We start from the raw sequence: 60,163 nt of genomic DNA, 5'->3' as shown, positions 1-60,163 counted from the left end.
ATAGGGTACTTGAAGTACATTTTCCACTGATACAGCAGCTTGGTTTGTAATTGTTCATGGCACTGATGTTCATCTCAGTAAGACAGCTTTGGCTTTCTTGCATGTTAGAATAAAAGTGAAACAGTAAAAAGGTAAGCATGGATGGTAAAAATCCTTAAAGATCTTCAAGCTAAAGATTTGTAGCATGATGCAGACTCCATTGAGGGCTGACAGTGATAACAGTACAACTTTAAATAGCTGGCATTGTTAAGCACTAATATACTTCTCAGACACTTCTGTGACCATCTCCGCTGACCTCATGTAAATTCAGAAGTCTCACGTTTGTGTGGTGGCAGCTATCTTTATATATTGGCCTATGATAGTCATCATTTCCACATATACTTTAAAAAAACTATTAAAAAGTTGGGGGAGGGCAAGCAAATTTTTGTACTAGAGGGCCTGTTTCAGTCATTTGGCTCTTTTTTTAAAATCTAAATGAGCACATAATGCCACCATGTCATTTGTTTGTCATTATACTAATTAAATACAGGGGCAGTGCACAGGTACATCTAACGTTCATGTTCCCATAGTTTTTGGAAATTTAAACTAAGTTTTGATCTAGACTGCTAAGCAGTGTCTTTAGAAATAATGACAAAATTCTGCCTCTGTCTGCAGGATGGTGGAAGAATAGCAAGACAGAAGATACTTCATCTGACCAAAAGACAGGAGTGGTACTGTCACAAACCAACCATTCTGACAGCAGTTAAGTTTTTAACTACTGAAAGCTTGTGTAGCGTGGAACACGGAAGACTACACGCACTTGCCTGCAAATCTGGAGCGTCAACCCCATCCCTTCAGTTGAAGATCCAAAACTTTTGACACAGCACTGCATTTAAGATTCACAGGAAATAAAATTACAAATTATATATTTGTTAAATTGTAGGTCATGCTTACAGCAACCTACCTTTTAAGATGAAAACAAAATCCTGTAGACAGTGAATACAAACAGGTGTCTCTGCCAGATGCTTACAAATCTTTGTTTTTGTACGAGTAGGGAGAGATGCACATACTACACTTCAGAACTATCTATTTGGATTTAAATGGTGCAGCAGTGACTTTGCTTCCATATTCTTAAATAACCACCTCTGAGAGGGTGGTGTTTTGGAAAAGCAAAAGGGGAATCCGTGCCAGCTCCCAGTCTCATCCGAAACACCTGAAGCAGTAAGGGACAGAGACTGACAGCCACTTCTGGCATTTGTAATCTCCAGACTGCCTGGCTGATGAAGGAGGACACAGGCTCCCAGCAGGCTGAATAGCACCTTTTTTCCCCCACTCATGGTGTAAAATAAATACCAAGTAATGCAAGCATTTAAATTTTTATGATAAAATAAAGCAACCCAGTCGGAACTGTGAAGAGCCCTCTTTTCCTCTGTAAGCTTCGGTGCTTTACCAGCCTCTAGACCTCTGCAGTTACAACAAATAAATGTACGTTTATTTTCAGAAGCATTTTCTGCCTGCATTTCATTGTATTGCATACTCACACTGAGTAGCTAACACAAAACACTGATTTTTAATAAACATCAAATTCTTAATTAGCTTTAATAAGACTGCTTTTATTTAAAAAAGTAATACATTTTGTATTTTATGCGTTTATCTTCCTTCAGTGGTACACATTTCCACACGTGACAAATTCCATTTCACATGCTGCAAAGCTACCTAAAGCCAGCCCGCCATAACCCCGCGTTCTCCTAACGGTGGCGCTGAAGAACAGATAAATTACTTTTCGCAAAAATACAAGCTCATAATAGGTATAGGTACAGAAAATGAGTACACTTTACAAAAATAAATACCCAACATTTATCATTCGTAAAACTGGCAAGTTTAGATCCTTTGGGATAGCATTTGAATGAAAACGTTTGACCTCTGTGACTTCAGCATTTAAAAGGAACATCAATATACTAGCAAGGTAATTAACAAACATAGAAGCAAACTTTATAACCCCAACTTTCCATAGTACATCAGAATCAACAGTCCTCTACACCTTGCAGAGTAAGACATCAACAGTACCATTTCATGTAGTGCTTCTTTCATGACAGAAGCAACCTTCAGATCATAGAAATGTGTAACTACAGACAAAGGGACTTTAAAAAAAAAAAAAATCTGCACGCTCATATTCCTAGCTGGAGATCCAATATAGCATGATGAGGATTCAGCCAGAGAAACGTGCTAATGAGCATGAACAAAATGCAACCTGTTGCTACCTTACTAATAACAACATCTCACAAACAATCCAAGTATACAGAAAGAATTTGCTTGCTTTTCCTTTTTTTTTTTTTTTCCCCCTGGCAATTTAGCTTTAAGGAATCAGCAACACTTCGGTTTGGCAACGCAAGCATTCAAGTATCACAGCTACCTCTACCTCTGAATTCTCTAAGTATGTTCTTACTTGAATACATTTTCAGTGAATAAGAAATAAAAGCAGCCCTTCAATTTACATAATCATCTTCGGGCTGGATTTTAGTTTGGAATACGAAGTGACATTTGACAGCACAAGAACAGAAGAGCAACAGAACAGAGACTATCAAAAGAGCTGCTGTGTGCCTCTTCCAAGTTTCACCCCCACACCTTTTAATTCCATTCCCAGGTCGTCTTTTTGACACTAGCAATTCAAAAGCCACCTTATTTTGTCAGTTTTGCAACCATTAGCATCCTCAGAGGTATCGTGTCTTCTACCCATGTGTTTGGTAAGTTTATCATCTTCTCCCACAGGGCACTTTCATCTGAAGTGGAATCCATCCAGTCTACTGTAGTTCCATAGCTTCTGCCTAGAAAAACGTCAGGTTTGAAGAGAAACATTAGTAACTTAACATGCTGCAGAGCTGAGAGCTGACAATCAAATCTGCCCATCTTCTTAAACTGCTTCACCTTCTCAGGTACAGGAAGCCTAAGTGCATTCAAGATCCAGTTCTATATTTTTATGCTCGAACAATTCTGTCAAATACAATTAATGACAATTTTCCCCACAAACTTCATCTTTTTCCCATTTTTTTTTTCTTGTTATTCTTTTTGTCACTGTCCCAAAGGAAAATATGTATGTTAATCAACACCCAAGAGGGCTTAAAAATAAAATGTCCACTGATTCTATATTGAAATATGATCTCAAGTACTTAAGTTTCAGTTTGTGATTTACTATCCTCACTTGTGCTTTAGGTTATTTCGTAAACCATGCAAGTCATTTTTCCTTGCTTTTGCTTTAAAGGACTCTAAACACTTCCTCTCTCCTCAGACCAGAAAGGACAATGAAAGGGACAAAGCAGAATTCCTTGTTTTCCCAGTCATTACATCTACACATCTTCTACTACCTTAATGCAAAAACATATTTAAATTTATACTTTTTCCTATCCAAAGTCTTCAAATCTTACCATGCATTCACAATCTATCCTTTTATCTCCACCCAATACTGTCTCTACTCCATATATTTAGTTTTTCCATGCATAAGTTTCTAAGACATTATCAAGATTTTGGGTGCAGCAATAGCATACTCTCATATTGCAAACAGTGACAGATACAGCATACAGACAGAAAGGTTTATTTCTAATGTTTCTCCTAACTTGATAATAATCCCTAACCCTCATACTACTTCTATTTACATTTCAGAATCTGTGACAATGAACAGATTATTTACTGAATCTACTCTTTAGTAGATAAATGGCTGAAAGGCTTTTCAGTTATCTTTGCAAAATGAGAATAAATAGAAAGGAAAATGGGAAAGAAAAAAAAAATAAATGTAATGTGTAAATTAAGAATTCATCTGTTAATTGTCCAGTACCTGTTCCAAGGCCTATCCTGAGACCTCCCAGAAAGTGGTTGGCAAGTTTGTTGTGATCCCAGACTGTGAGTTCTATGCAGGCTTCTTTCAAGTCTTCTGGCCTAAAGCCATCATAGACCATGGTATGGTTGAATACTGGGTTTGTGGTTTTTGCCACTGTTCTTGTTTTCTGGCGACTTTTTCTGCTAGTATCTGGAAGAATGGTACTTCAGAAAGAGAAAGCATTGTCAGTTTGCACTTCGACAGCATAACCTGCATTAAACACACTCCTCAGACAAAAGCTACTGATTAATGTTCCTCTGCGTGTTACGAAGCAACTGATAATAAGATGCTTTAGTATCACAGAGATGAAATCAATCTTCATGTTCTTGGTCCCTTCCAACAGATGTATCCAGGATGTATCCACCCTTGTGCTTCAAAGGATGGATCGGAAGGGGAAGTCAGGTGGGGAAGAGGTACGACTGAGTTTGTTTGCTGGATTACCACTAATGATGCTGAAATCTTTTAGCTACTGCCAGAGATTTCCCAGCTATCTCGCTATCCTCATCACGTATTAAATCTTTTTGTAGAAAGGAAGGAGGAAGAAATACATCTATGCTTCTCACTTCTATCTCCTCCCATGATTTACTAGGCTAAAGCACGCTCTCGCACAAGCTTGTTTTGTTTAAACACAACTTACAGCAAACAAGATCTAACTTAAATTTGTCTAGCACTTCCACCAGGTAGCTAAGCAGACAAAATGAAAGGGTGGTGATTAGCAAGGAATTCCTCCCAGTACATCTTACTTGCTAGCGTATAGTTAGCATCTGGAAGTTGCAAGCCCTGCAGGACAGTTTGCATTACAGTAAAGGAGAATCAGAAAGTAATTAAGCGTTTTTGTTTTTAATTTAAATACAGAAAACTGAAGGTAAGATTAGAAAACACAGCAGTTGCATTATTAAGCCACCAGGTTTAATGATTTCAACCACAGTTTTTACCACTTGATAAAAGAGTTGAGCCTGTTGCCCCTCAGAGGAGGAAGGTCATGGCATTCCTTCACCCAGATGTGGACCTCACCAGTGGACAGAGTCTTCTTTCCTGTAAGAAGAAATAAAACATCCTGGCTCTGATGAAGCCTTGTAAATCCCCTTTGAAGGTAATTTCTATGTTGCAGCAGTTCCTTTCCATTTTCAGAGGTGATTTCGCCTAGACTCTCATTATCTCACATTTTAATTGAACATCCCTCTCTACCTTTGAAGCTGCAATCTCCAGCCCATCAAAGTACTGCCAGGCCACCTCATGCATATATTCCAACCACGATTTCTCTTCTCTTACAAGTAAACAAATGCAGGCCACTGGTCTTCTCTTTCCCAGCCTTCTAGATGAAGAGATCAGTCTGTCCTCAGTCTATGCGATGCTGGCCTTTACTACCACTTACACTTTCAAATGAGCTCCTCTGTGCTCTTAATATATTTGATTCTTATTGACTGTCTGGCTGGATTAAAGACCTCGCTTGGCTTCATTGTCAGGCCAGCCAGTTATCAGTTCTCAAACAAGAGTAAATGAACAGGTCGTAGAGCTAAGAAATACTGCTTTCTGGATACTTATTGCTATTTTGTACTTCTAATATTGCTTGAATTTAGTGTGTCGTCATTGTTTATTTAGCAAATCACAGCACCTGCCTGACAATTTAGTAATTTCTAACATTGTTAGAGAGAAAACAGAACCTTATAATGTATACAGACTGGATTATAAATCTGGGATTATAACAATCGGGTAATTTCTTCTGTAGTGACATAAAAAGAACAGAAGATCCTAAATTGAACTTTGGATCCTCAACTGAATTAATGACCAGAATGGCCTAATCCTCTAGGAGAAAGTGTTCTATGTTAAAACAAGATGCCTGAATTTGTTGAAAAATGTTATACAGCTGCTTACCACCAATCTCCCCCCTAAACAAAAACAAAACCCCCAAAGGCCTAGCAAACTCAAACAAAGAAGCAATGAATAAATACCTCCAGTAGGCTGTGGCACATACTTGAGGGCTAGTTTCATCTCCCCTCTGTTTTCTAGTTCTAGAGCCATTGTTGAAGTCTGAAATTTAAGGAAAAAACAAACAAGTCTCATACACTGCAGTTCACACACTGATTTTAAGGTGCAAAGTTTTGCGCAAGAACAAGCTCAACTTCTACATGAGATTTTACATATATATAAAATCAATATAAAACCCTCAGAGCACACAAGATAGGAGTAAATAAAAAATGACTTGGTTTTGCACTTACACAGCAGAAAACACAGAACAGCTAACCCATCCCTAGTAACCTACCCTTGGCTTGAGTGGAAACCAGTTGATCTGCTTGTTGGATTTATCATTCCAGTCCCAAGTTCCTAAATCCAGCTCTACTTCACCAAGGAAGCTATTCCTCCCAAAGGTATCGTTGTGCCAGACAGAGATATTCAGGCTTTGGTTCTTCAGGAGATCCTTCTCAATTTTATACTGCCAGGAGAGAGAAATGGGGAGGAGGAACCAATAAAAAAAAGTTAAGTTAGGTTTTCATCGATGATTGAAAGTGACACAGTAAGAAAACGTGTCTGGGTTTATGCAGTCATAACTACTCATTTCATTTCAAAACAAACCTCTTTATGTTTTAGTATTTATTTTGAAATATTTAAGTTCCTAAGTAGCTTGAGTTTGCTTGCAAGAATTATGTAACAATCAATGTTCTCAATGCTATATCCAGAGTAAACCACAGAGCTAACCCATCAGTGAAGGACACAGGCACTCCTACAGAGCAATCTACCTCATCTTAACACAGATGTCTCTTTTGAGATCATCCTGAAGAGTTCAAATTCCTCATACTTCATGCATGCAGTATTTCATGTCTAGTTAGTATTTGATAAATACCCGCAGTATTTCATTATAGACAGGATTAAAAGTTTTCTTTTTCACAGAGGTCTTCCGTTTGCCCAGCTTGTATTTCTCTGGAAGCAGGTAGGTCTTCACATACCTAGAATTTAAACAGACTGGTAAGAGGAGCAAGAAAACCCCCTTCCAACTTCTCTTCCACAATACACACACTTTTACTTATGAATTAAAACAAATAGACTTAACTGAATTCTCCTTAGTCTGGGAAGTTAAAATTTAAAATAGAATTTCATACTCAAAGTCTGAGCTTCCCAGGTTAACATATGTACTGATTTATATGGCAATTTCATGTTCAGTTCAGAGTAGAAGAACATGTAAAGCATGTTATAGCCTCCTTCAGTTATTTGGTTGTTCACCCCATCAGAAGGCAATGGTTGGAATGAAATACAGTTTCCATTTACGCATTAAAAGAGTAACTTCCATTGAAAAAAAAATATTCTGTATTTTTACTTACGGGTCTGAACGCTGTCTCTTCACATCTGCCACTGCCAAGTCTTTACACTGGCAAATAAAAATGTGGAGCTCGTTCAGCTGTTCTACGTAATCAATAGCAAACTGAATGTTCCCCTTCACATCAACATTGCCAAAGTCTCCGCTATAGACGCTCATTAAGCTTCCGCTCACCTGTGTCATACAAGAGGAGAAAAACCTGCATCACACAAGAGAAAGAAATTTTTTCCAGTCTTTACATTTCATCAAATACTTCCAAGATTAGGGCAGAAGTTATGCTCAGGATTCAGACAATTAAAAAAAAATCGTGTCCCTTTAGATGCAATTATGAAATGTAACAGTGTTAAACAAGCTCTTCAGCAAGCAGGTTAACAAAAGAAAGAAAGTTATTTGTAAATCTGAAAGGTGTTAGGACAAGTTTTGAACAAAAAAAAAAAAAAAAGAAATGTTTATTGCATTGAGCCAGAATAAGTGAAATTATAAGATGCTATATATCTGGAGATAGTGTGTGATCAGATTCTTGAAATATTACTTATGTAACTCTTCAGCCGATCTTTGGAGAAAGCAGAGCCTAAAACTTTAGGACAAAAGGCTTTCTGAAAATACCAACAAAGAAATCAACAATAAAGTCTTTATGTGGCTGAGTTGGTGCTAAAATAAAGCATATTAGAAAATTAAACCCTGGACAGATAACAATAGAAGGATGAACAGTTGTTTTTTTTTTTTCTTTTTCTATTTTTTTTTTTTAAATCTCATCATTCATCCCCAAAGTTCTCCTTTTCCCCTAAAGACCACATAAACTAATGACTTGTGGTTACCTAAATCAATGACTTCCTCATACATCCCACATACCAATACCATTTCTTTCTTTCACTTATTTATCCTGCCACCCCTTAATCCATTCCTAAGGATTTGTTCTGTATAAATTCTCTCCTACTGTCAGCTACAACTTTCACCTCTCAGGGTAAAAGCCTGTTTGTTTAGGGTTTATCAAGTATACTACACAGTGGAATCCCAAACACACTCCAGCATATGACTAGAAAACAAGTTTAAAAAACACTTTTTTCTTCCAATTCCATGCAAGGATTCACACAACAGAGAGAGGGAAGGAGGCAGATACCAAGGAAAGAAAGAGGAGAGGAATAAGAAGGGAGCTGAAACAATACTGAAGAGATTAGCAAAAGCAAAGTGCCATTAAAACAAGGCTGTGGTTTACATACAGAGGATAAGGAGGCCATGCCAGAAGAACCGCTAAGATTGGTTAGAGAGCTGGGACTCTTCTTGATTCTGCCAAGGGAATAACTGCTTTCTGATGCTGTATCTGTCTCTCTGTCATCACTCTACAAAAACATCACAGAAAGAGAGCCAGTGTAGGTACTTTGTAGTCACAAGGAACATTAAAAAAGAAAAAAAAAAAAAGAATTTTAATAATGCAGGTTGGGACTCGATGAAAACACGAACTTAAATCCCCTCATACTACAACACAAGTAATTAGTATTTCTTAAATTAGGTCACACATTTAAAGTAAAACCAAATTTGAAAAGGATTTTGTTTTTAGTGGAAAACCTACGCTGAAAAAAAAAAGTAAAGTAATAATTCAACTGCTTTTTGTTCTGCTCTTTTTTCTGTTTTCTTTTTTCCCCCCCTCTTAATTCTGAAATACCAATGGAGTAAAAAGTTAACTTTTTTTTTTTTTTTAAACCTGGACAATGAAACTCAACTTCTCTATTTCACTATACAAGTGATAATTCTCAGGTCTTCCGTTGATCCCTCCCTGTTACATGAATACCATCAGTCCATGCACTCTTTGAAAAACAGAACTGAACCCACTTCTGCTCCCTTCCAGCATTGTCTGGAAATCCAGAGACAAGGAGTTACTACTGATCACTGGGGTGACTGTATGCCTCCAGAATGCACTACACGTGATTTTATTTCTTTATTTTAAAGATAAATTTGGAGGGCAGAACAAACAGATTTGGGTACTGACAATTTCTTAGACTATCAAACTCTTTCCAGTGCAACAAATCAATCGCATCTAGCTTTTACATATTCAGACTGCTTCATTCAAAACTTACATGAATAAAGCTTAACTGGCTTCCTGCAGAGGCTGTAACTGGGAATTCAGATGCCCACCTACTCATTTCTGATTTCTTTGGTGTCCCACCTCTAAGATTTTGAAATAGTAATCCTTTAACTGGTCTGTGGTGCACACTAATAACCTTAGAAAAGTTTCCTGTAGTTTTTTTCTCAGCAGAAAGGGCATTGTGGTGCTGTAATTTTAGAGAATCTTTAAATAAAGAGGTAAAATTCATAGACACTGAATGGTTTCAAGTTCTGCACTTAAGGTAAGATTAAATCTGTATCACCATATTTCAGGTATTTTATATTTTAGAGGGGTGTAGGTGAAGACAGGACACGGCATATTCCTGATCTTGACCCTTTAGTCATGTTTTTAGAAAAATATAACAGCATAAACATCAATATTTTGTAACTTCAGCCACGGCAATAAGGGCTGAGGTTCATCACTGTTGATTTTAAGAAAAAAAAAAGCATCTATTTCCAGTTCTCCTGTTACCCGTGACCAATGCAGATACCTATTTTAGACATTTATATTAGGGGACTGGTGTTAATCTAAACACCCCTCTTTGACTGTCTGGGGAGTCACAGACCAGGTGGTTCCGACAGTTTATCACTTCTGAACTTCAGTGTCATTTTAGGGGATTGGAATATGGCCTCAGAGCTTATCCCAAGGCCCACATCATGCTCTTAAAAAAACGTAAATATAATGATAATAACAATATTAATAATAAAAGATTTACAAAGGATGGAAATTCTGAGACTTCACTAAGAGAATATCATACCTGAGCCTACATCCTCAAGCAGAACTCCAAGCTAAGCCCCTCTGATCTCAGAGGGTCACCAGATGGCGCTAGCACTTACAATGCAAAGTGATCCTGTAGGACTGTAGGCTCTGAACAAAATGAATGTACACGTATATGTTCAGAAGATAAAAGACCTGTTAAAGGGCAGAGTCTGCCTTTGGGAATAACAGCAAGCATTCACTATGCTTCAGTCTCCTAGATAAAACAGTCTGTAGGGCTGTACAGTAGGAATAAAAGTTACTAGAGCTTCTGAAAGGTTAGTCAGCCACAGGCTGTAACAATCAGATGATCACAAACTCTACAAACAACTAAGTCCATGTCGTGATCCAGTAGTAAGCTGACTTGGCAGACCCTGGAAAGCAATATTTGGTAAATGCATAATGCCACAACAATCAGAAGTTTTAGTTATAATACGTCAGAGGTGGAACTTGCCTCTTCCTGCAGGAACGATGGTACCGACTTGCTCAGTCCTTTGAGTTTTTCAGGATTGGAAAACAGCTGATCAGGCTGCGGAGGCACTGTGGAGACTCAAGAGCAGCAATTCAAAAGTTTCAAAAGAGTTTGGTACATCAAAAGAGTGCGATTCCATAGCAGGGCACACTTAGAAACGAACAACTTCAGATGAAATACATGCACATGCAGTTTACACCTTGGATGCAAGGGCTTATTTTTCTCCATGGGACTCAGAGATGCTACTATTAGGAAGGATAATTTAGCTCAACATCTCCTGTAACACGGCCCACAAAACTTTGTCTGGCAGAAGGAAGTGTTGATGTTGCTTGACAGCATGTGACAACAGGGTGCTGAAAGCAAATCCTGATCAAATGTGATAGAACATTTTCATTTTACCTTCCATCTTTTCTTCCTAGAACAAGGATAAGTGCACTCATGTACTAACCTTATTGTAAAGTTCTTGGTAAGAAGATAGTCTACAAGCCAAATTCTGTTATTTCCTAGTCCAATTAATGGTGATGAGAATATTTATGCAAATCAAGCAATGTTTAGATATGAACACAGAAGTTTCAAGTATTCCTAGTTAATTTCAAGATGCGTATTGCATTAACAGTGCAGATTCTCGCAGCACATCTCTTCAAATTTCATAGAGTATCCCAAGTTGGAAGGAACTGACCCACAAGGATCATCAAGTCCAACTCCTGGCTCCACACAGGACCACCCAAAAATCAGACCCTATGTCTGAGAGCGTTGTCCAAACGCTTCTTGATCTCCAGCAGTTCAGAGCCGTAACTGCTGCCCTGGGGAGCCTGTCCCAGTGCCTGAACTTTGCTACACCTTTACTGAAATTCACTATCTATGTTCTTCACTGATTTCATTCTACAAAGCTTAACTGCACAAGCTAAAACAAAAATCCAGTTTGCTGTAAGAGCATGAAAAATTGAGAATCATGGGCTAACACCACTCATATTTAATACTCTACATACTAAAGGTCTTAACACTGGATACACATTGTGAAATGCACCAACACTGAATAACTTATGACACAGAATTATTGGGTGACAAACAGCCAGCCAAAGAAGCACGTATCTGTTGCATAAAATTAAACACTGCACACAAGCTGGGGTTGTTTGCAAGGCATTAAGTGAAGCTTTTCCAAAGCTTTTGCAGCTGAAGCTCAAGTAATAGTTAACATATAAATTATTGTCAGTATGCAGTTAGATGCAGCTTCCTCATTCAGCAGGTATCTAGTCCAGATGTATAACTTGTCAGCCATTAAATTAAAAAGGAATTTTAATGTATTAGTTTAAATACCAGTGGAGAAACCTCTCCACTGTCTGTTGGAAGAATCCTATTACTCACTTCCTGGTGCACTTTCATTCCTCTCTTGATCCTGATCAGTTTTCAGACCTGCTCAGTGCAGTATTGACAACAGTCATTCAGGAGCACAAACAGCTGTACAATTTTATAACTAACGTCACTATCTTTCACATGTGGCAAGTCTTGACTTCTCTAGACCCCATACATTTTTATGTTCTGCATTATTCTCCTCTTTTGAGGAGCTGAATCATAACAAGGGGAACATGAATCTTCAGCAAAACAAAAACACAAGTGATATTTTCAAGAGAATTTGCCTTATTCTGTCTGTACAGTTATCAATTTGGCTGGATCCATAATTTTTTCCACAACTTCACTCACTAAATTTAACTAGAAAAAGCTGCCCCTTTCAGACAAGTGTCTGCATAATCTATATTGAACATACAACATATTTCCAAAAAGGCTGTCCATCTGAAGGCAAAATTAAGACTTATATTTAAGATTTGTTAATATATCAGACATGGCATGTATTCTCTTGTTACAGACCACTAACACTCAAAATGCTTTGAAAGCATCTAGAACACAACAAACGCAACTTTACAGAACTATTTTTTTAAACTGTAGTGCCACAATGCAGTAAACAGGAAAGAACTGTGTTATGTTCAATCACATTCAGTGTTACTTGGTGGCTTTCCAGCATGTTTATCTTGACATGTCCTCGGAGGTTTGCTTTTGTTTTGATTACGTTTGTAATTTCTGAAGGAATACAGAAAAGTTTGACAGTAAGGCACCTGTAATGCACTAACAGATTGATGTTCATTTATTGCCTAAAGTAATTATACTTTGCTGGATTGAAATAGGATTTAGAGAGGTTCCTTTTCAACTGATGTATTCTGAAAAGTGTTTTACATGAGCAAAAAATCGTCTTGCATCTTATAATGCAACAGCAGAACAGACAAATATTTAATATTTAATTACACACAGTTTTTCGACTGTGCTAGTGTTCGAAGCTCTCAGTGATTTCAGAAGCTGTTTTATACGCTGAATGACCAAAGATCAAAATAGTACACTGCTGGCACACAGTTTCTACAGATGCAACAGGTCATAAAAGAAGACTAGTGCTTGAGATAACAAATGCTTTTGTAAAGTTTCCTTATAAGTCACGATGAAGTTAGTCAAATTTAAAAGAGTAACACAATTCCTGGTTTCTAAAATCTTTCACTAGCAAACACAGAACATTAAAAAACAATAGATTTGCATGCAAACACAGAAGATATTTACCATCTTCAGCACTAAGAGCTAATTCTTCCTTTGGAATTTTTATTTTTCCTTTATCTGTGCAGGAAAAAAAGTAACACATGGTTAGAAAGCTTGCTGTTCGGTATGATAAAATGGATGGCAGTGGTAATCACAGAATTAAGGACAAAAAAAATACAACCAAACAACAACAACAACAAAACCACCAGCAGAGCCACAGGAATGGTTAAATTCAGGAGATGCTTTCAACTTGGAACATTACTTCAATTCTGCATCCAAGCAGCAGTCTCATCTTGACACAGTTTCTACCAGCGTGCTGTTACAACAAGGTTAGTGCATACCTAAAATGTGGGAACTAGTTAGAAGGGAGCAATAGCATAAGTAATATTAGAGGAGTAATTTGCCAACAATAGCCAACATCTTTCAAAATCTACACCTCCACGCTTCAGTTCTCAAACATCAATTCAGTTCATGCTTTCCCCATTAGAAGTGAAATAAATATGAAAACAGTGAGGAGCAGCATGATCGGAGACAGGAATAATAACAATAATAAATCATAATCTTAGGATGCTACAGAGGGAGCTCAGGAATGAATGCCAAGTACAATCCTGTCTCATTGCATTCTCAAAGTGAGTTGGGTTATATTAACTGCTAGAATACACAAGTGAAACTACTACATTAAGACAACTTTTTCATACTTCCACTGTCTACTAATTTGAGCCACGTAAGCAGCCAGAAGTGACCAGCAATGGTAGCTCATCACTATCCGAGTGGTTCCAACCAAATATTTTCACTATTGAAAACATTTTAACTACCCAAAACCAGATCATCCCTGACGCAGTGCATTTTTGGAAGATGTCTGCTTGTTAAACCAGTGTTGTTTCAAAAGGAACACTAAGAACTGAAAACTAATCCATATGAGACGAGAATTCAGTTTTACAATACAAACTCCGTACTGCTTAGTGAGAAGCAATGTAAGGCAAAAACACTGCTTGGCAAAGTTGTATGGAAACACAGCATAAGCATGTTTAAGCCAAACTGGGGGTCATGGGAGACACACACAAGCTTTGTGCTCACTTGAGGTGGCTGATGGAATGTCCTCTAGACTTTTGGAAGGCATTTTCCTATCTGCACTCCTTTTCAAAGCCATCAAAACAGGATTTAATTCTTCTTCTGAACCTGTTACGAGACAAAACACATGAACACTGCACACACAGACATGTTTTTTTAAACAAGTCACTTAAAAAAATACAACCATGGATTTCTTTTGGAAATCTTCTGACCTTTAACAAAGACCATGAGTATTCACTCAAAATGCTAAGTAAATCCTAAGGATCAGAGCCAGAAACACATTGTGTTCAGTTATTCCAAAATTACTGACATGAGAACAAGACAATAGCCTGGATTTTTAAGGAACTACTAAAACTGACACCTGACCATCTTATCTTAAATTAAAATGGAAATTGGAGTAAAGCCAACCAATTTCAACAGTGTTTAAGTTAAGAATCTTTTCTGTCTAAATTCCCTCGTGTATCAATAGAAACACAGAGGTTGGTTGACTTGATCCATGTTTGTACTGACTAATGACAGAGTTTAAGGCAAATACGGTACTTAATTGTCTAAGAACTAGGTAGGATAAACTCAGATTTAACCATTTTGTTATGAATCAGAATGAATACAAGTTAAAAGCTTTGTTTTTTCCCCCCCTCTGTAAATCTGTTCATAACATTTTTCTGCCCAGTGAAAGTCACCTTCTGTTCAATATTGAGTAACAACCACGAATAAAAAAAAAACTGTGGAAGGATTTTGATCCTTGAAATTATCATGCAATTGTCTCCATGAGCAGTTTCAGGACAGACCTAGCTCCTTCAGAGTACTCTAAGACCCTATCTTCTCCCTATCCCATTTTGCTCTCACTGCAGCCAGCCAACGAGGCCCTACAAATAACAATAGCGTAATTATTGGTGAAAACAAGTTGTGTTTCATTTTTCCTCATTTGTCTTGCGGAACAGACTTCCAAGCTGATTTCCACTGGAATCTCACTTTCAAAATAAGCTCCAGAGTTTCTTGGCATATGCCAGAAACATCACAGATTGCTCAGGCGAGCAAGATCTCAGAAAATTACCAGTCTCTCAGACACAGACTAGAGCTTCCAGCTTAACCAAGTAACGAGTCTTGGTAAATAGATTGCTTCATTTATATGGCCATTTTCTTGTGTAACAGGCAGAAATACTAAATTAAATAGCACAGGGTATTGGTAGTGTCTTTATATCCAGCCATTCCACTGATAAGTAGTTATCTTTGAAGACTAGCTGGTCAAGCTGAAGAATGAACTCACTCAGCCACTGATTATTTTTTCCCCCTCTTTTAATCCGGGGTATTTAAAAGAAATACCAGAATTTGAGTGTTATAATGTTATTGATTTGAAAGAGATAACCCAGAGGAAGAAGAAAAGGGCAAGGCATGAAGACTGATATGATTCACTCATGCTGCTACACTCCCATGACCTTACCCAAATCTAGTTGTTTGTCAAAAAAATCCAATTAAATTTCAATTAATTATTTCTTCACACCTTTCCAAAACAAATATCCAAGGTATTCAATTAAGCATCAGTTTTGTTTAATATATTTCAAGTTAGCTACCAGAAAAGCTGTAGCTTTTTTGTTTAACAACCCATCACCATTAATTTTAGAAATTAGATGGCTCACGAGTTGAACTTTCGGTTCCAGAATGGGAATCAGAGTTTTCGTCTGAAAACCTGGATCCCAAATTTGAGCTGTAACCATCTTCTTCGTCAGTAACTTCATGCTGAAAGGCCAGGCAGAGTTGAGCTCCTCCCGGCTGGGGGGAATTGCTCTCATCTTTAAGAGGTGTGCTTGTTCTTCTCAATCGCAACAGTTCTTTTGATTCTAAATTGTTTTCAGAGGCATCTGAGGATGTACTTTCATCTGTCCTTCCTCTGGCATTTACCTTGAATGGCTTGTTCACAGCTGTATTAGTCTCTCCTTCCAGGGGAAGATGTATTGGAGGCATGTTTCTCTGTTCTTTTTGATTAAGAGCCCCATTTCTTTTAATTATATCAGAAGCTTCAATATCTACTGAAGCCTCAACGTTTTGTTCTGGAGTTCCACTTTTGATAGTTGTCTTCATCCCTGTATAAGTAGTTAACGCATTATGATAAGGCTGTGACATTGTTGTGAACAGAGACTCTTTTTGTGATGGAAACATACGATCCCTAGACTTCTCTTGTTTATGTATCTCTCGCGACACTGGAGACGAAGCTTCAGATGCTTCTTGAAGGAGTCTTTCTACCGAGCTACTGAAATCTCTGAATTTTGCAATATTTGAAACTGAAGTTCTTTCTATTGTTTCTTCTATTTCTTGAGGGTGATCTCTCTCTTCTTGAGAAGGTGGACACATACTTTGACTGGTTGACATTTTACCATGCATCTTTTCATCCATGTTCTCCAGCATAGGACCTGGTGTTTCAGAGACCTCTTTCAGTAGTTTTTGCAAGTTAACGTCAAGTAGTTTGTATTCAGCCTTGGACAGTGCAGATGTTTCTGTGGTCTCACCACTCTTCTCCTGCAGTGATGTTCCATTGTGTTGGTAGGTCACACTTTTAACTTGCATCTCAGCAGTCCTCTGTAATGTCCTGTCCACACGTTTTGGTTTAGGAGGTGGTGTTTCAGAGGCCTCCTTCAGCAGTTTCTCTAAAGCTGAACTCAAACCACTGACCTTGGGTGGGGCAACAGACTTCTCTATGTACTCACTGATTTCCTGCAGTGACTCTCCATCATGCTGATAGGTTGTGCTTTTAACTTGCATCTCAGCAGTCCCACGTAATGTGTTGTCCACACGTTTTGGTTTAGGAGGTGGCATTTCAGAGGCCTCTTTCAGCAGCTTCTCTAAAGCTGAACTCAAGCCACTAACCTTGGGTGGGGCTACAGACTTTTCTACGGACTCACTGATTTCCTGTAGTGATTCTCCATCACACTGATAGTTGGTATTTTTAACTTGCATGTCAGCAGTCTCATGTAATGTGTTGTCCACATGTTTTGGTTTAGGTGGTGGGGTTTCAGAGGCCTCCTTCAGCAATTTCTCTAAAGCTGAACTCAAGCCACCGACCTTGGATGGGGCAACAGACCTCTCTATGAACTCACTGACTTCTTGTGGTGACTCTCCATCATGCAGATATGCAGTTCTTTCAACTTGCATTTCAGCAGTCCTTCGTTCTGTGTTGTACACACATTTTGGTTTAGGAGGTGGTGTTTCAGAGGCCTCCTTCAGCAGCTTCTCTAAAGCTGAACTCAAACCACTGACTTTGGGTGGGGCAACAGACTTCTCTATGGTCTCACTGATTTCCTGCAGTGATTCTCCATCATGCTGATAGGCAGTGCTTTTAACTTGCATCTCAGCTGTCCCATGTAATGTGTTGTCCACACGTTTTGTTTTAGGAGGTGGTGTTTCAGAGGCCTCTTTCTGCAGTTTCTCTAAAGCTGAACTCAAGCCACTGACTTTAGATGGGGCTACAGACTTCTCTATGGTCTCACTGATTTCCTTCAGTGATTCTCCATCATGCTGATAGGTCATGCTTTTAGCTTGCATCTCAGCAGTCCTCTTTAATGTCCTGTCCACGCGCCTTGGTTTAGGAGGTGGTGTTTCAGAGGCCTCCTTCAGCAGTTTCTCTAAAGCTGAACTCAAACCACTGACCTTGGGTGGGGCAACAGACCTCTCTGCAGTCTCATTGACCTCTTCAGACTGACTGATATCTTGTTGGCTTGTTGATTCTCCAGTACAATTAGTTTGTGATATTTTATTCATTGTTTCAGATGCTTTCATCCCTACCCTTAATTCAGGAGGCTGACATACAGAGGTTTCTCTGATCAGGTTCTGCAAACCAGCTTGCATCTTCTGAGATCCTCTGGGAGGATGTTCTTTTGTTGAAACAATACTTTTTTCTATACGTTCTTCAACTTCGTGCTCGTGAAGACCCCTCTGTTCCTGGGGTTGAGAGGTAACTGGCTTTTTGACTGGCTGGACAGAGTCTGTGTTTTGTGCGTGTGTTACCTTCAAACCTTTTAAGGTAAGCGATCCTAGAGGCAGTTCACATATCACAGAATCTAATTTCTCTGTTTTTTCTCTCTCAGAGGCTTGTGTTTGATGTTGGATTAACACTTGCTTGCTCACATTATCTCTGACCTTATCTTCCTTTGATTTTCTTTCATGGGTTATTGAAGTATTATTACGAACAGTATTATTTGGCAAAGAAACATCTCCCCTGTCAATGCTACTCTGTAATTTAACTCCAGCATCCCAGAAGTTTCTCAAACTCTGAAACTGTGAAGGATTTGAAATTTGATTTTTGGACTTCTCATTCATTTTTTCTTTTAAAGAAAAGACCTGGAAGCTGGGCTTCTGTTGGGAAGAAGCACCAACTTTTCCTTTAAATGTTTCTTTCCCATCTTTAATTTCTGGGGAAGCTGAAGTAGAAGAAACTCTAGGCTTTATGTTACTAGCTTTTGCCAATTTCGTGGGTTCATGAATTTCACTATCAGCTGGAAGTGTTCTTTCTGTTTTTCTAACATCACAGGCTGGTCCAAACTCAAAAGAGTTTTCACGTTCATTTTTTGAAGCCACAATTGCACATCTCAGTTCAGCACTTCTTAATGTATTCTTGCTCTGATCATCTAATCCATAAGGTAGGTGTTCTGCAGTTGGCTTTATTTTGTCACTTTCTCTGAGACCTTTCAATGCACCACCACCTGATGCATTAGTATTGATACCAACTTCTTTCTCTTTGTGACTGGGGATAGTTTTATCCCTTTCCCAAAATGCTCTGATCTCTCTTATTCTTCTTTTTTCTCTTATTGCCTTCTCTGATTCGTATTTCTGAGCTGGTAGCTCGTGTTCATGATGCTCCAAGACACATGATTTTTGATTTTGTTGCTTGATTTCTTGACCTGATTCTTTATCTTTGATTCTTGTACAGTCTGACTCGGTTAGTGATTTGTCATTTTGCTCCTCATTGTCTTTCCCCTGCTTAGGTTTCCTCCTCTCTTTTATCATCTGTTTATCTTCTGAAATTGTTGTGGGTGAAATAGCATTCAGTTGTTTATCCCTTCCAGATGGTAACTCTTCTATAACATCTGGTTTTCCATCCATGCTAGTTCTGCTGTATTCTGTAGGAAGTACTGCTGCTCCAGTTGCAGAGCCAACTTCTTTGAGCTCTCTGCCTTGGGATCTGGCCGATACAGATTTCCTATCTTCAGTACCGGAACTTCTTTTAAACCAGTCTAAGACTTTTGATACAGATTCATCAGCCACTTTCACAAATTCATCAGTATGTCTGTCAGGCTCGAAAGTCTGTTTAGAAACTCGTTCCTCAACAAGATCGGGCTTACCTTGTTGAAGAGCTGCAGAATTGGTATTTGATATGTCATGTGCTTTTGTCTCAGCAGAAAGCAAATGTTCATCTACAAACATAAACAAACTCATCAGAGTTAGGAATCAGACACAAGACTAAACATTTTTCAATCTTGAAAAAAATCACTCAGTTTCTGGTTTTGTGTTTGTTTGAACTCTTAGCAAAATAAAGAGTTCTCTGTTTGTGTGGTCTTGGAAAGAACCATACTACAGGAATGAGTGTGAAAAATAAATTCCTTATCACCAAGATATCCTACTGAAAAGTGATCTTTTCCTAGAAGGTTAGCCCTAATACTTTTGGGAGTGGGAGCAGGTAAGATTGGTTATTCCTATTCTAAAGGAAATGGCTCCAATGAAGGGGGAGAGAGGAAAAAAATAGCATATTTGTGTTCAGTCACATCAGCAAATCAAGTCACAATTGGATTACTACTGAGGACAATCAACTGCAGTACACCAAGAAATCTTCAGTTCCCATCCAGACACATCTATCAGGCTTTATTACAGGAATTTTATCCAAGTGCCACCATGTCACCTTTATCATCCACATTAAAGATGAATAGCCAGACTCAAATCTGATTAACTCTTAAGAATGCCAATAGGAAATCATCTAAAAATATGTAGCATGTTAGAGAATTAGAATCCAAGAGTTTTAGAAATTCTGCAATATATAGCATATTACTGTTATTTGTTTCTTAATTGTTAATTTTTAGATACTAACAAATTTGAGCATTAATGAACATGGGCTATATGCTATTGCATTCTCTTCCTCACTCCTATTAGTCTCTTACCAGTAGAGTTTTTGAGCAACTTTGATTCACGGCTCAAGGACTGGTTGGATTTATTTTCACACGTCTCATCAACACTCAGTTCTTTATTGCTATTTGATAGGATATTGGTGGAGGTCTTCTGTGGAGTTTCAAGTTTCTTAGGAGTAATGACCTTTGTTTGGAATGTTTCGTGAACCAGGAAGACTGACCCATTAGCATCACAAGGACTGGATGCAGGCTTATCTTCCTGTAAACTGTGTGTTTTCACATGTACAGCTGATGAATGGGTTCCCAAAGGCTTTACAGTGGAAGTTTGCTTATTCCCAAGTGAATCTGTTCCAATAGCATCATTTTCACTAGTCTTTAGTTCACCAGATTCTAACAAATCAAATTCTCCTGTTTCTTTGCTATGATGTATTCGTGGGCTTTGCAGAGATTCTCTTTTTCCTATGCTAGATGAAAACCTCACTTGTTTTAATTTTTCCAGTGAAATTTGTGTGGACTCTTCCGCTTCCTCCGTAAGAGTGTTCTTCTCAACTTCTCCTTCAAAAATAGTTGTAGTAGGAATACTACTCTTACTCTGAACATCTAACATCTGATTGACACGAACTTCTGAGTCAGTGGAACTGGAACTTGAACTGCGTTTCAGAATGCCCCTGGGAAGTATACCAGTGCCATTAACCCCATGGGTCCGTTTGGCTGGTTTTGGAACAATGTCTTCTCTTTGTGGCACAGGATCTGTTATTTTGTGAACTAATTTTCTAGCTTTTGGGACAGGACGCTTAACCGGTCCTTTCTGTGATTCATCCGTAGGTTCTACAGATGGCTTCTTAGGTATCTCAGTTTCATCATTCAGTACGTTTGTTTTAGATTGGCTCTCTATTGAAGGTGACAAAATTTCTGCAAGATGTATACAGAGAAGAAATCATCAGTTTACATGACATTCATCTGCATAAACTCGGGGGTATGACGTACCCCCTACAGATCTAGAATGCAGTGATAATATTGGTTCATTAAAAATGCAGCAAAACACAGAAGGAAAATGAACATAAAGTTGGGTTTGTGTACGACAGGAAGCTTTAACAGATGAAAGTCTTCTAGTTGGTTAATATTTCTAGAGTAAGAAAAATTTGATGATACCAAAGATAGGAAGCGCACCGAATTTTTGGTTAGTATAAATCCTGCAAGGGACAAACTTAGCAGGGAAGGGGTGCTTTTGAATACATAAGCATCTCTTCAGGTTCAGAAGACAAACAGCAAGCTACAGAAAATCTATTTTCATTTTTATGTAGGACAGGCTAAAAAGCAGGAATGATCTCTCAGTAGAGATATAAAGATTATTTTTATTTCTAATGTGTAAGACTCCCTTTTTTCTGTTAAGAAGCTTCATAACAGATACAGGAGAGTAATTTCCACACATAAACCTGTAAATTAGTCTCAACTGCCTATACTGTGATATATTATCACTTATCTACTTGCAGAGAATACTGGGGAAAAGGCATGACTTCTTTTTATTCTAAAATAAACAGGACTGAGGAAAAAAAAAGATTAAAGACAGTTAGGCTTGACCCTTCTGTTGAGTTCATAGCACCAATGACTGAAAGGTCATGTAGATAGCAAGGCCCAACTCAAGGAAGTTTTTATGTTCTCTACTAGTGATTCAGGACAAAACAGTCTTTTCAGATAGAGTGCTTAATGCTGACAAAAATGCAGGTGAAAAAAGAATCAAAACCCATTTACATGTGTGAAACAGCTGTTTTCTCAAATATATTCATGTTTTATCTTAGGTTTGAAATGAACTCAAATAGAATAGTTATCAAAATCTGTTTTATCCTACAATGAGAAGCAACAAAAGTAAAAATTTCCATATCCACCACCAAGAAATTCAGTCATGTTAAACATAATATTTACCCTTCTTTGATAGCTGAGGTAGAATGTCTGGTCTGTTTTCTGATTCTCCACTGCTCAAGTTATCACCTGATACAGTGGAATTAAATGGATTTCTCCTTTGCTAAAAAAAGGAATGAACATTATAATTGGAGTCAAGTTACTTATCAGTACAGTTTTGGCAGAATACATGATAGTGCAGTGATTTCCTCTGCCTCACTACCCTGTTGGCTGAGTCTAAAAGCATGCTTCCTAAGCTGGAGACATGACAAGAAACCTAAACAGCATGAACCATGGAAATATCAGAAATGCTAGTGACAGCCTAATCCTGTTCCTCCTAAAGTCACCAACATCAGGGAGAAACCACCACTTAAAGACATTTGACAATCCCAAATTGTTGCAAGTTACAAGAAATTCTCTCTACTTCTGTACTTTAGAGATAGTGGAAGATAGCAAGACATTTCTTTTCAGTGGCTAAAGGAGTTGGAAATAATGTCAAGCACAGAAAGCCAATGATTATAGCCATAACAGCACATCAGGACTGAACTTTTACTGGTTTCCATTATCTCCCTCCAGAACAAAAAATACTATTTTTTTTCCAACTTATTATCTTTCTTCCTCAAATATCTAATTATCTTGATCATTCAAGCAAAGAAACACAAAAATATAAAGAGATAACATCTGCTGTGTTCAATACCAATCATACCTTTACTGGCGAGACTGCTGTCTTCATAGATCTTTCCTCTGGTTTGTCTAATCCTGAAGTTACTGTTTTAGAACTGCAAGGAAACAACATGTAACAACTTCAGCAAACTGGGTGTTATTTTAAGCCTTTTTAAAAATGCAAAACAGATATTCAGTTGCACATACTCAAATATGACCTCTTGGCACCTAGCTTTCTCTTCAGTGTTCTCATCATATTTAGAATCAAACCTTCTCCTTCCCATATCAAGGGGATGACCTTGATGATTTATTTCCTTGCAACAATTTCTTTGCTTGTTAAAGAATTCAGTGCAACTTCTACTTGCCAGGACAGGAACAGTGTTTTTGATATCTTTTATACTTTTGAGCAAGCTTTTTAAGTAAACATAACCATTCTCCAAACAGTACCAGTATTACCACTATTCTTGTCCTACATTTGTACTTCTAGGACTGAAACCAAAGTGAAGAAAATTGCTAAGTACGGTAAAAAGAGAGCTTTGCAAAGTGTCCAAGCCAGAAAAATCAGGGGAACTCCCCGAGCACTACAGCAAAGATTTGACATGCCACAGACAAGAGCAGATTCCCTTAGAGGGAGGCCTTACAAGCTATTCTTTCAATTAAGATGTTATCAAACCACAGATTTTGCAAATAAATGAAGTTATTAATTGTCGTCCTGACTAAGTATACCCCAAGGAAGAACTTAAAACAGCCAGAAGAAACAGCTCCTGTGTTACATTAAAAAACATTACTTGACTACTTGCAAAAAGATTTTTTTTCCCCCCAAACAATCAGATTTTGTTTATATTTTGAGTCTAAAAGATCTCTCTGATCACGTAACCGGCAACAGTCTGCCCTGCTGGGTAGAGAACAACATTCCCAGCTTCTCCAGGTTTCAGCACTGTTAACCTCAAAACTGAAGAAAAATGGCTGGTGGGCACCCGGACAGCTAAGCACGTCTGAAAAGTGACATCACTCCTATTGTAGAGAAACATCATTACAAGGAAGGTAATTAATGGGCTGCCTGAACACAAGGTATTGGAAACAAACATACAAAAACAGTTATCTGAGCTATAACCTTCTCCATCTCTTCCTTGCTCTTCTGGTTCCACACTACTTCTAAGAAATACGCTTGTGTGGATAGCGATACAAACTTCAGGGATGCACTGAACTCATGGGTGAGCAAAATAAATTGTTCTTGTATTTCAACGCTAACTGCAGCAGCCTCTCACATGCACACGCCAGCTCTAAAGATTCTTTTTTTTTTTTTTTTTTTTTCTAATCCCAGCTCCTAAATAAGAAAAAGTATAGTTCTCAAAGAGCTTAATACTGAAGCTTTTAATTTGTTGTCAAAAACTTCATTTCACATTACAGTTTTGATCCTTAGTTCTATGACTTTAAAAAGAAATGAAGATACATATATTTAAAGAGTCTTTATTCCATTAGGCTGGAGTTTGGGTTCTTGTTTTTATGAGCACTTGAGTTTGTGCTTTTGCTTTTACGAGCTCCTGTACTTTATGTCTCATCTTGACCATCTACTGACCAACAGCACAAACATGATTTTTATTATTTATTTTTTTTAAGGTCTAGGTCATGAATGCTTCAACCCTTCCCTTATTTTAAACAAGGGCAATGCTCTTATGTACTCTGGGTGTAGGAAACTTATCAGACATTCTTCTGATTAGTTCCTTTTTTTTTTTTTCTTTTTAAAACAGGTGGAGAGAGACTTTTCAAAATGCTTATGGAACACAGACACAATCCTGCGATATTTCAATGCAGTGCAACTTCAGATGTACCACAGAAGAATCAAAGAGTTGTTACTTTGGCGTTATATACTGAAAATCCTGAAGGGGAAAAGTGGAAAAAGTGGGCAACAAAAAAACAAGACCCTACAACTGAGTTTCTTGACACAGGGTCTGAACACGGGAATTTACCCACAACCTATACAGATGAGAAAGCCAAAGAGACCCGTGTATTCACAAGGCTAATCTAAGAGTGCATGAAGCCAAGCTAATAAATACTGCCTGCTAAAAAAAATGCAGCACTGCAATTCTGCAAAACAAAGCACTGAAAAACACAGTGCAGACCCAAACCCGTGAAGGCACTGGTAGCACTGGACAGGAACCAAGAGGCAACGAGGTCAAGGCAGGAGCAAAGGCAGAGGAAGGGGTTAGAGATTTGTGTGCACTGCCTGACACGTCTGCTCAGAAGTGGCCTCACATTCAGGCACATAATCTTCCTGAGCTCGTTCCAAATGGTTAGGAATCTGGTGCAGAAGTTCCTGTCTGGAAGGAGTAAAGCCAGTGCAATTTAACAGTACTGCATAAATGGCCTTATCTAGGTATCCCAGCACCCCTGCTATTCCAGAAAAGTTATGTGGATCTTAAGACTTAAGGGTTTTATTTAATTTTTCACCTTGCAGAACTTTAGGACCCACACTTGTCACTTGTTCAGTATAGTGGAGTGAGTACTTTCTACCCTGGGGAAGAAAAGCCCCTACAAATCTTAATTGGAAAGAGAAAACCCCTTTAACAGTGCCCTTTTTCAAGAATCAGCATACAGACAGATGGTTATCACCGAGCAGAGGTAATATTGACAGTCTGAGTCACACTGTCCAAACTCATTCCGTACAAGGTTACACCTGCAAAAGACATTTCACTGGCCTGGTATGCGAGACAGGCACCTTGGGATGCAACGCCCACAAAAAAAAACAAGTAGTTATAGCTTTGTTACAGGAGTTTGACATTTAGGGCCTGGGGTTGGAGCTCACCATGCTAATTTTAAGAATATTATTGTGGGCTGATTACATCTAATATCACAGCACCCTGACAAAATAGCAACTGAGCTGGCCCCAGGGCTGAATTTGAGCCTCAGAAGCATGCAAATGTAGATCTACTAGAACTGAGCTAACATTCAGTTAGAAGCTGTTTGCTTTAATAGGATCCAGAACAAAAGAAGCCTATTACCTATCTTCTGGTCCCAGTCCTGAGGTTAGCAGCTGCTTACTTTGTACAAAGTCTGCAAAGCCAGCGATGGCCTGAAGCCCATTCTTTTAAGGGGAAGGAAAGGGAGGGAAGAAAAGCAAAAACAAACCTAAAAATAAAATTCCCACAAACATACCCTTAATGTAGCACTTGAAAAACATAATAAAGGCTCAAGTGCTTGAACCACAGGTAGCATTTGAACACTAGAAGCTGGTAACTCACTTCAGGCAATACCAACATCTAAAGTAATGCCTGATTTCATCCCCTTCTTTCCAGACATTTTGAGACTATTGTGCTGCAAGAGGAAGAGTCAACAGAAATTAACTCTGCTATCCTAAAGCCTGAATCAAATACCCCTTCTTTCCCCCAACAGGTAGGGTCACTGCTTTCCTAGAATCGTTCTCCCTTCTCAATTTCAATCAACTGCTGCCATTAGACGCAGGTACAGCCAGGTCAGACCAGGCTCTTCAAAAGTCCAGGATCAAGAGAACAGAAAGGAGGAATAATTTAGGAACGTATGGCACCTCCTGCAATTTCCCAGCTGCACCATTGCATAGACTAACCTCAGCTGCAGTGAAATAAGCCTCTACTGAAATCATAAGCACTGAATTACACATAGACTTGCCGCATTACCTTACCAAATGTGAAATGCTGGAGCAAGCAAATAATCTGAGACATCTAATCGAGTATGCATGCAAAGTGAGGGCAAGTAAGTGCCCAGCCCACATGTTACAGATCCCTTCCTCAGGTCTGTTTCCAACTGCATCATGAAGCCTGGACTACAGGAGCTTGCTTTAGGGGGAACATCCTGAGCAGACATAAATAAGGCACACAGGTTGGCAGCCAGCACAACTGGGAGCAGAGGGCAGGAGAGGGTCCTGGGTAACAGCTATCACAATTCACGTGGGTGTGACCTGAAATAAGTCACTAAAGCACCTTAAGTTAAAGATCACAATCAAGTTGGTCACATTCTAAACAGTCTACATGCTCTTAAACCTCACTATGCTTTTTTTTTTTTTTTTTTTTTTTGAAGAAGCTGCCCTAGCAGTTTATGAAGTTTGTTACTCTCTGGTCAGTCACAAAATCTGTGAAGTTTTAATGGTGCAAAGATGAAGCTGGACTTCTTTTACAGTTTCATCTCCTTTCCCTGATGTGGAAGGTGACATGCAAAATGTTGTAAAAATGTATTAAACAGCAGCATGCCTTCTGCTGCTCATAAAGGAATCATTCCATAGTCTTGTGAAGGTAAAAGCCACTGTAAATAACCTACACTGGGTAAAAACTAACACCGCCAGCATTGTCAGTCAACTTGGAAGGGGACGCTAAGCTCTTTCTTATGCTATGCAAACTTAATTATCATTACCATACAACTCCACTTTTTGGGAAGTCTATAGACAAAGCAATTTAGTTGACATTTCAGGACAATTTCAGACACAGGTAGGGCAGATACCCCTCTGAGTTCACTGATAATGAAATGTAAAGGATAAGAAAGACCAGCAAAGCAAGCCAGAGTTGTTAAGATTTACACCAACCTTTGGTGCCATTCATCATGAACGTGTATGCCCAGTTTGCAGACCACGAAAGTGAAAGATGGAACTGCTACTAGATACTGTGCAAGTGCATAGGAGGAGACAAGCCTTGCTGCAAAGAAAAAACAAAGGACGTACAGAGAAGGATGAAGAAGACAGACAAAAAGGTGAAAGCTTACAGAACCAATCAATGGCACAGAAGTAAAACTAGAAGTAAAAGGAGTCATCCTAAAAGGAACTCTTGCTCTTACCTCACCGTGTTCACTGGAAGCATAAACGATAGTTGTATTTGTTACACCCTAGTTCTTGTTTCCTCAATAGGGTTGAGAACCTGGCTGTTTAAAGACATTAATTTCCATGTGCTAGGAGACTCCCTAGCTAGGAAATCACCATTTGTTTTCAAACGCAGCCTTTCTGAAAGCTTTACACACAGCAAATTAACATGTAGGCATTTTAGAGAGGAAATGTTTCTCTTAGAAGTCAATTCAGGATATTTCTAAGCAATATGAAGCTGTTTGGAATGTTTATGGACTTTAGCTAAAGTGATAAAACACCAAATCCTCCTTAGCTCCGAAATAACTCATTCAGCTTTACTGCAACAGCTGTAGACATTCAGTCACACGCAAGCTGTCTTGCCTTACTCTGAATGGAAGACTACCTTGCAGAGAGACATTCCTTGGTAGAATCACATTTATCGAATATCCAAAAGTTCTCATTCTTTCCACCTGAAGTACATTTGGCCTCCTTACAAAAGTGTAAGAGGTCTTAAAACATACACCATGGAAAATTCCATCCCAAAGCAATTTTTCAATCTGATTCTTTGTATGGTCCAAGTTTAAAATTCAGGCTGAATCAATAGTCTGGTCTCCCTGGGTGAACAGATGCAGAGGTTTCTGTCCCCATATTAGTAAGGGGACTGTAGAGGACTGATCACAGCCTGCTGCTAGTCTAACCTGAAAATCCTGGTCTCACTTCTGGAGCAAGACAAAATTGTGACATGAGGAACATGCGTGGGACCATTCCACACAGCACTGGCAGCTTTCTCCTTGCAGAAGTAACCTACAGAGAGCTGCATTCAGATACAGACCATCTAACAGTGGACAAGTACAATTTGTCAGCCTTCCATACATATTGATTCCTTGGAAGCTCTAAGGAAATAGTTGATCTCTGAAATAAGAGGGAAGGACAATGTTTTGGGAGGAACTTACAGCTCAGGCATTTCACCAGTCCTGATGTACACATTCTGGGATTGAACAGACAGCTTACCTTGAACTAGACTTCAGTTCTTCTTCTTCCTGATGTTCCACGATGCCATGGAGTTCTGGTTGCACAAAGACTTCTTTATTCACATTGCTCACCCAGCTGTTCTTTGCTTTGTTTGATTTGCTCTGACTCACTTCAGCTACAACATGAAAGAAGAAGATTGTTATTTCCCACGTGTTCATACAGGATTTCACAACAAGCAAAGAGAAGTAGTTACACTGGGTCTTACATCTCTCTCAGAAGTCCACTACACTTGAATTATGTACAGAATTAGATCTGGTGCCTTCTCAAGGATATATATTTTAATACTACTATAAATTCCACATAGTGCAGTTGGCACTATGGGGGAGGAGATGCCAGCCTCATGAAGTTCAAAAAGGCCAAGCGCAAGGTACCAAGCACGAATACAGGCTGGGTGGAGACTGGATTAAAAGCAGCCATGAGGAGAAGGACTTGAAGGGGTTAGTGGACAAAAAGCTTGTCATGAGCTAGCAACATGCACTCAGAAAGCCAACTGCATCCTGGACCACACCAAAAACAGGTTAAGAGAGGTGATTCTCTGCTGAGACCACCCCACTGGGAGTCCTGCATTCAGCCCTGGGGCCGGCCGCACAAGAAGTACAGGGACCTGTTAGAGCAAGTCCAGAGGAAGGCCACGAGGATGATCAGAGGGCTGGAGCACCTCTCCTGTGAAGACAGGCTGAGGGAGAGGGAGATGTTCAGCCTGGAGAAGAGAAGGCTCCAGGGAGACCTCACAGTGTCCTAAAGGGACCTACAGGAAAGCTGGGCAGGGACTCTTTGTCAGGAGTTGCAGTGATAGGACAAGGCGGAATGGTTTAAACTACAAGAGGGTAGGTTTAGATTAGATGTAAGGAAGGAATTCTTCCCTCAGAGCACCAAGTGAGGCACTGGCACAGGCTGCCCAGAGAAGCTGTGGATGCCCCATCCCTGGAGGTGTTCAAGGCCAGGCTGGATGGGGCTTTGGGCAACCTGGGCTGGTGGGAGGTGTCCCTGCCCACAGCAGGGGGGTGGAAATCGGTGGGCTTTAAGGTCCCTTCCAACCCAAACCATTCTACAATTTTAAGTTTCCTACAACAACCCTGGTAAAGACCGACCCCGTACTTCTTGCAGCTAGATAAACATTAAAAATTCAACCTCTGTAAGCTGAAGAAACAAAAACCAACTAAGCCACAGGAAATTGAAAATAAAGTTGAGGTTCAGTAAATCAAGTCAACTATTCCTTTTCTACAGCAGTAAACTGGAAATTGGTCATAATTTTCATGTAAGCAGGTAGCTAATCCTTTATGAAGGAATTTATTATTTTGCAGTATGAAAAAATAAGCAAGATTTCCATTCTTATTTTTCATCATCCATATCTACAAGCAAAAATATCTTGGTATGTAATGAGTCAGTGAAGCCAAGCATTGCACATAGCTCTGAATGTAACACTGTGCCTTTGTTCAAGTAATAAGATTGGGAGTAGTTAACTTTCCTTCACGATACATCTTTGAGTGCTTTCCTTTAAGCTATATGTAAGAGTTACTGTAAACTGTAGCTGGAGTTTTACAGCTGATTTTTGTAACTTTCAGGAAGGCCACACTAGGCAAAACCACAGAAAACTCTGCACTGACCTCCTGTGAATTTGTGCCTTCTGTTTCAGGCCTTTCCTTGTTAAGGTAAAGTCCCAAATCTGCCAGACAGTAATCACAGCTGACTAAACTGCTGCTATCCAAACTTATCTCCAGGAATATAGGTATTGAGAAGGTGTAACATAGAATTATTTTCTTTTGTCTAATCTGGCTAAGTTTTAGTTAAAAAAACACACTATAAAAAGTAGTAAACTGTAATCCTCCACCATTACTGAGAAGCATCATACTTGCCTCATTAGCACACACAAATCCCTTAATAGAGCTTAAAATTACACATTTCAGTACAATCTGAATGAACGTATGTACGTAAAATCCTTTTAGTCAAAAGGATTTGGTAGAACAACAGGAGGGCAAGAGGGGACATGGGCCTCAGAAATAAAATTGCTTCCTGTACAAAGAACAACAAAAGAGATGAGTACTCTTCAGGCTAAAAAAAAGCCAGGTGCTGAAGAGATTTATAAGACAACTATAAAATCCCATATACTATTTTACCTATGCTTCTATGAACACAGGTTGACCACTCGCTTTCTTTCCCAGGCATAACATTAATGGCAATCAGCTCAAAACCTGGAACAGTAAATGTTTACGGCTTATGTGGGAAACCTTCATTCCAGAAGGCCTTGAGACAGGACATGGTGAGTGTTAAAGAGGCACAACTTTAAAGAACTTCTTAGACAAGTTAATAAGAAAAAAAAAATCTACAAATACCTCCTTTGATTCAAAATTTCTTTGGTGCAAGTGGCTGCAGGCTGGTCTTGGAGGCTACACATGCTGCCAGGCACTCAGAGAAAGGATGCGGGTGTTAAAAGCTTTTGGCTTAGTCCAGTGGGGCAGCTCTTATGTTCTCTTTGTTTTGTTTCTCCTGAAACACTATACTGCATTTACTTTTGATGTTACATACATTATATCCCCAAATTTGATTGATTTCTTTTTTTTTAAGGTTTAAAAGTACAAAATTAAATCTCTGAGGTCTCAAACAAACCATCCAAAATCTGGAAAATCCACACTGAAGTGGGAACACCCTCAGTCTGATTCTTCACCTGTTCTAGGGTAACTCACAGGGCCTCAAGAATGCAATCCAGGACTGCAGAAGGCTTTTAGTCCTATGCATAAACACAAGCCTGTCCCTCCTGATAGCAGTCATCACATCCTGCTTCCTACTGGAGAGTCCAACAACGTGCCAGCAAGATGACTAAGGGACTGGAACATCTTTTTTTATCAGGAAAGACTGGAAGAGCTGGGGCTTTCTAGCCTGGAGAAGAGATGGCTTAGGGGAACCTTATTGACGTCTGTAAATACCTGAAGGAAAGGTATAAAGACAGAGCCAGGCTCTTCTCAGTGGTGCACAGTGCCAGGACAATAGGCAGTGGGCACAAACTGGAGCACAGGAGGTTCTGTCTAAACATCAGGAAGCACTTCTGTGCTGGGTGGGTGATGGAGCACAGGCACAGGTTGCCCAGAGGGGCTGTGGGGTCTCCTCTTTGGAGAGAGGATCTTCAAAAGCCACCTGGACACAGAATTGGGCAGCCTGCTCCGGGTGTCCCTGCTTGAGCAGAGGTTGGACCAGGTGGACCCAGAGGTGCCTTCCGACCTCAACCATTCTGTGATCACACTGAATTCCCTCTTTGTACATAGCATTGCTTGAGTGGAAAACTACCACTGTAAAATTACATACAAAAACCCCCATTTGAATCATTTTCTGTTCATAACATTTACACACTCTTCTTGTATTTCACATACAACAGTGTCAGAAGATAGTTAACTAAGAGATTCATCTCCACGCCAGCCTTTCCACAACCAAACATAAGCCAGATGCTTACCAACAGCGGCAGGCTTCCTTCGCATGGAAGCTCGGATAATATCTGCTCCATGGATCTTATCTCTGTGCCTCTTTGACTTGGCTTCATAAAACCACTGTCCGCTCATGTTCTTTAGCTGAACATCGTCTTTGATTTTCTCTGGTAAATGCCTGGAGGGAAAAAAAAAGATTGAAAAATGACAGAGACATGCACAGACTATGTATCTGTATGAACAGAAGGGAAATACGAAATATGATGTAGATACATGTATACAGGTTCCTCACCAGTACTGAATAACAGGTGGGGGAAGGAAGTGGCAAAAAGTACTAAGTAATAAAATATTTTCTGCTGCTTTGTCTTTCTGCTTTTTAAGACTCAAAACACCTCTTGCAGAAATCAGGAGATGACAAGGAGATGAAATAATCGAAGCCTGGATGGATCTGTTCCAGTGCAGTGCTCTGGAAGTGCTTAGGTGTGTTTTTTTTTTTTGTTTATGGATTTAGATTGTTTGTTGTTGCTTTTGCTTGTTTGATTGTTTTCAAGCTGTCTCAGCATGCTATTTCCCTCTTCTAACCAGTTACTTCCCTTGTTTGATTACGAGTTATGATTATGAGAGATGACAATGAGCTGGGGAGGGAAAAGCCTCAGCCCCGCTACCCTCAGAGCATCCGTTAAAGGAGCTCTTCGAGAAGATGTTTTGCTCTGATCAACTTACAAGCTGAGCCAGCCCTGGATAAGCCTCCAGTAACTGCAGATTGTGACTTCTTGCCTCCGAAGGCCCGTTGTCCCAAGGTTAAGGCTGAGATAAGCTATCAGGACAGCACAGGAAATCTGTGCCAAAGGCGAGTTCAGGGCTGTTTTGAGGCTCAGATGCTTTTTCAAGCTGTTCATGTGATACTACCACCTCTACACACACCCTCCAGAAGCGTACTGGACAGACGGTTCCAGTTTTTGATAAGTTTTATGTGAATGCAAGAAGTTACAGAGGAAGGCAGCAGGGTCACCCTGCTTTTTCAGGTCATACTTTTAACGGATTTGCAGTTTCAGAGATCGTTTCCTTTCCTTGTTAGGCACATAACACGTGAGTCATTTGTCTTATATGTGGCCTGGAGACCAACCCACAGACCAGGAAAGTTGCTATGCAGATTTAGAGGGTACTTTCTCAAGAGAGGAAAAAAAAAATCAAATAATAAAAATAAAATCGGGATTCACACGCTTTCTCCATGCGTGACGCTTCAGGAAATAAGCTAAAAACAAAGCCGAAGAGAAAACAATTCTGCAAGTTCTCAGAAACATTAAGACTAAACACGTGCCACGTTGCTATGGGATGGTGTTATCCTTTGCAGGTCTGATGGCCAAGGTCACTGCCAGCTTTGTAGTGCTGGTGTGTTTAGGTCAAGAAACTTCCTGTCCACTCACCCAGCTACAATCACAGGCCTTTTACTGGATGTCACAGACCAGACTGCCAAGCACAGACAGGGATTCCTTACAGAAAAAGGGCACTGAGCCAGTCCCAACCCTGACACGAAGAGGCCCTTCTCACCAGCTGCTCACCCCCTCCTTCAGCCTACTAGGGCAAGAAAATCCAGCTATAGCAGGATTTGAATACTTGAACTTCTCTTGGAAAGCAGCTGTCAACAGTCAGTCCCTCCTCAGCAGATGTAAGAGCAGCTTCTCTGCCTTGAATCACCTACATCCCACTGAGGTTGCCAGCAGCCAAGGCCACCGTTGGCTTTTTTAGTGCCAGGATTCAGCATTACTGGGCAATGTAAAACTTGGCCCTCCCTCTTGCCTATAACTGTGCTTCATCCAAGCCAGAACATGCATTTCTCATCCACTGCAGGTCTTCCACATTGGAAAAGGAGCCCAGCTGTAGCTTCCCCCTGTCCTCAGGCAGACGTTGCTCAGCTGTGAGGCAACTCCTCGCTGCTCAGCCTGTCTGGGTTCACAAACATCAGGAGGAATGGAAGAACTTGTACACAAATGATCACTTCCCCCTTTCACCTTCTTTCCCAAGTGTGTTATTCACCTTCTCAGAACAGATGCTCCTTTAGGCTAGGGCCTGGCTTTTCAGCTATTTGCACAGCCCGCAGGCCAGCAGAGCTCTGACCCCAGCTGGCGCTGCGGGGCTGGATGAGAACACGTTCCAAGGGAGGTTCTCGAGTGGGAAGGGTCTGAGTCACAGGAGAAGCATTCAACGGCCTCCCTCTGCTTGATTCAGCCCTTCTAGCCTGGGCATTGCTCACTTTTCACCTCTGCGTGCAACCACTGGAACCAGGGTGTGGCAGGAGGCCTTTACGAGCCCAGCAGATCCCTACAGAAGCAGGGTTTGCACCATTTCAGCTGTCAGGGAATGGAGGATGCTGTGCTCCCACCCCTGCTTGCTGCCCACAGAAGTCAGCGTGCCTTAACTCCACCAGCTCAGCCAGCCTCCCGGACCTTGGGAGGTAACTGTGCTAGCACAGGGGCAAGCGTGGCCTCAATTTACCCTGCACTTTCTGTACAAGTTATGTGTCTGGCTGGCAGAGCTTGCATTTTTAAGACGTGATGGAAGCTGACCACAACAGACTTAGGAATTTATTTCTTCTGCCTTCTCACCTGCATAGTCTGAGCACTTTTGACCTTGGTTAGACTGTCTTACCCCTCCTCTCATCAAGAAAAGCATATTGCCTCTCAGTCCCACCTTCTGAGGAATTAAAGCAACAAATACTAGCTATGCCCAGCCATTTACAGTCACAAATAAAGAGGCAGATTTCCAATAAGAGAAATGCAATTAGTTTTAGCTCTTGTCAAGAAAAAAAAAAAAAAAGAGCTTTGGGAAGTCTACGTTCACCAACACATCATAGACTCGAAAACAAATGCTGAGGTTACAAGTGACAATTTTTACAACACAATTTGCGTTCTCAAGCTCTGCTGTGAGCAAGCCTCAGCAGTTAAAAAAAACTGATCGTACTGTGTGTGCCTGTTTCACTGCTGCGCAAAGGATTTAGGTTGTGGTTTACCTTTAAAGGAATTGTGCAGAAGCCAGACTGCAACCACGGTTTTCCACAGCTATGTAACTGGAAGCCACGGAACTAGAAGCCAAAGGTTGATCCTGCGCCAGCTCCTCTGTCAAGAGAAAGGCTGACCAACGTGGCGTTACCTCGTTTTCCTCCTGGTGAGGAAAGAACTAGCTGGAACCCAGTTTAGGATTCAGATTGCAGGCTCCATCTGCCGAGTTTGCAGTTAGGAAAAAACGCAGTAATGACTTCACATAACGTATGCATTTGTTGTGGAGCCCCTCGGTGGTCTCTCAATGTGCCAGGTACCCTGTGCTGCAGTTTTCAAAGTGAAACAGCCTGAAGATACTATAAAGCTAGCTCCTGTCTCTACTACAGAGAGTAGACTCAAGAGTGAAGATATGCAAGACAAAAAGAATTCACTCTAAAACCCTCTTTTAAAACAAGACTTGAGTTTACCCATTACTTAGCAGGCTTTTCCCACTGGGTCTTGGTAAAACATTTTTGATGGCAAGACAACAAACTCCTCTTCCCACCTGGGCATGAAGTGTGTGCAGAATTACTTTGATTTTACATGCAAAGCAACTGTCAGGCACTCTGCAGGCAAAGCCTACCCATCGTGTATAAAATGGGTTGTCTCTCCCCATCTCTGGAACATCTGATAGCAGGCTAAACCACATGGTACCACCACTGCAAGGCAGGAAATCTGCTCCGATACAATCAGCCCACGTCAACCCTGCTATCAGCAAATCCACACCATTTATCTTGTGCTTTGTAGGCTGGTGTGAGAGCTCACTGCCTGGTAAAGCAAAGCGATAATGACCTCGGGGGGGTTGTTTGTTTGTCTTTTTGCCATTATTGTTGTTTGTTTTGTTGGGTTTTTTTTGTTTTTTTTTTTTTTAAAAGAACAATATCCAACAATACATACCTGATATCTACGTACCATATCTAATACTGCTCAGCTAGACCTCCTCAGCATCTCTTCGCTCTTTCCCCTTTTCCCTCTTACTTGGTGGTTACAAACCACCAGAGAATTTGCGAGAGGTGACAACTCAGAAGAAATCAGGGTCTGTGTTTGGCTCCAAGCAACAGATTTGGTTGCTAATAGATTTAATTAGTATTTAGTTATATTATTTATTACTAGTGTCTCACACACTCCTATTCTGAACTTGTGATAAAAGCACCCCAGTGCCCAGTGGCAAAACAAACGTTTTTTAAAGCCTGACACCACCAACTTGTCTATAAATCCACTTCAAAAGCCTTCCTCTTACAAACGAAATACCAAATGAGTAGAGAAGAAGGAAGGAGAGAGACTTTTCAGGAATTTATCCTCACTTTCTATTTGCTGCAATCATAAACCAACAAAAAGAAAAGGGATTTAGATTATGTGTTTGGAAGCTGATCCAAACAAGCCATTTTTATGCTTTTTGCAGGACCACTCATGCAGCGACAGGAGTAAAAGAATATTAGACAAGACACCCTGTCAGGCCTGGTGATTATTTTTTTTCCTTCTTCTATGAGAAGGCTAAACAGCCATAAAAGGCTTACAAGTCGAAAGGAGTAACTGTACACACCACAATCTGCACAAACATGCCACTGCCCATATCTCAATAAGGCACAGAGATAGAGAACTCTGGCATTTGGTAGAGAACTACACCCAGAACTTTTATAACGGCCAAGCCTGAGTGAGGAATAGGGATTTTTCTTTTTGCATAGCAGCTACATGTGTATAATTTTCAAAAAAAAATCAATCCTTATTTGATTGGTATAAATAATGCAATGTAATTTTAAACTGGTTGAAGGCTGCAGTAAGAAAACACAGGAAACCAGTGAGGTTAGGTCACCTTTCCCCATCCCTGTGATGATACCTCATCAGCAACACCTCCTCAAATCTTGCTTTTGGGGTTTCCCTGGGTAGCAATGTTCTGGGTAATTTGAAGTAGGCAGGGGCATGAGGAGAAGGCAGCCTAGTTCTGTTCGTGGTTGTGCACGTTCTTCTGTTTTAATGCAGCCAGACTTCTGGATAGGCAGAAGTCTACTGTTGACACCCTGATGAAAATCTCAGCCACCTTCTTGCTGTGGGATCCTTGGAGGAGTAAATTGGCTGTAGTCAGAACAGATCCTTATGGCTAAAGAGACAAACTGGCATTTATTCTGAAGTAGGAGAGGAAAAGAAATTCAGACGTGGAACATCGGAATGGCTGAACTATACATTTGTGAGATAAGCCTGGTTTTGAAGAGAAAGGAGCGAAAGCTGGCAACTCTGGAGTGACTCACTGAAATAAGTTTTTTGGAACTGAAACAGTGATCCCAGCTTCTATGCTAAACACCTTTTTGTGAAACTTACAGACCAGATTAACCCTGCTACGCAGCATTTCCCTCCTAAAAATGTGCTAACACCTGGGACACCAAACTAACATCTTGTCCCTGTATTTCATTTAAACTATATATACATTATGCACTGAAAACCAAGTCCTTTATTCTTGTATGCTTTCCTACCACATAGTCAACACATTTATTCTCCTACTATTACTAGCACTGTTAAGCTCAAAATAAGCTTCATTATACTAGTATTACGTGATAAATCATGTAGATACTGCCCAAGCAGACAAACAAAGACAGTTTTCTTGGGCATTCCTTACTTTATACAAGCCTGACTTCATTCCATTCGGGAAATCTGTAGCAGGATATCTCATCTGTAACAGATACCTCATCTGTTGAGGTTGCAGAGCAGAGGGCAGGTGTTTAAGGTCTGGCAGCCCTCATGGTTTCTGTTAGCTTCCACCTGCCTCATTTCTCTTACAGCCTTCTACTGTTTGGTTGGCCTGTTTGCTTTCAAGGATTTGCATCGAAGCTCCCAGTGGCCTCGCCTCCCTCTTCATACACAACCCAAATAAACCTGCCAGGGAAAACAAACCTTGAACCCTTCTCAAGAAAGGAGCAGCTGTCCTGTGACAAGATATCTGTGACAAGAGCCAGCCTGGGACAGCAGTACAAGACGACCTGAATCTGAGGAGGCAAGGTTGCTATAAGTACCTGCATTCTCACACAGGATCTGCCCAAACACAACATTCCTAATGTTACCAGTTAAAAACAGACATATAAAGCCTAAAAACCAACCCTGGCCAAATGACAGATGACAGGACTTACACAGCAACTGTAAATGAGCCTGCATTATTTGAATTGATGTCATGTTTTAGACTGGATTACATTTTAGGATTTCAGACCAGATACAGCATCAAGACCAATCTACCTAAAGACAAAAGTTTCGGTTTGGCACTCATTTGGTAATATCTGATACTAAAAGTCACATTTTGTGCTAAAAAATGCCCACAAGGCAAAATAATTCCAGAAGAGAGGAGCCTGTACTCTTTCCCCAGACAGATGCATTTTGCAGCTCCAACAGGAACTTGCTCACGTCACTTTATTCAGGTACTTACATACTCAAGAAAGCAACAACTGTGGGTGCTGCTTGAGAGCTTTAATAACAGCAAAAGGTCTCAGAATCATGATTACTAAGTAAGGCTGTTAAAATTAATTGGAAGTCCCTAGTAGAACCAATAGATCCAGGTATATGATTTGAGTACAAATTAGAAAAATAGCATGAACTTCAATTAATAACTATTATTATCTTCCATTTTTTCTGTACTATGTCTGAGAAGTATGTGAGAGCAAATTCTGTTTGACAATTCTGTCTCTCTGTATTTTCAGAGAAAGAGTTCAAGCAACCTATCCATTAGTATCTTACAATAGATCAATACATGGAGGTGTTGGTTTTTTGTTTTTTGTTTTTTTTTTTATCACTAACACTGGAATTACTCACATAATAAAAAAATCTCCTTGTTGGCACAAGATTACATCCTAAGAAATGCAATAATTAAATTCACTGCAAAGCAAGTTTGGTTTTGTTTCGTATGTTTTTAAAATCAGCTCCACAAGAACTGTAGGCTTTATTTTCTTATTAGTTGCACTTATTATTACTAGATTAGTTTGAATCAAAATCCACTGAGGCCTAGGGTGATATCAGTCCCCTGAGAGAAACCCCAGAGTCACGTTACTAGATAGGATGCCTCTGGCAGGATCTTAACATATCCTTAGATATAAATGTAGAGAAACTGAAGGCATGTACAGGTGACAGCATCGATCCAGAACCCAAGAAAGCTTTCCAAAAACCTTAGTGTGGATGATGGCCAGCCTAAGATACCTCAAACATACAAGGTGTCACCCTGTCCACTCATCAGGACAGAAGGGAGAGCATGTACAAACACACTGCGCTCTTGCCTCGCCTGTGAGCCACATGGCTTTTCCAAATGTTATTTTTCCAATAATTTACAGATACCCAAGCTTTTATCATGAAGTAGTCCAAATATAATGGAAAGGGATTTATAAGAAAAAAGGTAGTGAGATGAACATCTTTTGCAGAGACTTAACTTTAAAAAAAAAAAAAAAACCCTAGCTATTCTTAAAACATTTGGAAAACATACCCTGGAGGCAGAGCAGCAAAAACAGGTAATTCTTTTCAGAAGACAGATGATTAGTTTTGACAGCACCTGAAAAACATCATCTCCAGGTTCTTTTGTCTCTAACCAGCCCTTTAAACTTGAACTGGTCCTCATGTTCAAAACCATCTCCACCGAGAACTGTGCCTGGAGGTCTTTAAAAGACATTTAGATGTAGAGCTTAGTGATATGGTTTAGTGGAGGACTTGTTAGTGTTAGGTCAGAGGTTGGACTTGGTGATCTTGGAGGTCTCTTCCAACCTAGATGATTCTGTGATTCTCTGTTAAGCACACCGTCAAAATTTGTTATACCAATCAGAAAAGCACTTCTGAAGCTTTTAAGAATGCTTTCTGGTGACAGTCACTGAAAGTCACTTTCACGTTAGTCTGGTTCCACCAAGGCTAACAGCTCGTGCTAATACCTTACATACCTCCCATCCTTCAAAACAAATACAGAGAAAATCCACTTCCTTCTGACAGCATGCAATACAAGGAGTGCTGCCTTGCAAAGCGACTGAGTAAGAGGTCTGCTAAGGCTGAACAGGAACAAAAACCAATTTCTACAAGGGTTTCCACATTCTCACTGACCTGTAGGAGAAAGCAAGGGCACGTAACGCCCAACAGAACCAGAGATCTGGAGCTCTCTCTCAGTGAAAGCCAGTGCCACAGCCCCCGATGCATTACAGGGCGCTCTGCAGTCACCTCCCTCCTCACAAACAGCTCCTCATCAGCATTTCCCTATCACGAGCCTTCCTCATTTACACAAGGAGAAAATAACCCCAACCACAGCCCGCAACGGTGTTTCCAGGAGCTTCTGGGGGAAAGGAGAAAGAAAGAAAGAAGGGGGGAAAGGAGAAGTGCAAGGCTGGCAGCGCCTCCTGGGGTAATGGAGCAAAGAGAGGCTTCTTCTCATCCTAGGCAAAAAAGAGGATGAAGAGTCCACTGATTTCTTTGCATCACACCTCTTGTAGTCAGATTTCTCCATCAGCCTTTTGCCCATGAGAAGCGTCAATATCCCTTTTCCTTCAGGAGAGACCTTGGCAGAGGTAAAAGGGAAGCAGGGATGCTGTTCCCCAAACCACCACCGTAACTCTGAGCACCACAGAAGAAGCTGCAGGATGGGGTGAGCATCCGTACAGCACACAACGAGCCAGGAATTAAAGCTGACGGCCTGAAGAGGCTGCGTGGGCAACTTTGACTTTCAGCCACACAGCAGCAGAAGCTGTGAGCAGGGAAAGGGCTCATCAGGCGATTTGTAAAATTCCACTAAGGTGGTGCTCAAAGAGGATTTTGTCATGTTACCGGTTTGTCAACACTCCAGAAAGACAGCACACAGGCTCCATAGATGGAACGGGTTATTACAACACCCTTTGAGCCTCAGAATTTCTTTCTAGAGGGGAAAAAGATCACATGAAAAGGCTTCCATTATGCATACATACAAACAGCACTTTGTCAGGCTGGGATACTTGGATAACGACATTCGATCCCAGCTCTTAAAGAGTCCTCCAGGTATGCTAGGCTGTAGAATTCAAACCAAAATATTACATCTCCTTGGCTGGAGAGCTAACTGACGGAGCGTTTTAACATATACCATATATAAAAAACAAGCTCCGCGTGCCACATCTACGCAGGAAAATCGGTTTCAGATGTAAGCTTCCAGAAGTTATAATATTCAGAAACCAGAGGAGACACTCAGTTGTAGAAACATGATGATTACAGGCTACTGCAACCTGCAGGCCTTTGCATTTTCCACCACACCCTCTCAAGCTACAAGTAACAAATGGCACAAGCCAAGTTCCACAGACAAAAATACTCGTTGACAGCGTTTTTACAGACCACAACTAAGAGCGTCCTTTTAGATTTGCTGCTCCAGGAGGATTCCTTTTCCTAGATATTTTCAAACTCATGGCTGCAATTACTTCTGAGCGCTTTCAGACCTGGCACCGTGGTGCCATTCCAACAGTAAAGCCGGTATTTTCCTGCCTGGAGTAAAGAAACGAAAATACCCCTTCTGCTACAATTAAGTCCCTTCTCTGCTTTTTGAAATGGGAGACAAGTCGATGTGGCAAAACCATCTCCCTCTCAAGTTGCATTAAAAAAAAATTGGGAAAATAGGAACATTGCTAGTAAGGCTTGGACCTCCAGCCTCCAGTGAAGCACATGCCTTGAGCAAAGATGCCTTTCTAACCAGAAGCTACTTGTTTCTCCTTTAATGTTCTCAGGAGAAGAACAGTAGGAGAAATAAGCTAATAACTTGCTGAGTGCAGCCAACCAAAAGCCACCAAGACTGTACAAGCGTACTTAGCAAAATAAACACTGCTTTTGGAGCAAGTGGCAGACTGTTGTTTCATTTCCTTTTGGGATATACCTACACAGATGCCAATCGTCAGAGAATATTTCTCTGCAGACAAGCAGCATCATGGTTAAGAGTAACTTCAAAAGATTTAATTAGGGAATACATCTCTCCATTGAGAACATGACAATTCAAAAGAATCCTAGAGAAGATTCCTGAATCAATGAGAGAAAATCCAGCCTCAGTACAGAGCTGTAAATACCAGTTTGTGTTACAGCACCTTGACCTGTCAGTGTGTAAGGTTCCTTCTTTGTTGTTGGGCCTTCTTGCATTTTGGGTACTGAATCTGACTGGAGAAAAAAAAAGAAAATTAAAGAGACTAACTGCTAAAATCCTCATTTGTGAGCAGTTAGCTGCCTGGGTTAGCTGAAACCACCATTAAGCTGCTGTTTGTACCAGTGTGGGTGACTTTCCCGAAGTCCAGCCATCGAGGCAATGCTGCTTTCAACGAACACATCTCTATTCATGGCAATTACCCTGCCGGTAGCTCCAGGAAAACCTCCCAGCACACAAAACACTCCGCAGTACAGCTTCCCAAACAATCCATTGCTCCTTCTGTGACACCGCGACACAAACAGGGAGCAATTTCCTACATGAGCCATGGCCTGCAAGGACTTCTTTTGGCAATGAAGCATAGTGTCAGTACCTCCTCTGGACTCTTACACCAACACTCCAGGTATTTGAAGTGTAACTCCTTCACTCAGGCATTTTGCTGACTGCATCTACCCTGACTTCTTTTGTTTGGGGCTCTGGTGCTCTTTTTTTTGGCAAATACCCCCACTTGTTACACACTGGCTCAGGTTGCAGGTTTTGATACTTGCAAACTAAATTCTTTCCAAGGAAACCAACACAGGAGTTCTGTTCAGGTACATACCAACCGTGTAGGTCTTCCCAGGACATCCTGGAGTGTCAAGTCCCTTACCTGACTCTCTCCTCTTCAGCTTTTTTTAGCTCTGCGTCCCGTTGCAGCACCTTCATTATTGCCTCTTGCTCCTCCTCTGTTAGGAAGCTCAGGTCAATCATCTTGGCAGGCGTAGGTAGGGTTAAGCGTCCAGAATGATCTTAAATCCTGCTGAGGTTAGTCTTGGAGTCCCTTTTAAGGGTATAGAAAAGTTTTTTTTCCAGCAGGCACTGAGACAACTGGACCCTGTTACAGTCTGTGATTTAAAAAGCCACAGATTTGGCTTTGTTGCTGTGGAGTAAGCATATGCTTCCCTAGATGAGATACTTTTGGGAAGGTGTTGCATTGCTGCTCGCCATTGCAACGATGTCTTCTCAGCTCTGCTTGCTGCAGTAAGAGGTCATTGATCCAGCACATCCAGTGTTTAGGAGCAGCCTAATCATTCCCTAAAAAAGAGACAAGGAAGAACAAGCTGTAAACATCAGGGAAGTTGTTTACGTGTGTTTTTTTTAATTAAAATAAACGAGTTTTTCAATGTGATTAAACCACTTTGTGAAGTTCAAATGGTCACTTCAAGTCAAACTCGTTTCACAGGCCTCCTGAAAAAGGTGGTCACAACAATATATTCCTCTTCAATATACTGACTCACGCTGAAATGCAGAGCCAAGCATCATCCAAACGGCAAAATTTACAAATAGGTGCATTTTAAGCTGTCCTTTAAGTCAGCAGATCAACTCAGAAGGAAGGAGAAAAAATTTTAAAAAAAGAACACTAAGGGCTAGAAGTTGAGGGTTTGTTTCTATAAAGAGACTGCCCAAATTCCAGGAACAGAAACCAAGTAAACAAAAACCACCAACAAAGCAACAACAACACAACCAACAACACCCTAACACTTGAGCTAAAACTCCCGAGCTTGCCACGCTGGTTTCCTTATCGTTAGCACATTTCTAGGACACCATTTTTGGCAGGTCACCAACCTAAGTTAGCAGAAGAGCCATCCCATAAGGACAAGCCATTGAACTTTTGGACCCTACTCCACTCCTAGCACGCTGTGCGCGCCTTGCCCTCCACACCTATCTTCCCACTCCGAGTCTTCAAAGACTCCTTCCTCCTTCCAGGAGATCAGAAAGGCAGCAGTCATCACAAGCCCCGGAGGAAAAATCCTGAGGAAGTCATCAGAAGGCTGCCAAACACAACATGTTGCAGCAGCGAGATGGGAGGAGGCTGGGAATGCATCAGAGGAATTTGTGTGCTCCAGTTCAAGACAGGGAGCGTGTTCTCCAGCGACTGCAACGCCTCTTTCTGTGGGATTTTGTCTTGTCTGTAACAGAAGTGTTTATCACAAACGTTTCTCACTTCTACTCAGAACAACAAGCAGCAATTTTAAGAGATTCATTCTTTAAATTCCTCCCAAATGGGAATTCTACGAGAGATTTTTGACCAAAATACTCTTTCCTCAAAACAAACACTCCTCCTGCAGGGTCAGATACCACATTTACAAAGTCAGGATCCTTACAGCACCACTTGAAAACTTCTGGAAGCTGTTGTGAGTTGCTGGAGAACAGCTGTCATCCTGACCTGCCACCTTAGGCTCAGGAGGAATGGATGCATTGCCAGAAGATGTGTATTGAGGTTTGAATCACTTCCCTTTCCCTTGTACCAGCCCCCGCCTTGGGAAGGAAAGTCAGGGTATCTACGGATGCTACAGGCTGCAACACAGCTGAATTTACAAGAATTGACTTTTACTCACAACATCTTACTACTGAAAGTGTATAATTCTGTTAGGAATGTGATCCCATGAAGGCCACCGTGCTGCAGAACATTTGTAATAAAACCAAAATAGTTTCTACATAAATGTCTTGACTATGTGGAATCAGGAATCATGCATTAACACGAACCTCAGTGCTTTGCCCAAACCAAACTATGTCCTTGAGCAGGAATTTCAAATGCTGCTTTGACTGTGCCTGCTCCTGAGTCTGTGAACGTTCAGCCAAGAGGTCAGAACAAGGTATCAGCACTGGCACCACACAAAGGGAAACATCATCTCTAAAGGCAACAGCATTTTGTACAGATGCAGAATGAAGCTGTGAGCAGGTTGATGGTCATGCCCTCCTCCACCCTGAAAAAGCCCCACAGCTTTCTGCCCGTGATTGTGTTTGGCTGCTACATGAATCTTCCCCGTGATTCTCATTGGGATTTTGTTCCGTGAAGTCAACGTAACAGTATCTCAAACACCCTGCCATCAGTAACTGGCCTTTTTGAAGCAGATTCAGAAAATAATGACTTACCCCTAATTAGCCAGAAGTAAGAAGTGCTCACTACAGAGCCACAAACACACGCAACCCTGACTTTGTTCAGAACCCACAATGACTGTCAGCCTTGACTGTCGCGTGCAAGCTTTCCACATGTCCTGGTTTCAGTTAGCACAGAATTAATTTTCTTCCTAGTAGCTGGTGGAATGCTGTGTTTTGGCTTAGAATGAGAAGAGTGCTGATAACACCCCGATGCTTTAATTGTTGCAGAGCAGTGCTTATACTAAGCCAAGGACATCTCAGCCTTTGCTCTGTCCTGCCAACGGGCAGGCTGGGGGGTGCAGTAAGAGCTGGGAGGGGACAGACCCAGGACAGGTGACCCAAACTAGCCAAAGGGGTATTCCATACCATCTGACGTCATGCTAAACAATATATAGGTGGCTAGCCGGGGGGAGGGGGCCGGACTGCTCGGGGTTAAGCTGGGCATCGGTCAGCGGGTGGTGAGCAATTGCATTGTGCATCACTTGTTTGTACATACTATTATTACTTTCGTATTATCACCATTGTATCATCATTATTATTATTGTTATTATTATTTTTGTTATTTTTTTTTTCCTGTCTTATTAAACTGTCTTTATCTCAACTCACGGGCTTCACTTTCCATTTCTCTCCCCCGTCCCAGAGAGGGAGGGGGGAGGAAGGCAGAGTGACCCAGGAGGATACAGGGGTGGTGAAGGAGAAAGGGAGAGTAAGCAAGTAAGGAAAAATATCCTCCCCTTTCCCCTCCACAGATTGACTCTCTAATGGAGAAAAACAATAGGTATAATTGCTAATAGTTCCCAAGATGCTGTTTCCAAAGTACAGAGTCCACGATGTTACTGAGTATAAATACCAAGTTAGAGTCATGACCAGATATCTTATCGTCTCATAAGCCATTGCTATAACACTTAGTACCATAATGGTCTGAAACCAGGGCCCGGAGAGGAGAAACAACACTACAGAGAGCAAATACGGAAAATAATGTACTATAATACTCAATTTGGAAAACAGGCGCAGCAGAGTTGTGATTAAAGCAATCAGCATCATGACAAGTGACTATTAAGCAGGTCTAATCCTTACACCAATTTTAGTTTAACACACTCTGATCAGATCTGCCGTTATCTCAACCTTTCGGGCCCCACGTTGGGCGCCAAAAAGACTGTCGTGGTTTAACCCGACCGGCAGCTAAACACCACGCAGCCGTTCGCTCACCCTCCCCCCTCCCTCTCTGGGACGGGGGAGAGAAATGGAAAGTGAAGCCCGTGAGTTGAGATAAAGACAGTTTAATAAGACAGGAAAAAAAATAACAAAAATAATAATAACAATAATAATAATGATGATACAATGGTGATAATACGAAAGTAATAATAGTATGTACAAACAAGTGATGCACAATGCAATTGCTCACCACCCGCTGACCGATGCCCAGCCTAACCCCGAGCAGTCCGGCCCCCCCCCCCCGGCTAGCCACCCCTATATATTGTTTAGCATGACGTCAGATGGTATGGAATACCCCTTTGGCTAGTTTGGGTCACCTGTCCTGGGTCTGTCCCCTCCCAGCTCTTACTGCACCCCCCAGCCTGCCCGTTGGCAGGACAGAGCAAAGGCTGAGGTGTCCTTGGCTTGGTATAAGCACTGCTCTGCAACAATTAAAACATCGGGGTGTTATCAGCACTCTTCTCATCCTAAGCCAAAACACAGCATTCCACCAGCTACTAGGAAGAAAATTAATTCTGTGCTAACTGAAACCAGGACACCACAGCAGCTGATAAAACACCCAGCATCTGCAGGGCTAACAAAAACCCTGGGTGCTGCCTGGCTGGCACATGCACACCTATCACAGGCCCAGAAACCCACATTGTACCACACAACCTGGGCAGCTCTGACTTGGAATCACAAAGGATCTCTTTTCCTTGTAAGTCAGACAAGTTGCTTGCAGCAGGTCCATGAAGCCTGTAAGGAAGCTGCCACAGGAACAGCACCTTTGTCTTCAAAGAAGGCTGACAGAGGAGAGTTACATCTATCAGTTTAATCCAAAACTCTAAAAGAAATAGCAGGGCAGCCTTTAAAAACCAGGCCTGGGGGAGCTAAAAGCAAAGCCCACTGCTACGAACCCTCCCACATACCATCATTCTGCAGAGCAGTTTCCACAACTAACTTCACGTTCCCACTTCATTTTCGGGATGTCCCTCAACCAATTCACCTCTCACCCAGTAGAGGTAATGGGATAAAGCTCCTGGACTAAACACGAGCTTCACAGTGCCACGTTTTGCTAAGTTTAACACATCGTGCCTGGCTTAATTGGGTCACGTTCTCCTCCCAGCTCCTTGGAGGAGAGCCCTGTGTGAATTCCATTCCACATACCCACTTGCATTCATCCTGTATGTAGATTTGCATGGCATTACCTGAGTTGGTTTTGCTCCTATCCTAGGTTAGGACAAAAAGCTTCCCAAGTCTTAAACTGCAGCCCAGATCCTTTAGGTTCCTTTGCAAAGATAACAACATGATGCTTCAGTTAAGGCATGTCTGAGTACCTGAAAAACTGGCCCCTAATCTCTCCAGATAACCAGCTGGTGAAAAAAAAAAAAAAAAAAAAAAAAAACACATTTTTTCCCCCCCTTTTAATGTGCATCATCCATACAGCGCAAACTGTATCACATTTCACCATGATAACAAGTCTTTAGTCACTGGAAGCAGGCCAGTCACAAACCGAAGGCAGGATGGATTTCAGTTTAAACAAGACAAAACCCTCTTTCTGTGCGGGGCGTACCTGGGCAGCCTCGGGAGAACCTCTGCTTACACAGCAAGACAGCTTTCTGCAGAGGGCTGTAAGCACGGCTTCCAAGCACAGACAGTAAAAAAGCAAAACAAACAAAAAAAAAAACCACACAACTGCTAGCTTTGAACGGAGTACCTGTTACAGGTCAAAGGCCAAATTTAAAATTCAATGCCTCTCTCCACTCCAAGTCACCCTCCACCACCCTGAGCTCAATTCTTCCTTCCTTTTTCTTCTTCTTTCCGTCTTTTTCACAAACTTTTCCTTAAATCCCCTGTACGTGCTGAAAAGATTTGAGAGGTCTCAGCATTTTCTTCGGAGCCACTGTTATGGGAAGTTTTCCTTTGGCTGGAAAGCTTTCAGACTCAAGTTCCACATACGACTGAAACATCCCACAGCAGACTGACTAAATCATAGAAATCAACAAACACCACAGTGACTGATTTCTGGAGAAAAGCAGTCATCTTACGTTGTAGACTAGCATTTATGAGTCTTGATATATTTAGCTTTTTTTCCCCTCAAATCCAAGTGAAACCACACAAACTGCTCCCTTTCATAGAAGTTTTCTACTCCCTGTAATAAACGGGAATCTGAAATCATGTTTTCTGTAACTCCTGCATGAAAGCTTTTGTTTTGGCAATTAAAAAAAAAAAAAAAAAAGGCCTGAGATGCAGTGTTTTTCTCCCCACCCTCAACTCTTAAGTTGCTCACAACTTCCAAGTACTCTAGCCCTGGCAACCATCCAGAAATTGTCTTCTAAATGTTTCCCAGAACCTCCTCAAGTGGTTTTGTGTCTCGATGCCTTTAAGTTAGGCTTTACGTTTTTCTAGTACACAAGTCATAAGAGACCGACTACCTCGTTTGCCCTGCACCGAGCCTTATTTTTTCCCCCACTTTCTCCCCAGTAGAAAAAAGGGAATCTGAATTCAAATACTGTGTTTATGAGTTACCATATTAAGAGGTACCACAATCATAGCCCTGTTGTTAAGTTTTTACTCCGTGCATACATATGGGATGAAATTAGGGAGAGGCAAGAAAGAGGCCGGAGTAGTTTGCCACGACTGACATTAAGTCATCGCCAGGATCAGAAACCAACCAGCACAGCCCCAGTCAGCCGTTCCATCCAAATCAACAAGACTTCCTTTTGCGTGCAGCAGCCTCATAACATCTTACATTTACATTGCAAAGTTGCTTTTCAAGGGCTCCTCAAGCTGCTAACGCTTTGCTTGGGAGAAGCTGTCTTGCATCCAGCACCTTCTCACACGAGGAAGGCAGTGACAGCCAACCCTACGCTTTCAGCTGCTTTTTGCACCCTGGTTTGTGCCAGCTCCTTCAGGTGAAGGCACAATTACCCCGCAGGCCTGGCTGACCAACAACTCTCACCTTCATCATCTTCACGCCATAAGGAATTCAGTTTCAAGCAACCTACTGGCTCTTAACTGTAAGTGGATTTGGTTTCCTGACTAATTCTTCTCCAACACACCAACGCTGGCAGCTTGGGGGAGCTGGAAGTCCAAACACAAGGCAACAGGAAGCTGAGGAAGACAGATAAACAGAATCGTGCAGCCCAATTTGCATCTGCAGACAAACTCCTTATTCTCAGAAAAGGGGTGACTGTGTTTGTCCTCAACACATGCTCAGGAAATAATTCATCCTTTATTTTTGGAACGAGAAAACCCACAACAGTAGGAGAAACGAGAGCTTTGCAGGACCGGCTGCCATCACCCTGGGGAGTAACATCAGGCAGTAATGGGAAAGAGTTTTTTACTTTAAGGAAAAAAAAAAAATCACACTTTCCTGAACAACTTTATTCTCCACTAACATTTATCCAACACAGTCACAAGTAACGCAGCACCATCCTGGGCTCAGGGAGTATAATTTCTCTAAATACATGATGCAAATCCCTTGGAAGGAGAACAGCTCATTAAGCTAAATGCCAGCGCTGGCACAAGCACAAGTAGTTTAAGACAGTCATGAAGATACTTGTGCAGGAGGTCAGAACACTACGGAGTTAACTTTGGGTAATGGAGAAAGAAAACCTTTTAACTTTCAAGAGGGACTTAAGTTTTCATTCAAGACTTTAAAACATGGTTGGCTGTAGTGGAATAAGCCTGAACTTCAGCATGCAGGAGGAGGCCTGTTGTCATTTTCATTCTTGAGGGGGCAGAAGGGAAGAGATCTCCCAGTCAGATACGCATATCTGCAGCCAATCCAACTGCTCTTTCAGGAGGTGTTATCGGAGTGTTTAAGATGATAACAGCCACATGTACAACATAGATCAGATTTCCAGCAGGCCCAGAGATTAACTTAAAGGGCTGTGTTTGCCAACATGTATGTTTAGTCAGTGGGAGGCAGGGAGGTTTTTATCTAGCTGGTTGTGAAGCAGGTGGTGGCGGTGGTACGGGGCCCTTTGCAGAAATAGAGAGTATCTGCAATAAAAAGTTGTCCTTACAAACACAGAAATGATTTATTTTACTCCAATAATAAACCTACATGCTCTCCTGTAGGATACTCATTACTATACAGTTAAGGGACTTATCTGCAGTTATAGTACCAGGCAACTACTCAAAATAGCACAATAGGAAGCCAAAAAAAAGATACAGCACAAACCTTGCTCACACCTTACCCTTGCTCACCAGTATCAAGATGACTCCGGTTGGTTTTAACCTGCAAACTCGCTGCAATCCTGAAGTATTCTCATTGATGGCCTTATAATAGTTATATAATTTTCCAGAACATTTAGCTTTACTAATTGCTGGGTTTGTAGCAAATGCAACTGGAGTAATGCAAGCACTTAAGACAAGCTCCACTTTTCTCCAGTAATACCTGCGTTGGTGGTCCGTGCTGCTCTACCCGTGATTTACTTTTTTAGGGGGTAAGAAGTCAAGGCCATCATCGCGTTGATATTACACGGGCAATTGTTCTGGTTTACGTAAAATATACTCTGAACAAAAGAGCAAAGCATTAACAACATGAATTAAAAAAAGCTAACAACTGAAAATTGGAAGAGGAAAGAACAATTTGTTTTGGTTGTGGCCTAATCCCTTTATTAAGGCATGGCAGCTTGCCACTTCTTTTCATAGGGCTCGGATATTGGCAGCAGTGCCTAGGAAAGAGAATCTCTCTACCTACCACGGCATACAGTCATTAGGCCAGTGGTTTCAAAAAGATGTGGTCTCTGGAACAGGAGGTTCATAAATTAATTCATTAATAAATTAAATTAATAAATAATTCATTAATAAATTAAACCACACCTAAATTGTTCTTTTCCCTGTGACCATAGCTCAGCAGATTAACCAGAGATGCCAAGCCATTCATTGTAAACTGTCAAAAGTATAAAACTACTCAAAGAACTTGTGTTCTTTACTGAGCAGCTTCAGAATTACAGGTATTCCTGCAAGCTAGCATCAACAACCTCAGTACCTCTCATTATATATTGAGGTTCTCCAATTCTGGTTGTATTTCCTTACATGTTATACCATTGACACTGGCATAATATATTATTTGAACTAATAATTCCTTCGTAAGACATTGCGTTGTGTGTTTATCTAGCTTTATGTGCAGAAGGATGCTGTGAGAAACCGTACCAAAAGCTCTGCTGAAATCCAGAAGGATTACATCAGCAGGCTTCTCTTAGTCAGCTAGGTGGGTAATTCTGTCATAAAAGATAATTAAGTTCATTAAGCAGGACTTTCCCCTTGAGAACCCATGCCGGTTGTGACTAACGACTGCGTTGTCTTTCAGGTGTTTTTCAACAACCCCCAAAATAATCTCCATAATTTTACCAGGCACTGATGTGAGACTGACAGGCCTGTAACTCCCAGGATCTTCTTTCTTGCCCTTACTGAGAACTGGGACAAGGTTTGCCAGCTTCCAGTTGACTGGGATTTCTCCAGATTCCCAAAAACCTTGAAAAATAATTGAGAGGGGTCTCATGACAGCATCAGCCAGCTCACTGAGCACCCTGGGAGGAATCTGATGGGGCTCCATAGACTTGTGTGTGTCCAGCTGGAGCAGCAAATCCTGCACAAGTTCAGAGTCAGCTGGAAGCTTATTCTCACAGTCAGTTGTCCAACTCGGGACTCTGGGGGTCCCAGGGCCCACCACTGGTGCTAAAGAGAGGTGAAAAAGGGATTAAACATCTCTGCTTTGTCTGTGTCCCTGATTGTGAGGTGAGCAACCTCACCAAGTAACAGAATGATCTTATTATGGGACCCCACGAGTCAGTAACTGTTGCAGCTCAGCGAGCAGGGGCTCTCTGCCTACCCTCACTCCTCATTTAAGTTGAGTTTAGCAGCCATGGAAGTCCATAGTTGCACAAGGACTGCGACCATCACTGATGCACTGATTTTTCTCCACTGCGTTTCTAAAACCAGGAACTTCAGGCTGCCTCTTTTACGCATCACAGAATTGCTCTAAAGCGCTCTCAGCTGCTCAGGTCACCAGTGGTGTAGCACATCTCCTCTGCAGGAGGGCACACCATAGAGCCTTGTGGTACAGCTGGAACACAAAGCTGCCAAATCATGAGGGCAACTTTTATACCATCTGCAAAGATGCATCTGCCCCAAGGCAGGCTACTGACCTCACAGCTTCACCAGCGCAGCTCTGCCAGTAGCCCAGCACAAGCCTGAGATCAGGCAGAACACTGCGACAGATGCTCTGCTCTCAGACACCATTAACCATATAAAGAAGCAGCTGCAGGAGGCCAAGTCAGCCCTTACTCACCCAAAACTCCCCATTTCATTTGTCACTCTATCCCCTCTACTTTTCAGGCACCAGCCTTGTTACTGTAACTACAGTTTGGTTTAATTGATGACTACTGTGTGCGAACAGCCAGCAAACAAACCAAGCCCTTTGGCTGTCCTTTCTCAGGAGCTGGCGGACTAACCACAAACCTAGGACACTGCTCAGGCACATTTCTAAGCTTAAAATTACCTACCTAACAACTGATGTAATCTGAAGGCTACTGAGAAAGCTTGCGTCAGTTAATCCAGTCCTCGCTGGAAGACACACACGTGCCTAAAAACAGGCTTTTACACAGAATCCAGTTACCAGGAGAAATCAGGTGCCAGCAGAAAAGTAATGGTCTTTAGGAGTCCTGCAGCCACAGAATCAATAAGTGAGCTAAGGAAAGAGGTGGCAGAGAAGAAACACGTTAGAGACATTTTCAGATAAATTAGCAATGTAATTGATTAAAGAAAAGTTAGCCTACAGTCCGCAAACTGCGTACAGCCAGAATCAGGTCTCACTCCAATCACAAAAAATAACTCAAGCTTTGCAATGAAGTTTTTAATAGAAACACAGAATGGTTTGAGTGGAATAAACCTTAAAGATCATCTAGTTCCAACCCCGCTGTCACAGGCACAGATACCTTCCACTAGGGTGGAAGCTTAGTGGGGTTTTGCTGTTTGTTTTTAAATAGATGCATAAAAAAGCTTGCTGTAGCTCCCTGTTAAGAAGAAAAAAAATCACTCATCATCCAGCTAAAACATCATCTTGCACTGGAAATCAGCATAACATAAATATTCCACCTGCTCCCTCAATCCTTCTGGCTAAGGATTTGAAACCAGCCAGCAGCATTGTCAGCCCTCCTTAATAGAGATATTAAATTGCCGGAATAACAGGAAGTCTATCAGCCATGAAAGCTTCTCTCATGAGACAGCCCAGCCCGGCAGTGCAAACAATCACGTGCAAAACCCTGTCTTTTCCCGGGCTGGTACGAGTTTCACGGAGTGCCTGCAGGCAGCCCCAAACTGAGCACTCAGGAGGATGGCTCTGGGCAGCTGGCACTGCGATACAAGAAGCCTGGAAGGGCAGAGCAGGAGCTGAACTGCTCAAGTTGCTGCACGTGGGAGGTGAGGAGCAGGGAAGAGCTTCTGCAGCAGCCTGCTGTTGCACTGGATGGGGCACAATGTCAAACTGCACCGCCTGAATGGGATTTGTCACAGAAAGGCTGCTGAACAGCACACGGATGGGAAGGAGGGAGACAAAGGCTGTGATGGAAACTGTTTCACAGGTAGAGTTAGAAAAATCCAGGGTTTAGTTTGTGAGTATAAAGCCTGTCCCTGAACAACAGCATTCAGTTTTGCAGGAGTGGCTCATTCTTGAAGAGGAAAGCAATGCGAGGCATGAATTTTCTCCTGCCCAATGCCTGCAGCACGCTCCCAAGAAGCCCAAAACCCAAATCCAAGAGGATTCAAACTCACATCCCCTTGTTTAGGAAGATATGACAGTCTACGGTTTCCTTTACTTCACTTTTAACCCTCCCTGGGGCTGCGCTACTGAGGATTAAACTGAATGATTACTGAAGTTCTGTTGCAACCTTGCAAGCAGGAACAAGCACCCAAGTCTATTTCCCTGCAGTCAGGCCACCACGTCACAGACTGAGCTGTCCCTCCTGACTGCCATCCTCACGCTGACAGCCCTGCCCCAAATGGGGGATTCGTTTCTAATCCAGATCTCTCCATCTCCAGAGAAGTCCTCTACTCACTACGAAACAAGAAAAACATAATGACATTTCCACTGACAAATTATTACATGCTTCCAAAAAAAAACAGCCAACAAAACCCCACACAGCAAAACCCACAGCAGAGAAAATGGGATGAGTATTCCTAGGTGGAGCACAGGCAACCTGCAAATTCAGCAAAGACCGTGGCAGATTTGTGTGGGCAGGAGCACAATAGAGGGCCAAGGGCTCACTGCTTCACATTGTTTGTTAGGTTTCTGCCTAGGACTTCAACACACACCTTTTGCTTAAGGAGCCCAAAGTGCAATCACACACCTTTCCGGACCTCACCCTTAATTCTTCATAACTGATGTCCCATTTTTAATGCTATTTCTGAAGGACATAAATCATTTAAACTTAATAGATAAGAAAATCATGGGGGGGGGGGGGTGGACTTTTAAGATTTAAAAAGCTGATTGTTTCAGCCATTTCTAACACAAAAGCCTTTTAATATTCTGATCTGCTTCTGGAGCTCCAGTTACACAGCTGAGATTACATTGTCTAACTGTAGTTCCCCCAGCCTGCACAGGAGTAAGTCACCAACAGCTTATCAATCAGAATCAGGCTGTGAGTAACACTGTGCAATTCCACGTTGAGTTTATCGATATTCAGTTTGGTCCTTTCACAGAACAAAAGCACCTGGTAGCAAGTCTAGGGCATTGTTCTGCTGGCTACTCTGCAAATCTCCTCTGTTCTTACTTTTATTTTTATTTATATACATTTCTACTTCTTTGTCTGTGTGCATTTATGTAAGATTTCCTTGACTGGGGGAGAGAAAAAAAAAAGAAAAATATACTTTATAAGACTTACACTACAAAGAAAAAGGAATACAGCAAGGAAGCCTTCCTCCCCCCAAAGTTGTCTGTTCATTTGGTATATATGCACAGAACACCAAGCAGAATTTAATTCAAAATTAGTCTGGCATTTCCCAGATAAAGAGACATAAAATAAGAAGGGATGAAAAAGGAGTTTCATTTCCCCCTCACCACTCTCTCCGCGTTGTCACTCTGCAATAAGCAGTCAGGTTACGTGTGGCCCAGCAGCTTTACACCACGAGGTAAGAATCTAGCACAGCCAGTTGCTGTACCCAAGTGAATTTGAATGACTCCCAACCACAAGAACGAAGCATGAATAAGTCTGTTAAAACGAGCTGTCAGTCATTTCATGCCCCCAAAAGCTAAAGAACTAGAGGCTGCTCAAACAGCAAATGCCACAGCATTGGCTTGCATACAGGAAAGCATAAGTGTTTGAGCACTGGGAGACAAAACAGTTTAAGGAGCCTCCTTAAATTGACTTTTAGCAACCTAAATCTAACCTTAAATATAAGAATTGCTGGACTTGGAGCACCAGAAAATTACCTTCTCCTTTTAACATTTTTTTTTTTTAAATTCAAGTCAGTCATATTGAATTAAGAGCACTTAATGTACAGAGAAAAATTCTTTACAATGGTGCAAAACAAGTCGCTACTGAATGAACTAAAGACTGACTTCCGCCGGCAGAACCCTTACTTTAATTAAAGAAGAATACAATTAAACATTTTTCCTGCTGAGTGACTAAGACTTACTTTTCAGTTTCCCTGCAAATTATGTTTTATTGGTAGGATTTTGTCTGATGTTTCTCATCACCGTTGGCAAAGCAGATTCCTTTTTGTCACGAGCACAAGAACAATGATAGTACAAGCAACTCCTTGGACTTCTCCCACTGTTTAGCTTCCTGGTTAATCTTTCTTTCTAGATGTAACAGCTAGTACCTGTCCTTCTGTGAAAGCATCAGAGGGTTCCTCCAAGTACTAAACTGGAGCAGTACTTCCACCTGGGAATCCAGCAAGCGCTGCCTGCAGAATGACAAGAGCTTATTCCAGAGAATGTAACTGTTCATGGTCCCTACCTAGTACTTCAGCAAAGAGACAAATTCACATTCCTGTCATTCATTTTTTGGGGAAAAGGAGCGTCATTTATTTTGGTCTTCATCAGCGTTGGTAAATAACGATGATCTGTTTCACTGAATTTTAAAAGCTTGACAGCAAAACCGATTCTGGGCTGCAAGAAGAAGGAAGTTTCCTCCACACGGGACTGGTCCAATGCCAGGTTTGGAAAATTCCAAGACATGCTTTGTAGCCAAAGCAGAGGCCTGATGCACCCATAAAGAAGAAGCAGACTAAGCAAGATGCCTTCGCATTACCTGGCTTTAAACCCAAACATAAGCACATTAAAACATGGTAATGGGTAACAGCATACATGCACCTTGTAACACTGTAACACCACTAGCAGTATTTTATAACACAGGTATGCATAAATATACAAAAGCACATAACTGCAAACAGAGGAACAGGGATTTGGGATATATTTGTCCAAGAAGCGCACAGAAAAATACGTGCAGACAGTAGAATTTGCAAGATAAGAGCAAAGGATGTAGAGCAAGCAGGAAAGATGTGTGGTGAGAGCAAAACAGACCTGCAGAACAGAGAGGAGATAGGTCTGATGGAACCAGAACAAGCCTGCAAAATGAATAAGATGCCAGCAAAATCAAGGTAAGCCTTACTTCCCAAAATAATACGAACTATGTCAAAAGCAGATGAGCTCACACCCTTTTCTGCCAGGGAGGAAGCAAGGTGCATAAGACATTAAGCAAAAAAGATGGTAATTAATGAAAATCACAAAATTCTCACTTTGATTCCAGCACCTCCTGTCAAAGAGCTCTCAAGCACCTTCCATTGACCTCAGCAACTAAAACCATCGAGACCTGTAATTACCAGCTTTAAATACAGGGCAACAGTTCCAGAGCGCTGGATATTCATCATTTCACAGTTTTAAATCTCCTCTCCTTACAGCTCTGAGAAAGCTCAGAAATAATCACAAAGGCATTTGAAGATCTGCCCCCAAATTTACGCAGCCTTCATTCTGCTGTGATGATCCTATAAAAGAGATCCATATCCGAGATCCTTCTATTCACAGAAGCAAGTGCCTCAGATTTTAGGGCCAGGACAATCCCTGCAAGTCCCTCTAGAGAGGAACAAGATGCAATGATCTGTTTCAAAGGGAAAGAGTTTATTATTTCCACAGAGGCCACTAGCATCCCTCCAGGAGAACCTGAGATCCCTCTCTGAGCAAAGAAAGCCCTCTATTTAGGAAAGCGGGCTCCTACAGAGCTAGGTCCGGGGAAGTTGGCACAGTTACTCACCGCCCACGGCCACAAGGAGGTCTCAGCACACAGGGACAAGGTTTCCCTTCTCCACACCGGCCCCTAGCCACAAGCCTCGCCTCCCCTCAGCCACCCTCAGGCTGGGAGCGAAGCTCTGACTCCGGACCCCACCGGGCGCCCACAAAACCCCTCCGGGCAGCCCCAACGGGGCACCCCAGCCCCTTTTTCCCGTAGTTTACCCCAAGCTCTCCAGTTAGGAGCTGCCCGGTTTCTCTCACCCCTGCCAGCAGCTGCTTTCCCCGCTTGTCTGAGGAGAGGGAGGCGGCGGCGAGAGGCGAGGCGGCCCCGGCCGGCAGCCGCCGCGCCAATGGCGGCGCCGAGTCCCCTCAGAGCAGGGCGGCTCCGCCGGCTCCGGCCCGCCCTCACGGGGCTGGGCTCGGCTTTGGGGCACCTGTGGGCACCGCAAGGGCCGCTGGAGGAAGCGGGGAAGGTGTCGGGGCTGTGGGGAGACCGTCAGGGGTGTGGGGAGGGTGTCCTGGGTGCGGGAACTGAGCTGGGTGCGGGAGGTGTGAAGGAGTTTTGGGAGTGGGTTTGAGAGGGCACTGCTGAGGGGGAGGGCTGTGGCTCTGCAGCTGGAAAGAGGGTATTTCTCATCGAGTCCACACAAATCACATCGAGTTTGGCTCGACTGGCTGCCTTGAGGGAAAATGATCTGCATTTCACTTTATCTGGTAGTGGGTAAGGTGAGAGGCGTTAAGATAGGCCTGTTTGCAGTAGATATATGCATCGATAATGAAGGTTTCAGTCATCTGTTTGTCCAGGAAGCCGCTGTAAGTGGTTTTGTGTTTAATTGGTGGCACAAAATACACACGCCACCATTTGGTAGGATGATCCAGCAGGACTTTTCCTCTGAACTGAGCCTTGTTTGGCTATCGAAGTGCCAAGATGAAGCTGGAGTCCCTCTGGGATCAGGCCGACAGCACCAACTCCCCGTCTTTCAGACAGCCCTCGTGGTGCTGCTTTTGCCTTACATACGATCTTCCCAAGCCATTTGTTTTATATTTTTAATCCTGTTTGGGGACACCTGGAAAATTTCAGTCCCTGGAGTGCTGAAAGTAGAGCCTGCAGTGCCAAACCTGCAAGGTTGCTCAGGGTGTGCTCTGGCCATGCTCACAGGACCCCACTTCTCCCTCTTGCGGCCACAGTTTGCATCGATTCACTCCCCAAATCCTCCGTAATCAACACTGTGTTCCTAGTCATCAGAAAGCCTTGAATTTCACCTGCTACTCTAACTTAGGTATGGTGAAATAATTTAATGCTTATTAGGAAAAAAAAAAAAAAAAAAAAAAAAAAAAAAAAAGCATTTTTATCACAAGTCTGTAAATTACATGTATTTTCAATTTCAGCTGTTTTATGTGGGGCTTTCTGTCAACAAAAAATAGGGAATAGAGCATGCTTTATGCATTATCTGATAATATTCTGGATTTTAAATGGGGCTTCCTTTCAGTTCACATGGATCAGAGTGAACTGGAGACCTTGTGAAAGCTTAAAACTCAGTTACTCCCTCTAGTAATCTCCATTCAAGTGTCTCTTATCCACACACCCTGTTTATTTAGATTAATGCAGTGTACTAAGCTGCATTTACTCAAACCCACGCTGAACTCCAGCTCTGTACACACCAAGAAACACAGCTTGGTACATTAATTAGAAGTGGGGTCTCTTTTGACACTCTTGGTACGTGTAATGCATTTTTCTGTTGTTGAATATCTTTTTTTTTTTACCCCTCTGACCGCCGTCGCAAAGTGGAAAGAGGAAGGCAGTGGTGAGTCTGAGCCTTTTCAGAGCGGACACGCTTGTTTCAGCCTGCAGCTGTGGGTACGCCTGGCCCCTGCCGGATGGAGCTGGAACTGATGGGTCTGGTGCACCCAGCATCCCAAGCAATCTCCCCTTTAATCAAAAGGTTTTGACACAAGGTTCATGGAAAAGCAAAAATCAATGGGATTATGTATGCAAGGGGTGTCCCAGCTCAGATCAGTTGCATATTTATATATGTGCAATGAAGAGCAAACTGAAAATACCTGAATGACATGCAAGGCCCCTCAGACTGTTTCTCAGTAACCTAAAATGATAAGAGCCTGCAACCAGTACACAGCCTTTCCCCACAGTTTTTCTGCCCTGGGGTAGTAGATCTGAAAAGTCTGCTTTTTGTATAAATGTTGAGTGGCTGTGTTTCGTGTGAATTGAGCCTGAGCACTCTCAAGGTGGCAGTGAGAAGATGAAAACCAGTGCTGGAATGACATGCCCTACCAACCCTCCTTTCAATCTTAGCCAGACTTATTCTCAGCACAAAGAAAAGATAAAAGCATGCTTTTGATTGCAGTATAATACAAAGTGTTATGACCTCTTTAGGGAAAAACAACAACAAAACTGCGGATATTTTTGTGCCTTGATGTTCCTATCAGATTCAGAAAGTGGATCGTTCTTCTGTTACCCCCTTCAATTCAACAAATCTTTTTCTCTAGCCATTTTCCAAAGCAGAAAGGAAGGTATCTCCTCTGAATGAAACATAAAGAAGTGCTGTGGTGTGGTTACAGAACAGCAGGTATTAGTTGAAGAGCCATAAC

General features: G+C 41.5%; 1 protein-coding gene across 9 annotated transcripts; it reads right to left on the bottom strand.

Annotated features, from left to right (window-relative positions):
- Nucleotides 1-1,582: 1,582 nt before the first annotated feature.
- Nucleotides 1,583-57,913, bottom strand: SYTL2 (synaptotagmin like 2). 9 transcript variants are annotated; one of them, XM_082777536.1, is made up of 20 exons: nt 57,779-57,913; nt 42,848-43,272; nt 32,097-32,245; nt 28,631-28,766; nt 22,859-22,931; nt 22,177-22,276; nt 20,287-21,165; nt 19,477-19,548; nt 14,150-14,251; nt 13,097-13,150; nt 11,861-11,911; nt 10,478-10,572; nt 8,384-8,503; nt 7,168-7,337; nt 6,693-6,795; nt 6,114-6,284; nt 5,803-5,881; nt 4,786-4,885; nt 3,809-4,014; nt 1,583-2,804 (listed from the first exon to the last, which is right to left on the bottom strand). In XM_082777536.1, the coding sequence occupies exons 2-20, from the start codon at nt 42,946-42,948 to the stop codon at nt 2,659-2,661; spliced, it is 2,907 nt and encodes a 968-aa protein (XP_082633662.1). In that variant the 5' UTR covers nt 42,949-43,272; nt 57,779-57,913; the 3' UTR covers nt 1,583-2,658. The 9 variants fall into 9 exon arrangements, with proteins under 9 accessions (XP_082633662.1, XP_082633668.1, XP_082633664.1 ...); XM_082777542.1 differs by having other exon boundaries at nt 11,861-11,908; XM_082777538.1 differs by having other exon boundaries at nt 57,818-57,883.
- Between the last annotated feature and the right edge of the window lie 2,250 nt (nt 57,914-60,163).

The sequence above is a fragment of the Aythya marila genome, assembly GCF_965140915.1.
Source record: "Aythya marila genome assembly, chromosome: 1".
Taxonomy (NCBI): domain Eukaryota; kingdom Metazoa; phylum Chordata; class Aves; order Anseriformes; family Anatidae; genus Aythya; species Aythya marila.
This window is presented reverse-complemented; position numbering and strand designations above follow the sequence as displayed.

Coding starts and splice junctions, on each gene's coding strand:
- SYTL2 (XM_082777536.1), bottom strand. CDS start 42,948: ATGATTGACCTGAGCTTCCTAACAGAGGAGGAGCAAGAGGCAATAATG. Junction 21,166..22,176: donor ACCTCAGCTATCAAAGAAGG/GTAAATATTATG, acceptor TACATCTTGCAG/AAATTTTGTCACCTTCAATA. Junction 5,882..6,113: donor GGTTTCCACTCAAGCCAAGG/GTAGGTTACTAG, acceptor CTTAAATTTCAG/ACTTCAACAATGGCTCTAGA.